We start from the raw sequence: 56,066 nt of genomic DNA on the forward strand, positions 1-56,066 counted from the left end.
CTGCACACCCAAACTGCCACAGCAGGTCTAAAGCCATATACCATGCAGGGAATGAGAAGGGTGGTCCTGCCTCCCTGTAACAAACCTGTCAGCTACAACTGCAGAGATGTTTTGTTCCCAGCAGAGACCATCAATCACCCAATTTAAAGCTCTAAACAGAAGTTCCTTGGTGAAGGATGGGTGTTATTAGCTCCAAAGCTCTTGTGTCTGAAGGGTAAAATAAATCACCAGCCTGTTCCTCTTGCCTTGGTGTGCCTGGCCCAGGGAGCTTCCCAGAATCAGGAGCTATCTGCATCCCAGCACTGTCTTCATCATTATCATCATCATCACCATCATCATTATTATTGTTGTTGTCTCCTCTATGCCTTCTGCAGATTCCTAGAAAGGGCAGGTCATTAAATTGCTGGAGGAAGAGCACACAGAGCAAGCACAGCTGGAGGAGGCGGGAGAGCACTTCCCTGCATGAATGTTTCCTCCTTTCCAGACATCAGCTTTGCTTCCAAGTGGCAGCTGGGTCACATAAGACAAAACTGAGGGGCAGGAGCCGCTTTGATTTGCCCCATCAAGTTGGTGCATCTTGACACTGCAACCCAGAGATCCAGGGACGGCTCGGCACAAAGGGATGCCTGTGCCTGCAGCCTGCCTTGCTCATTCCCAGCCAGTCCTGTTGAAGGATGCCTCACTCTTTATGTCAAGCTCCTTCTTAATTTGTTTTCTTTCCTAGGTGGCATTTCGGGAAACGCGCAAATGTCACCGGTGTGTTTAAATGAAAGATGAAATGCAGCAAAAGGCACATAAAAATGAAATGTGTGTGTGCCTCACCCCCCCTCTTTTCTACTCACATTTTTCTTTCTTTGCATCTAGAGTGAAGCAGCTACTGTAGGAGCAAAACCAGCAAGGAAGGAACTGAGCATACAGCAGGCGAAAAACAGGGAATGTCAAGTTGTTTGCCTAAGCCCAGAAAGCAGGTGCATTAGCATGCCAAAATGCTTGTTTTAATGCCAGCATGTTATAGGGTCTGTTTAATCAGAGCAGCAGAGCCAAACTGTCCTCTCCCCTCCAGGGCAGGGTATGCAGGGTCTGGCCATTCCTCCTCGCTGCAGCCCCACACACCTCCTGCCCTCCCCGGCGATCCCAAGGACCTGCATCCCCCAGTCCCATGTGTAACGAGGGGTGGCAGGGAAGCTGGATGTGTTTGTCATGGTTCTCCAGGAGCAGGAATGCTGTAGCCATCATTCCCAGTGCAGTCCCTCTGTTTTGCTGTCCAGGTCAGTAGGAGCAAACTTGCCCCACGCTGCTTAAAATCCTTCTGAATGCTGTAGAGTGATGTCAGCTCTAATGCTGATGCTTTTAATTATTCCACAAGTCCTTCTGGTGCCTTGAGTCACACAATTGGAGCATCTGTGAGGAGAAATAGTCAGACACTGGAACAGGTTGCCCAAAAAATTGGGGATGCCCCGTCCCTGGAAGTGTTCACCGAAAGGTTGGATGGGGCTTTGAGCAACCTGGCCTAGTGGAAGGTGTCCCTGCCCATGGCAGGGGGCTGGAACTACATGATCTTTCCAAACCATCCCAAGATTATATAAATAATACACATAGGGCTTTCCCAGGTAAGGTGTATAGGGGCACTGCTGTACCAGGAGATGCTGGCATGGGGAAAGGCAGCCCCACAGCCTTAACTGGCTGTTATTTGAAAATTAAACCCGTAAACAAAAAAGGTGCAGCAGATATTTAGTGTTTAGGTGACATGTAATGACGCAGAGCTGTGTGTGTGCCTCGGGAAGTCAGAGGGGGGTCTGTAGCTCTGATTTCCTCGACCATATGTTACCCCAGATTTGCCAGGGAAATGCAGCAGCCTGCAGAGATGGACATGCTTAGAGGACAAGGTTTATTCCCTGAGACCTCATCTCACCCCACAGGATTATGTCTGATAATCCCAGAGTGATAATGGGAGTCATTTTTGCTTCATCACCTTCTTTGCTTCAGCTTTGCTGCGAGGGGAGGCATTTATGTCACATCCTGACCTCAGCAAAGCAGGAACACTTCTATTCTCAGTCACAGCCATGGAAACAGTTTTCTAGGGATTTTTCTGTTTATTTTATTTTCATCTCTTCAGCCTGAGGTTGCTCTTACTGCAATGAGTCACTGAGTACATATAGAAGAGATAATACTTGGCTAAATGCACAGAAAAGCACAAATAAACATGAAAATTTGTCAGAAATCAATATATTTACATCAGTTTTTGTTTCTGGTAATTTCAGCCTATCCATCAAGCCAAAGCTGATTTTTTTCCACTTTGTACATCAACATGTACAGCCTACAAGCAACTATGTGTGAGCATATTCCTGTGTCCCCACAATTTACCACCTTCCTGAAATGGCCCCTCTGTGAGTCCAGAACAGATGTCGACATGATAATTCTAATAAATTCATCAACCACCCAGCTTTGCATGCAGACATCAACAACACTCTCTAAAATGAGAGAATTTTTTTCACATACAAGTGTGTGAAAAGCCAGAAGGCAAAGTGGAGATGGGAATCTGGTGCCTTGGAAAGTCTGCAAGCAGTTTGATGTGTCAGTCATATTTTACTGTCTTGTCCACAGTGTCATGAATCTCTCCCTGTATCTGCATGTAAAAATGCCACAGATAAATTATTAGCTATTAATTATATGCTGGATTCGAGCGAGAATTACCATAATGTGCCACAGAATCCATAAATACAAGATCCAAGAGGGGCAGAATGGCCTTTTGTTTCCCTCTGCAGAATTATATGCATGACCCACTTTTTTCTAATACTGCAGTGGCAGGAGAGACATAGCATTGTTTGTTCCACTCCAAATGGGGAGGGGGGAAGGGCTCTATTTTGCAATGTACAGTAAATAAACTCTTGCATAGCAGAATAAGACCAGAGAGAGGATACTTGAGTCTCTTGCTCCAGCCAGCAACATTTGCAGAGACATCTCACAGTTGATTATAACATTTTTCTGAACTGTTTGAGGCCAATCTCAGAACCAAATTTCTACTTTAAATACCCCTCTCCTATATCCTGGGTGTCCTGTTGGTGATGCAGGTTGGCTTAACCTGCTGGTTTGGGTGGAAGATGAAACCTGTGAGCCCCAGCCTCTGGTGCCTGTGTGGTTCAGAGGAGCTCAGGGCTCCCAGGGTAGCAGTGGAAGAGGGCTCAGTGTTTAGGCTTAGATGCCCAAGGGACACCAAAGCTGGGAGCTGCATGGTCCTCATCCCAAACAAACTCACCCTTCAAGCTGTGTGGTCACTGGGATGAGCAGCGTGAGACAGGTCTGCCAACTCTGGCTGGGAATGAAGAATTTGGTGGCTGAATTTCCACAGCTGAGAGCCCCCCACCCTAGGCAGAGGTACTTAATTACAGGATATGGGGGAGGATCCAATTTTCTTGGAGAAATTACAGTGCTGATCTCAGGGCAACCCGACAAAGGGAAAAGGGCAATACAGGGATTGTCTGCTATGTCTGTACAATCTCCCACAAGAGTCTAGGACATAAATAAATACAACATGAATCCTTAAGACACAGCCACAATAATGACATAATGCACAGTGAGTGCACAGCACAGAAACCTATTTCTGTCCTTATGGAGGAAATCTGGGAAGAGCAGAGGAAAGGAAAGCAGGGCCAGGAGGGCACACAGTGGTGCCTGGGTTGTGGCCATGGCAGGAGACACGAGGAGGAGGCAGAAGAGGTTCTTCCAATTATCAAGAACACTGAAAGCAAGGGATGCTATTTTATCTACTCATAACTGGAAATGAGACAGGCAGAGGCCCAGTCCACTGCATCCCTCAGATGCTGGGGACAACATTTCAGCTCAGATGGACAAACAGTACCTACATCAGACTCTGATCATGAGGAGCCAGCTGGGAACTGGAGGGAGAGTGATTTTCAGGACAGTGATCACAAAGTGGCAGAATGAGTTTTTCTCACAAACAGGGAGATTCAAGAGCAGGGGCAGAGGGATGCTGGATCCAAGCCATGTGACTTTGGCAGACCTGGGGAAGCTGTGGATGGCTCCTGGGGAAGCAGGAGAGCCAGCACAGGAGGGAAAAGCCCTAAAGGTGGTTTATCCTGCCAGGAGGAAAGCAGAAAGCATGATCACTGACCCCAACACCAGAGGTCCTGCTGCAAAGGCAGGGCAGAGGGAGGTGGGAACCATGAGAACTCGTTATATATTTACAGCCAAACCCGCCCCATTGCGAAACCACAAGGGAAGGCTTGAATGAGTTTCACCTAAGAAGGGTGGGAAGGCAACAGAAAACGTCAGAAGGAGAAGAAAGAGGCAGGAAAGTAACCAAGGGATGACTCAGAAAAGGACCACAAAAAAGGTTCCTTGTCATCAGCTGATTTACTGCAATTACTAGTTAATCAAACCAAGGCGTGGAACAGAAAAAAACCATCTGGAGACAGTTTAGGTGGGACAGAGGAGATGGAGACAGCACAGGCGGTGGACGGTCCCATGGGAGGTGAGTGGAGGAAGGAGTTGTGATGCTCTTCCCAGGCATTCCAGGCTGGGAAATGTCCCACAGAGCAGAAACCTTCAGGCACAATATCTCCCTTTAAAAAGTAGGATTTATATACCAGGAGCCTAACTCTGAGCCCTGGAATAGTCCCAGATCAAATTATTAAACAAACAGTTGATACGAAGCCAGAGGAGAACATGGGGATAAGAAGAAAGGTGAATTTGTCAGAAATAAATTGCCCAAATCAGAGTAATGTTCAGCTCAGGCTCCCTCTTGGGCAGCTGAAATGTGCCATGATTTAGGTAAAGCTTTCAAAACAGTCCCATCTGACATTTTAACAATTCTCTTAAATTAAGGAAATATGAGAAAGTGAATACAGGAACAATTGAATAAAATACACTTGGAGTCACTGCAGATAGTTTTCAGCCAGACAAGGAGGAGATTTTGAGCAGTGTACTCCTGGATCAGGCATAAACGTGATTCTATTCAGTAGTTTTGTTTACTGATTCAAGTGATGGCCCAGGGAACACACTTCTAAAATATGTGGGTTGTGCTGGATGGCAAGCACCTGGGAGGACTGGATGAGAATTCAAAACTACCTAGAAAAATTGGAGAAAAAGCCTGAATGAAACAAGATGAAATCCAATAAATAACAGCACAAATTGTGGCTCTTACAGGAGCGATATCAAACACACGGTACCCACCAGGGAGCTCTTACCTGGTGATGGCACAGCAGAATTGGAAGAGGGATGGCAATTCACAAAGGATGGGGATGAGAAATCTGCCACTGGGAAAACACCAACAGTAGCAAATCTCTTTCCAGGATGCAGTATGAAGACTGCTGTGTGTAAGCCAGAGGAGGTAATTATTCAACTCGCCTCCATGCTGATAAGGTCTCAGCTGGACCCACTCTCCTATTTAGGGTTACACTTCGACAAAGATGTTAATTAACTGAAAAAGATAAAGATATGAAAAAGTAGAAAGGTTGAAATATTTAACTTTGTTTTGCCAGGAAGGAGAAGCTGTGATAAAACCTCTTATATACAGCCAACTCTTACAAAAACAGATATTCCAGTGTTGCAAGAGGAAATCACATTAAATTGCCTTAGGGCAGTGGCTCCTTCCCTGTTAACCATTTAACTGCCTTTTTCTCTCCCTTTTCCAGCCCATCCTGGGGTGCAGAGACCTGAGCAGCACACAGTGCTCACTGGGTGCACCAAGGCTGAAGACAACATCAGAACATCAGAACCACTGCCCTGTTGTCCATCTCCCTCCTTGATGTCCTCTCCTTCCCAGGATTCCCAGGCTCTGGCAGGGGCATCTTGGCTGGACTGACTGAACCAGCAGCACAGATCTGAGCACTGGTGAGCACAGAAGCAGGGAAAAAGGCCACGGGTCCTGCAGTGAATGCAGCAGGACAGGGACCTGGAACTGGATGGTCCAACTTAAACACCAGATGTGTGTGTGTGGCCACCCTTGGAGTGGGTCTTCTAGCCCCCTGCCTTAGCCTTTTGGACTCTAATCTGGGTTCAAGCTGTTGGATATGCATCAGTTGAAAATAAACCCAGCAATAATTAAAACACTGTGCAATGCCTTTCCCTCTGAGGGGGGACAAAAAAAAAATCTGTTTGTATTTTTGGCCTGGTTTTCCTCATTTTCTGCCACAGAAAACAATTCTCCTTAATGATGACTGTTCCACATTCCCGCTCGTGTTCCTCGCTTTTGTTAATGTGAAGATTTAAATGCACCATTTAATACCAACATGGGCCAATGAGCTCATGGTTGCACTCGCACTCCCAGGCTGCCAGGAGGATGCACGATTCTATGACAGGCAATTAAAAATCCCATTATGGGACTGTGGAATAAGAAGTGGATGATATATTAAAACAAGGGGCATGTTTAATTTATAAATCCAAGTTATTGCATGCTGTGAAGTGCTAGGGAGAGAAATGAATAAAGAAAGGACTTTGTAGTGTTGCTCGCTATTAAGTATTATAAACAGCAATATAAGTCTGGCTGTCAGAGCCTCCTGGCAGCTCTGCATCCCAGGCAGCCCTCTGCCTCCCCTTCCCCGGGGCAACTCATTTCTTGTATTTCTAAATCCAATAAGAATTTTTGCTGCATTAGCCAAAAGAACCCGTAGCCTCAACATCAGGGACTCTGATGCGAGAGACCTGGCCTGGGGGATGGGATGTAAAGTGGAGCTGAACAGTTTCTCTATTAAAATTCAGCCCCGGTAATTAAAATTGGATAATAAAGACCAGCTCAGCACCTCAGTGCTATGGAGATGAATTTCTTGGGCACATGCCTGTCCCTCCTGTGCCCAGTGTGGTGGTCCAAGGCCTTGCTCTTCTAGTAGCTGGATTCCTGGCTGGAAGAGGGGGCTGCCATGGGGCCCTATTGCCCATTTAATTTTTGGAGGGAAAGGGAGAGGTATATCACGTAGAACATTCAAATAACTGTATGGATGGCAATTGCATACATGGCTCCATCCTTCCAAGAAGGATTGATGCAGTGGGGTGCAGCCTTGGTGTGAAAACTCTTCCAAGGAGGGCTGTCAGGTCAGATTGAGGTCCTGGAGGAGTACCTGAGCTCAACTCTCCCTCTGGATGGGAAGGCTGAGGTTTCTCCATGCTGCCTACACACATGTTGCAGCAGTAGTTTATCCTTTGAAGAGCAATGCCTTTGGCCACAGCAGCTCTGGGGACAGAGGGATGCCATGAGGGATGATAGCCTGGGATGACCCAGCAGTGTGCTGAAGGGGATCAGAGGAAATCCCAGAGAGAAGTCAGGGAGAGAGATAACAGGAGGGCAAGACATCTCCGACCCACAGGGAGGGCTGGGAGAGGAAACGGTCCATTAGCAGCGTCTGGGGGAATCAAAGAGCCATTGTGCACCGGGCTCTGCTTTCTCAGCGTGTTTCCACCTCCTTGGGGACAGAGCTCCAGCCTCTCACCTCCTTACGTCAATGCATTTCCCAGCAGATTTCCCCATCTGTTTATCATCTCTGGTGGTGAAGGGTCTCATGGGGAGTTCTGCCTGCTCTGCATCTGCTCTTGTGACAGGCTCCATTCTGTCTGCGAGAGATGAATGAGCAGCCCTGGGGCGGGGAAGTCCTGGGAATAAATACTCTGGTCTGGGGAAGGGACCTTTGTATGGTGAGGGTGAGACCCTGCACTGCTGCTGTGGTAAGCTGGAGAAGAATGGGAGCTCCTGTCAAAGGACCCAAGGGGGTCTTTGTCTTCATCCAGAGAAAAGAAATGGTATGTTCCTATATGTTTCGCTTCACATTAATCATAGAATCATAGAATGGTTTGAGTTGGAAGGGACATTAAAGATCATCTTGTTCCCCAACCCCTCTGCCATGGGCAGGGATGCCACCCACTAGACCAGGTTGCTCCAAACCCCATCCAACCTGGCCTTGAACACTTCCAGGAATGCGGCAGCTACATCTTCTTCAGGCAACTGTGCCAGTGCCTCACCACCCCACAGTAAAGAATTTCTCTCTAACATCTGATCTAAATCTCTCATCTCTGTTTAAAAACATTCCCCACTGTCCTATCACTATCTACCTCTGTAAAAAGTCACTCTCTCTTTTTCATAAACCCTCTTTAATTACTGGAAGGGGCTCTAAGGTCTCCCCAGAGCCTTCTCTTCTCCAGGCTGAACAACCCCAACTCTTTCAACCTGTCTCCATAGCAGAGGTGCTTCAGCCCTCTCAGCATCTTTGTGGCCTCCTCTGGACCCACTTCAATAGGTCCATGTTTTTCTTGTTCTGAGGACCCCAGACCTGGACACAGTACCCCAGGTGGGGTCTCACAAGGGCCTGTAAAAATCCTCTTACTTCCTGGATATTTAATGGGGAAGAACATTATTCCACCTTGTCTCTACCAAAGGCGGTGCCCATCTCCAGACACACTCGTTGGCCAAAGGACTCTCACACGGCAAACTAAGGTGACTAAAAGATCCTGGACCAAACATACTCTGCACTAAACTGCCTCTGAGGGTTGGCTGAGTCCGGGGGCACCTGGGCACAAAGGGAATCAACCAGCAAGCCAGGACAGAGAAGGCCAGACCACCCAAAGCCCAGCCTGTTGCCATGCACAAGCATCTTCCCCTGACTGCTCAGAACGGCTGTGCAAACAGAACATGTGTTGAGGGACATCTCACCCAGGCACCCAACTGGACTCCAAAAGCAAGAAAGGACACATTTTCTCTTCCGTTCTGTCAGTACCGTGGGCACTGGAGGACACACAAGCCCCTAACTCTCCTCCTCTTGGCACTGGGTGGTGCAGTTTTTCTTGTGAGACTGGTTCTGTTGTTCCTGGTTATATCACTGAGCTACATCACTGACTGACCTTCCAGTCATCACAACATCCCAAACAAGCATATTCTCCCCCCTAAGGTGTGGGTAAGCCCTAGAAGGGACTTTCCAAACCATTGTGAATCAGAAGTCCCTGTGACTAGGGCAAGTCCACAAGGCGCCTGCTGGATGGTCACTCTCTCTGACTTGATACTTCAAGGATATTTATGAACTTCATCCAGGGCAAATGTCAAGTCCAGCACCTGGGAAGGTCCAGAGCAAGGCCATCAAGATGATCAGGGAATGGGAGCACACAGCCTGGGGGAGGAGGCTGAGAGTGCAGGGCTGGAGGAGAAAGAGCTCTGGTGGAGATCTGACAGTGACCTCCAATACCTGCAAGGAGGGTTATGGAGATGATCATAGAATCACAGAATATCCTATGTTGGAAGGGACTCACAAGGATGATAGAGTTCAGCTCTTGGCCCTGCACAAGACAGCCCCAACAATCCTACCATGTGCCTGAGAACATTGTCCAAACACTTCTTGAACTCCACCAGGCTTGGTGCTGTGACCACTTCCCCAGGGAGCCTGTTCCAGTGCTCAACCACCCTCTGGGTGAGGAACCTTTTCCTAATACCCAAACTTAGCCTCCCCTGACATAGCTCCATGCCATTGCCTTGGGTCCTGGTCACCAGAGAGAAGGGATCAGTGCCTGCCCCTCCACTTTTGATTATGAAGAAGTTATAGACAGCTATGAGGTTTTCCCTCAGTCTCCTCTTCTTCAGGCTGAACAAACACAGAGGTACATAAATGGAACACAAAGACACTGCACGTAAGCTGAAACCAGGGAGGTTGAGACTGGATATGTGGAAAAGTGTTCCCACTATGAGGAGGGCAGTTCAGCACTGACAGAGGATGCCCAGAAAGGCTGCGCTGCCTCCAACCCCAGAGGTTTCCAAGACCCAGCTGCGTAAAGCGCTGAACAACCTGGTCTGACCCCAGAGTTGGCCCCTCATGATGAAGAGGTTAGGCTGGAGACCTCCTGCAGTCCCTTCCCACACAAGCTATCCTGTCATCCTACAGTGCCCAAGGCCATCCTGTGCCCAAGACACACAGTGTATCTGTGGCTCAGCAGTGCCAAACACTGCCTTTCCTCTCTAGGAATAGGACTGGTGACTGAATCTTCTCCCTTGCTGGGGGACCCACCAAACCCACAGATACCAGATGGCCAAAAGCTGCCTTCCCCCAGCACTAGCAGAGAGAGGGGGAGCAGGGAGCCTCCCGGCGCTCTCCCAGGCATCCCTAACCACAACATATTGTTCTGGGCATCGCACAATAACCCCAGACAGAGCAGGGCGTCGTGGGGGGGTGGGACCCACAGTCACGTCCCGGCTGCTGCGCGTCACCCCCAGGAACAAAGCCTTGCGGGAGGGCAGGGGGCTGTGTGCCCAGCGTGGGGCGCAGGAGGGATGAGGAGTGCAGCCCTCTTTCCTCAGTCACAGTCAGCATTTCATTATCCAAACCCAGCGATTGTAAAAGTCCCCCACTCATCTGGTAACAATAATGAGCCAGGGAACAGCTTGTCCTTGTCTGGCACCACGGCACTCATCAGGCAATGCAGCCAGAGTGCACCTCCCTGTGCTCCCAATCCTGACCCATCCTCTACAGCTACCTGAAAGGAGAGGGTCAGCCTCTTCTTCCAGGCAGCTAGCGACAGGACATGGCCTCAAGCTGTACTGGGAGAGGTTCAGGTTGGACATTGGGAGGAATTTCTTCATGGAAAGGGTTGTTAAACATTGGAACAGGCTGCTCAGGGAGGTGATGGAGTCACCGTCCCTGGAGGTGTTTAAGGAAAGGCTGGAAGTGTCTAGTTGCCAAGGTGATGATTGGTCTAAAGTTGGACTTGGTGATCTCAGAGATCTTTTCCAGCCTAAGTGATTCTGTGGTTCCAAGTCACACCTTTTCCACTCCTCCTTGGGCACAACATGAGCCCAGAGATGGAAACTGGAGGTCTGCAAGTTCCTAGGTAAAATTCCTCTCACTTCATGACCTCAAGATCTTAGCTCAGCACAACCCATATCAGAAATTGTGCCCATAAAAATGGGCTGCTCTTGGGTTTTGACTTTATTTAGTAAGTCTTATTCTGAGGGACAACAATATGGGGTTCTTGCTAAGGGCATCACTGAACAGCTAATGATGAGTAGTGGCTAATGGATGGATACCTGATTCCTGGGAGAAATTAATAGTCTGCAGTTTGAGATCAGTGAACTGACATAGTGGAAGACTGAGGGATGGAGGCAGTAGCCAGTTTTCCTAGGGGCCAAGGAAATGCAAAGAGAAAGGGAGAGATGAATGCTTTTCTGTGTACTTTGGATGGGGTAGTTGTTTGTTGTTATATTATCTGCTTTCCTGTTTCCCTGGCTTCCCGTCCTTTCACTGAAACACTGTTTTGATAAGTTCCTTTGTTCACAAGTGGGAAAGGATAGCTGGGAAGGGAAGCTGGGGAAGGATGGCTGAGGCATGGGGTGAGGGAAGGAGAGCAGAGGCAGAATGGTGGGGGAAGGCTTGCAGGGCAGGATAGTCCCTGGAGTACCCAAGCTGGTTTGACTAAATTTTCCCAGGTTTCTGGCTGGAAATTAGTGATGTGTTTTTGAAGATATTTTAGAAATTAAGGGTTCCTTAATCGTTCCCTTCCTGCTGCCAGGAAGGCTGTATTTATTACAGAATTTCCCCAGATGCAGCATACTGAGTTTTGAGGGCTGTGACCTGGCTCATTTTCAAGGACAACTTGCTCCACAGTCACTCTAGCAGCTTGCCCAGTTCCCTCAGTCTCAGGCCTTTAACTGTGGTTATCATTGTAGTCCCAAATGACCATCTCCATTTCTCCTCTGATCCCACGTGACCCTGGAATCAGCTGTGATGCAGCAGTCATACACACAGCAAGTATCCTTCATCCACAGGCTGCCTGAAACCATCCTCCACCCCCACCCTATCGGCTCCCTTGCATCAGCTTTGGTGCTGCGCAGCCCCCACGCACCCAAACTACGAATCTGGAACAAAAATAACTGAGTGAAAAAAGGGAACAGGTTTCTGCTAAGTCAGCGCTGAATTAATCCAGTGCAAAGGCTAAGACAGAGGGGAGGACGGGTTGGTAGCCCAGAGCTGCAGGAGAAAAGAGAGGAATGAGACCTGCGTGTTGGCAAGATCTTAGGCTGGTTCAAGCTGATGTGTTTAAGTCGTGGCTGAAAGTGATTTGAGCTCAGAGAGTGGGACATATCCTCTCTTCTCCCTCTTATCCAGCTGGAGCATAACCGTGGTGGCAAACAGTGGAAATCATCACAGGAGAGGGTCTGAAAAGCTGCCAAGGGAACAGAGAAATCGCCCAGTCTATAGGGAGGACCTGGAGGCTGGTGAGATGGAAGGGACATGTCCCTCCCATGAGCTGGCCCATGATCTCTGGACTGGTTTACACATCCAGCCGTGTTATTCTTTCCAGCAATAATCCCCACTAAAGATCCTCTCTTCCAAAGTCATTTAGCACCAGGGCTAATTTTCGGTTTCCTGGAGGAGGATTTGCACTCAGTTAAAATGTGTGAAGGCAGGAGAGTGCCAGACTGCAGGGAGTTCCCTGCAGATTCCTCTTGCCTCCTAAACTGGTGTGTAACATAAGGATGGAGCTCCCTCATGCTGGAAGTCTTGCTCCCTGGGTCTTCATCTCCATTGAAAGCTTATCATGGCATAACCAGCTCCTTACATAACCCACAGAGTTACTCTAACCAATGTAAAGTCTATAAATTAGTCTTTAAGCTAGGTATGCCTATGTGATGATTAAATAGCCTGGAGTGATTTAAATCAGCCAGGCTCGGGTGAGGCTTTTAAATAGTTGTGCTGGACCGCAGTAGCCTACCAAAGATAGCCTACCTTGCTACCTCCAAGTCACTTTGCCCTTCTCCCTGTGCTGCTGAGGACATCCAGTCACTGCCTGGGCCCCAGGCAGCTGCCTACAGCCTCAGGAGGGTGCTCCGTGCACACTTCGACCGCTCCAGCGGAAAGGCTGCCCGGCAGCACTCGGCCGATGCAGAGGGGAACACCCAGCACCGCCAGGACTGAGGTTGCACAAACCCTGGTGATTCAGAGACTCAGCATGTTCCCAGGCTCTGTCACCTACATCTGCTGTGAGTGATGTGTTACTAATTCCCCTGTTGGTTTTCTCTGTGTCATCTCTGACTTTGGCCTTATGTTCCCACTGCCACTCGCCTGCTGAGCCCTCCCCATCCAGGGGCTCCTCCATACCCCTCACCATCCTCATGGACACAGAGGAGGCTTGTTTGGCTTCCTTGCCCACCCCTGTGCTGTGACCTGATACCTGTGGGAGCCTCTGAAAGGCTATGGGATCTCATTCTTTGGTGGTACTAACCCATCTGGAGACAGTTCTTGCCCCTCTTCAAGGACACTGAGAGTTATGTGTGCTTGTATTGCCTGGTCAGGCACTATGTTTTCTTTAACTGTCCTGAATAACTCCGTATCAAATATATATCAAGTACGATGTACAGTGCATGGCCAGCAGAGCCCCTGAGAGCTACTTCTCACCCTGACAATCCTCCCTCCATGAACAACATTACCTGGGTAGCTCACAGGGGCTCTGCTGACCCTGCACTGTACATCATATTTGATGTATATTTGATAGGGAGTTATACCCTTTGTGCCCTCAGCCCGGAAGAAACAGAGCCATGGAGCCCACCCTTACATCGGGGGATGGGAGGAGACCTTAAGCTGTGACTAAGGTTTTCCAGGATCACTCAGCAATGAGATCCGCCCTGCTGGGTGCAGCTGGGATGCTGAGCATGGTCAGTTGGGAAGTGGTATTTTCCAGGGGCTCCAAACACAACCCCAAGGCTGCACAGCTGGCTTTGAGCTCTCACTCAAGCAAAGAGAACACCATGCTGTGCTGAGTGAAATGAAGCCTTTTTGGGGTAGGGGTGGTAAGAGTTATTTGCTGGATCATCTCCGTATCAGGAGGATTTGGGCTGGATTAGGCAGTGGCTGCTCGTGCTACTCTGACAGTCCTGCAGGTGACACAAGGCATAAAGCTGGCACACCACGTGTGCTGGGTAATCTGACACAGGAAGGATCTTGCGTCCACAGCTGACATGAATCACAGATTTGCAGGGGGGGTTGTTTTGGTATCTATATTTGATGTTGAACTTACAAGAAAGCACAACTCTTTCAGGGAAGCAATTGGCTTTGGGAAACTCATACTGATCTTTGCAGTGCTCTCTGAAGGCTCTGCCCCACCTCAACCCCACCATCCCCCTTGCCACTTCCCGGTGCCACTCACGTCGTGCTCAGAGGAGCAAGGCAAGATGTGATCCTTTGCTTACCATGAAGCTCTTGGCTCTGCTGCCAATGCTCTGATCATAGCTATACCACTTAATTTGATGGTTTGGTTTCTCCAGTTTCAGATACACCCATAAAAATCATCTTCATCATTTCTTATTTCCATCTTCATGACCATCAAGAAACCCTGGCTGAGAGCAAGGCTCAGCTTTGTTAGTCATTGTTCAAGCCTCAGACCCAGAGCACTTGCTCCAAGGAGAAGGAAGGGAATGAGGAAGGGAGTAGGAAGGTGAACGAGGGCACTGTATGATGTGCCCAGAGTCACAGTGCTTTTGCTGAGGTTGAGATGAGCATCCAGGCTTCATTATCTGGACCTCCCTCCCCAGCAGAGCCAAAGAACCTCCTGCAGAATAAGACTCCATATAGTCAAAGGAATAAACCCCCAAAACAAGAAGCATTAGCTTTATATTTTTCCTTTAATATTTTCCCTTGGAAATGTGCAGGTGTGACTGCTGGGCTTGATCCACTTGCCCTGGGCTGGGCGTGCAGGCAGCTGTGGCTTTCAGATGGAGATAAGCTGTTCTGTGTTACAGCACTTGCATTGCTGTACTGCTCGGGGAGCAGGAAGAAAACTTCTTTGAAGTAAGCCACTGACCTGGAAATGATTTGAGATGCCAGCTCTGTTGCCCCTTTCTTACCAGGGGTGAAGATACAGGGCCAGCTGTGCTTCAGCTGCAGCCTCACCTCCCCATCTGCTGGTTATTGCACAGCCCTCTCCCTGGGCAGAGGGCTAAGGTGGTGTTCGTGTACTTAGCCTGGCCATCAGCTGTTCAGCTTCTGCTTTCTTAAGGTCCTTTGGGAAAACAGGCTCTCCAGCTGTGTATCCACCTTTTCCAGAAGAGAGAGATCAGCTCAGGAGTGATGGCAATCAAATCTGCATCCAACAGAGCCACACTTCACTTCCCAGCTGCCACCCCTGGCTCCCTGGCTCCTGTCCCTATTGGTACCAAGGAGTACAGAGGCAGGAAATCCATCAGTGGCTTGAAACCACTGTGTTTATATATATCTGTGTGTATATACATATATACATATATTCCTGCTGGGAACATCTGCTCCTGGTAGACATCTCCCTTTCCAATTTCCTGGAGATCATAAGGAGGGCCAAAAGGGTGAGAACGCCCATCCAAACTCTTGTTTCCCTCACCCAGGGAAGTCTATGGGCTTTGTTGATTTTAACTTCCCACTTTATGTTAATGCAAGTTATAATCGTGGTTTCTATATGAGTAGGTGCTGTGAATTTTCTCAAGCAGCAGCAACTTTCCCATAAAAACTACAGGACATAGAAATGTTCTGTATCTAGGGGAGATGTGCAAGCGATGGTCCATGTGCAGAGAACGAGAAATTCTGGAAGTAAATGATGTCTGCCTGATTAGTCTGGCTTGCAAATAAGTGATGAGAAATCGCTTCCAAGAATGTTCCTGGTTTCTACAGCATGAAGAAAGTGATGGGGCCAAATCCCTAGAAGCATTCAAGGACAGGTTGGACGGGGCTTTGAGCAAAATAGTCTAGTGATAGGTGTCTCTGCCCATTTCAAGGGGTTTGGAACTAGAGAACCTTTAAGGTCCCTTCCAACCCAAACCATTCTATGATTCCATGGTCCTGTAGCATATTCTTTAATATTTCCCGAAAACCTTCTTTTGTTGAAACAATTCCTCTGACTTCATGAACATGCTTTGATCAGCCTCAGATGACTGAGCAGGACCACTGGTTTCTCCTTGCAAGAGGAGAAAGCTCGCTATTGGAGAGAAGATGATTTCTAGTGGCAAACCAGGTCAGTGGATGCCTCTGCATCGCTCATTCAGATGCCCACCACCATCTAAAGACCACTAAGCAAAGACATTAAGTCTCTGGTCAACACGAGCAGTGAGGTTCACCAACCGTGATTAAAAAAAAAACACCTCCTTCTTGTTTTTCAGAGTTAGCAGTTCTGTGACCTGGGTGTATTTGCATGACTCACAGGGTGGCTCAAGAGAGAAAAGGAACCACATGCAGGGAGGCAATGAGGAACTTCTTGAGCCACTGCTGCCACCAAAAACACTTAACATGAAACTCCGAACTCAGTCACCCGCTTCCCTATTTTCCTTTCGAAGACTGACAAAAGTGGAGAAGCAGCAAGTCAGTTGTTAATAAGCAATTTATGTCTCAGCCAGTATGAACCAGTCTAGGCAGCGTGACTGGGGTTTGTCATTACAAGAGCTGCGAGGGGGGGGAGTGATGTGGGGGATTTACAGATCAGCCCGCACATTTTTGGATAATCTGTGGACTGCCTTTATGTTCTGTATAAATAATAATAATTAAAAGCGGATGTAACTAATTGGAATCCATTCCACAGCAGTAACATGATCCATCTTATTGCCAATCCCCTGAGTCACTGTGTCCTCCAGATGATTATTTTTCTGGTTTTCCCTAATAAAATCTGAATGCTACCTTTCCCAGTGCTGGTGGATCCAGTGTGGGTTTGTGCTGCCAGGGCATTTGAAACCCTCTTCTAGCCTGGACACAATTAGCCTGGTTAGCTCTGCACCAAGATTTGCCCTGTATTTCATTGGAGAGCTACACACTTTTAAACTTAAAATCCCCTCCAACATCCACCAGCCTGGTGTTAATCCAGTTGTGTTATTGCCTATTATTTGCCCAATTTATTTTAAGTTAAAAACGGCAATGGGCATCCCATTTCTTCTGAACAACCTTACTGTGCCTTGGTTTGCACTGTAACCTCTATTTGGGATGACGGTTCCCTTCGTTGACCTCCTGGGAAGAGCATGTTGTTCCCGGGTTTGGGGGCCCCAAGGGAAGGCAAAGCCCAAAAAAGGGCTCTACAGCACTAGCACAGCAGCACAGCCAGCTGTGGGGAACATCTTCTCCCTGCACATGTGACATGGTCAGTCTTCTCCCCTCCTGGGAACAGCAGTCCTGCCACTGCCACCCCAGCTCTGGGAGGGAAGCTCTTCTCCAGACTCATTCCCAGGCTCCCAAGGGTCATTACTGCCTTTCAGCTCCCTTCCAGAATTAGAGATGGAGAAAGTATGGAGAGAAAGTATGGGGAGAAAAAGTCCACTTTGTCTGGGAGAGAAGCCTTCTAGCTGGATTGAAACCTCCCTCAAACCAGAATGGGGCTTCTTGTGGGCTTCCAAAGGGCTTGGATGAAAGCCACACTCCTGTAGAGGAAGAACACCACCTTTTATTTTCCTTTTTTCTTTTTTTTTCCTCCTTTTTTTTAGTTAGATTTTTATAGGTTCTGTGCTGCTTACTTTGGCGTGGCACTGAAATTCTCCCTTGGTTCAACTGCCTTCAGGATATGCCCAGAAGGTGACTGTTGGTCAGTAGGATTTCTGCATGCTCTGGAAATCAGTTGTTTAAGTGTTTTCCTCAGTAGACAACCAGCAAACCTTGAAGGCCCTGATTAGCTGTACCTGGGGATGCTCTGGTCTCCTTACTTATGTTGCAACTCTGGCCCCATCTCCTGTTCCTCCTGACTTTTTGGATAGCCCTAGACCTGTTTCCATCACTTGCCACAGCTACTGATGGACACTGACCAGCACCCTGCTCAGACGCTGAAGGATGGGCTGAGAGAGCACTGTCTGTGCTGGGGCCACCCTCAGCATCCAGCTAATCCTTCTCCATGGAGGGTTATATCTGCTCCCCGATGCATTCCTCCACCACAGGGAACGTGCTGCACGTTCATAGAGTCATAGAATAGGTTGGGTTGGGAGGGACAGTTAAAGGCACCGAGTTCCAACCCCCTGCCATGGGCAGGGACACCTTCCACTAGACCAGGCTGCTGAGAGCCCCATCCAACCTGGCCTTGAACACTTCCAGGGATGAGGCATCCATAGCTTCTCTGGGCAGCCTGTGCCAGCACCTCACCACCCCTGTTGTAAAAACATTCTTCTGTATATCTGTCTGATACCAGAGAACAAGAAAAACAAAACAAACAAAAATGCCACCCCAAGATTTCATGGTGCTGAGCACCCATCCTGCTGCAATTTCTCTGTGCTCTCAGCCATGGGACAATTGAGCTCCATCCAACCAAAACCACCAAGGGAACAGAAACCACTGCTGTCCCATGGATTGGGTGGACACAGGTGGGGGGCACAGGAGGGTTTGAGGGCACAGGGGTGAGGGGGTGCAGGAGGGTGTGGGGGCACAGGGGCATGCAGGGGCACAGGAGTGTGTGGGGACATAGGGGATTTGAGGGCACAGGAGGCTCTAGGGGCACAGGGTTTTAGGGACACGGGGGCTCTGGGGACACAGGATGGTTGTGGCCCACAGGGGATGCAGAGCCACAGGATGGTTCAGGGGCACAGGGTTGTGGGGACACAGGAGGCTGTGGAGGCACAGGGTAGTTTGTGCCCCCAGGGGCTGTGAGGCTACAGGGTGGTTTAGGGGCACAGGGGGCTGTGGGGGCACAGGATGACTTGGAGACACAGGGGGTTTGGGATCACAGGGGCTGTGGGGGCACAGGACGGCTTGGTGGTACAGGATGTTTTTGAGGGCACAGAATGTTCGGGGGGAGCACAGGATGGTTTGTGCCCACATGGGCTGTGGGGACACGGCGCCTGTTGGGGGCACAGGGCGTTTGAGGGCGCAGGGGCTGTGGGGGCAGAGGACGGTCCGGTCCGGCAGGGTCGGTGGGGGCACGGGACATTTTGAGGGGCAGAGGACGGCTCGGTCCGGCAGGGTCAGTGGGGGCACGGGACATTTTGAGGGGCAGAGGACGGTTCGGTCCGGCAGGGTCGGTGGGGGCACGGGATACTTTGGGGGCCACGGGATATTTCGGGGGCACGCGAGGGCGCCCTCGCTCGCCGCGCCGCGCGGGCGGTGACGCCACGGCCGCCGCCCCGCCCCGGCCCCGCCGCGCCGCCCCCACGTGGCGCCGCCCGGCCGGCAGAGCCCGGCGGCCCCGCAGGCAGGTGGGAGCGCGGCGGGCGGCAGGGCCCCGCCCCGCCCGGCCCCGGCCCCGGCTCGGCCCGGCCCGGCCCGGCCCCCGCCATGGGCGCCCGGCCGCCGCCGGCCCCGCGCCCCGCCGCCTGAGGCAGCGCGGCTGCACGGGCAGCGCCTCGCCCGCAGCCCTCCCCCCCCGGCCCCGCCACCATGGGGGCCGCCGAGGCGACCCGGAGCGCCGCCGGGTTCGCCCGTGTCCTCACGGTGAGTGTGTTTGTGTGTGTGTGTATGTGTGTGTGTGCGGGGCGAGGGGGGCTCGGTGCGAGGCTGCGCCGCCGCGCAGCATCCGCGTGTCCGCGGGGTGGGTGGGGACGTGCTGCAGTGCGGGGGCAGGTGGGCAGGGGATGGTGGATCTGGGTGTCCTGCGGCACCCCCTGCGCGCCGGGGGGATGTGCGGGGCTCCCCTGTGCCTTCTCCGCCGTGTGCTGCCCACCCCAGTCCCGCAGCCCCAGGTCCTGGCAGGGGACGCTGCCTGGGTGCGATATTCCTTCCCTGCGATATCCATCCTTCCCATCCCCATGTTAGCGCAGGCGGAGGCATCCTCCATCCAGGGCTGTGCCGCACAGCCAGGGCTGAGCGGATCCCTGCTCTGCCCTCTGTCCCGCTCCTGGAGCTCGGCACTGGGCAGGGATCCATCCATCCATTCATCCATCCATCCACCCATCCGTCCTAGCTGCTTTTCTTGCCACCCTTTGGCCAGGCAGCAAAACTCCCCGTTGCGAGTGGCAGGCAGCTGCCTCGATTTATCAGGGATATGTTTTTCCGGCCGCTTCACCTCCGTATCTACCTTCCCAGGTACGGCCCTTCCCAATCAGCGCTTTAGGGCTACATCCCGTCTATTTTGGGGAGAGATGGTAATTCGGTGTGTCAGGCAGACGCCGCAGCTGCTGCGGCTGAGTTGTGTAACCGAGTAGAGAGCACTTGCTCTTGAACTCAAGGTGGATCTGAGCAAGCTGGCGCTGGCTCGACAGGAATCCGAGTAAACAACAAATAATCTGAAGCTGGAAGGGCATTAGCTGGGAAACAGCGTCTGAAGGCAAAGGGTAACCTGGGGCAGCGGCGGAGCAGACGGGTCCGTGCTCGGTGCCGGCCGTGCGCTCCCGAGCGCCGGGTTCCCGCTGGGAGAGGCGAGTGCTGTCTGGAAGATGAGATGCTGATGGGGAGCTTCAGATATGCAGCTCCAGCTCGGATCCTGGAGGTCAGTTGGGAACGACGGGTATAGAGGGAGGAAAAAGGGTGATGTAAAGGTGTGGGGAAATAAAATTCTGGAGAAAAAAGTGAGACTCCGAGTAAACACAGCTGTATATTATTTGTGTGTTCTCACACTTCTGTGTGTGTATGAGCAAATGAGCTATTCCCATTTGCTTGTGAGCTGGCAGGGTGCTTTCAGGGTTTTCATCCAATATCTTCAACAATTTGGGCATCTCCCTTTGGCCCAACAAGGAGTTAATGTCTTCCCAGCCTGAGGGAAGTGTGTTCTAATCCATAGCTGGTGGTTCTTCTACTGGTGCAGCAAACCCGAATCCTTCTGGCTGCTTGTTTTTGGAGCGGTAGTGATTGTGTGGGGCTGGTGTTGGCCGTGGTTTCACTTGTTTGGTGGAATTTTTTGGGCACCCACCAGCTGCTGCAAGGTGGTTTTCACCATCGCCCCCACTGCCCTCACCTGCAACCAGCACGATGTCACCTTGTTTCAACTTGGGGCTTTTGGAAACCTGGGGGATTTCATCCTGTTGGAGGAAAACCATGGCTGGCAGGGATGTTGGCGAGCTTGGGTCTGCGCTGGCTGAAGGGGTGGCTGCTGGGTTTTCCTTCATGGGGACCAGATGTTGCAGTGCTGCTGTTCTGGCTCGCTCATCTGCCTGCGTTTCACTCTTGAGATGTAGTAAAGGAACTGCTGAGCGGTGACTCCCGGACCCTGGTTTCACAAACCCAAAACCAGCTGAAATAGCTGGTTGTGTTGCAAGATGCAGAAACTTGCTTTTCTCTTCGATACTCTCCTCACAGGAACTTTTTTTTTGGTCTGAGTAACTTGATCCTTTTTACTGAGAGTGGGGCAGGAGATGGACTTCTCCTGTCTGCCAAGTTACCGTAAAACTTGCAGACCAGTTTATTTGTCTTTCTGGGGTTTTTATATATTTTTTTTACTTTAATGTTGCAAGCGCTTTCCCGGTGCTGTCGGCAAAGGGTGCAGCTGATCTTCGGGAAGGGTGGGGGGCAGTGCAGCTCATACCCAACCTATGCCAAGGCATCACCATGGAGCCAGCTGCTGTTTCTACCAAATTTTGTTGGTTTTGCTTGGAAATCACTCCCAGAGTATCAGTTTAGCACTGTTGGTCCCTGCGCTCACTTACAGCTCTACTCCTTTTCTTCTCTACTGGGATCAAGTGCCTTAGCTGCCTTTTGTCTATTTTATTTTATTTTATTTTATTTTTACTTTAGTTTTAGGTTTATTGCTCTGTTCCCGGAGGACTGGCAGCAGGGCACCACTATACACAACATAAGATTACAACAGTCTCGGTGTCACAGCATTGCAGGACACAAATTTCAGGACAGAAAGTTGATTCACCAGCTTTTTGCTGGTGCTTTGACTCACCAGGCAGGTTTGGGTCCTGAGTGAGATGTGTATTCATAGAATGGCTTGTGCTGGATGGGGGCCTTAAAGATCACCTAGTTCCAACCCCTCTGCCATGGGCAGGAATGCCAACCTCTAGACCAGGTTACTCAGGTGTTCTCAGGAGCGTCCTCTGGGCAAGTGCCCAGGCAGCTTGTGGACCCCCAAAAGCTCTTTACTGTGCAGGTTGCCCACTGGGTCCCCCTGCAGCATGCAGTTATTGAAAGAGGGGGATGGAGACACGGCACAGAGGCGACCACTGAGGTGGAGTCCTCAAGCTGGGCGGTGGTGAGGTGGGTTGTGCCCTTGCCAGCTGTGGCATGCTGCTGCCTTGAGGGGTTGTTTGCAGCTGAACATGAAGGTCCCTTTGCCTGAGGGTTTCTGGATGTGGGGAGATGAGAATGGTAGTGCCCCTCAGCCCTCTCCTCATACCATAAAACCTTCATGTGTTGAAACAGGTGAAGATGGCCGGGAAGTGTTTTTGCCTGTGCACTGCAGGGTGTTGGTGCTGAGTTAGGGATGCTCTTTGGGATTATGGCTGCCCTGTCCAACTTGACCCTTTCGGAAAGGGACCCCTGTCCCTTTTAACCCTTCATTGTTAAGAGCTGCTCCTGCCTCGGGCACGGGGTGCATCACTGAAACTGCTGAAACCAAATCTGCTGCATAGTGTTGTCTTGCACCAATTCCTGTTTCCCCTGGTTTTTTTGTTACCTTATACGCTTCCTTTGGTACCGGAGTAAATGAACTGAAATGCAGTGGCTCAGCCGAGCTCGCTTTGTTACTTGGTTGCTTTTTTCACTGGCACTGGTGTTGTCAGCCAGAAAGGTCTTGTTCTGTGTGCTAGTGGGCAGCCCTGAGGGTGACGGAACAAACCAACAGACACCCCTTTTTGCTGAAGGTGTCCTGCTCCTGGCTTTTGCTTGCAGAGAACCAAGGGGTGCAAAACCCGAGCAGCTGAATTATTTCAGAGACCAGAAATGCCAATCTGAATAAATAGCAGATGCACGAAGCTGCTTAGCCTTCCCCCACTGGAACTCGCTGTTCTCCCTAAGCTTGGACGTGCATGTGCAGCTGAAGATCTTGAGATGTTCAAAAATACCAGCACTGCTTTGCTTGAGATAGGGTTTAAAAAAAGCCCAATCCAAACCTGGTGCAGTTACAGGCTTTAGTTACCCGGGTGAGTGATGGGAAGATGCTGGAGATGGGAAAAACAGGGAGAGCAGGAGGGAACCCATGGCACATGCTTGTAGCAGGGCTGTCAGTGGGTTTCCCGAGGTCTGGCTTGATGCTGAGGGAGAAATCAGTGTCTGAGACAGCAGTACACAGCTCACCCCTGGTGAAACAGGAGAGCCGCTGCCTGTCCTGCCTCTCCCAACAACCTGTCCCGTTCAACGCTGGCACAGGAGGAGGGTGAGTAACACAGGTGACCCCCCACGCCACCTCGAGAGGCTATATTGCTAATTCAGGGATGCGTCATGGAGATTACAGGGGAGGGTGGCAGATTCCCTTAGAGCCAGCTAAGCGCTTTGTTAAATCATGTCTTAGGGGAGGGGAAAAATAAAATGCATCCTGTAAGCCTTTGCTGCCTGGCAGGGCAGCCCCGCTTTTTAATTTGACGTGCTGTAATTAGTCTGGCCGCTGCAGGATCCTCGTCAGCTCCTGCGGGCTTGCCTGCTTCTGCCTGCTCTGTAATTGCTGCTTCAGGGGGAGAAAGCTAACGAAATAAAAAAAAAAATAAAATAAAAATATGAAGTGTTTTGTACAAATCCCAAGCTGTAAATTATTTAGCAGGTGAAACAGGAATGTGCCGTGTGTTTCCAGGAAGAGAGAGACTGCACCAAAAAATGACGCGGCGCGGCTTGCAGCTCTGCCGCGATGTGCCTTCTGCAGAGTCATGTTGTTGGGAGCCTTGTTTTATTTTTTCTTCCTTCTGAATATATTCTTGTTGGCTGATAGCCCAGAATAGGTAGCAGAGCGGGAGGCGAGGGATTGTATAACACAGCCAAGTGATTTATGTGCTTGGCTGTGCAGCTGAACAGCATTAGGGTCTCTGGTCTTTTTACCTTCAGTATAGGAAAGCACCTTTGAAAATTCAAGGTAATGTTGACTTGTTACCTCTGCCCTCTGAATTTATCCTGCAGCTGCTTGAAAACGCGTTTCCTATTGCTTTGCATGCTGTGTGGGGTTGTGTCAGCCTTTCTTTTGATATGCCTTTTGTTCTTGGTATCTTATCTCCACTGCCATAGCTAACGTTAAATCCATGGACCAGAGATCTTCCAGGGGAAGCGAAGATCCTTCTTGGTAGATCGGGCTTCTCTTAGGGGTGGAGCAGTGTTGATGTGAAGGAAGTAAGGGAATAAAACCTTAAGACTGGAAGTCAGTGAAGATAAACAGATTTATAGCCATCATATGGCCAAGTCCAGCTGGTTTCAGTTCAGTGTCTAAAAACTGGTGTCCGTTTACCTGTGTCTGATGCAATGAGGAGCTGAGTTACAGCACAGCTGTGAAAACAGCATCGGGTTTTCTCTCCTCTTGCTAATGCAGCTGGTTTAGAATGAGTTCAGATGTGGTTGGAGACTCAAAGCAGAACATCCCTTGTGGTCTCAACAAACCCAATGCTTACACTGGGGCATAAAAACTCATGGAAGGGCAAGAGGGGCTGAGAAATAGTTCAGAAACAGCTGCTAGCCTGGATTTTGTCCTGGTTTGCATTACTTAGAAAGGTAACTATTTGAACAAGTGCAGATTAACAAATAGAGGAGGAAAGTGGAAAGTTTTACAGGTCAGAGCTTCCACCTGTGTGTGTGTTTTTTGTCTTCTTGGCGAGCGCCTGCCTCATGCTGGAGCCTCTCAGCCTTGAAATGCAAAGCTAGTCTGAATTCTCCTGGGGTGCCCAGGTAGCACGTACTGCTGAAACTGAATTAGCAGTATTTACCACCCTGGCAGGGTTGCAGTGTAAATGATGCTTAGTCTCACTGAGAAGTGTGGTGTCAAGTTTAAGGAATTATAATTGTAACTGGCGATGTGTTGGGAGAGTGTGCTTCCACCTCTGCGGGTTCTATTCCACTCCGGCCTCACTGAGGTCCTTCCCCTGGGCGTAGTAACTTGTCCATGTTCCTGTGGCTCTGGGACATGGCTCTGGGATGTCCCTTGTGAACCTACAAGGGGTCGCTGGCAGAGAGGGCTCCAGTTGCACGCTGTTGTTGACTGATACCTCGTGTTCGTTTTCCAGCTGCTCATGCTCCTTGGCACCGCTGATGGTCAGTCGAAGCTGACCTCCGAGCAGAATGCCATCAGCCTCTTCCCTGGCAAGTACCGCCACCTCGACCGTGCCACCAACGAAGAGCTGACCTGTGACAAATGTCCCGCAGGAACCTACGTGTCTAAGCACTGCACGAAGAGTACCTTAAGAGAGTGCAGCCCTTGTCCAGATGGGACCTTCACCAAGCATGAGAACGGCATAGAGCGGTGCCACGCTTGTAGGAAACCCTGTGAACTGCCAATGATTGAGAAAACTCATTGTACTGCCTTGACTGACCGCGAGTGCACTTGCCTGTCTGGTACGTTTCAGACGAACGATACCTGCGTCCCTTACACGGTGTGCCCGGTCGGCTGGGGCGTCCGCAAGAAAGGAACCGACACGGAAGACGTGAGGTGCAAGCCGTGCCCTCGTGGTACCTTTTCTGATGTGCCTTCTAGTGTGATGAAGTGCAAACCATACACTGACTGCTTTGGGAAAAACATGGTGGTCATCAAGCCGGGGACGAAGGAGAGCGACAACGTCTGTGGTTCTCCGGCGTCTCTTCCGAACATGTCTTTGACTTCGTCGAGCACCGAAGCGGGTGAGCAGCCCTATGAAGTTCCACCAACCGCTGATCTTCCCAAAGGTAACGTCCACCACGTAAACACAGATGTGGGTTTGGTTGTGGGACTGTGTTCCTGCCTCAGTCAGGGCTAGTTTTAGGCTGTCAAAAAACCAACCTGGTCTAAAGCCAGGGTGGTGCTTTTGCTTCTTGACCAGAAGGCAGCTGCAGAGTACATTGGGTTGCCCTCACTTATATTAAGCCACGTTTAATAACATTTTCAGCGAGACTGCAGTCATGATCAGACTCTTGGCTGTCCTGCTGTTTGGGCTGAAAGGGCATCACGCTCCCCAGCCTCTTTCCTCATCTCTGTGATGCGCTGGCACAAGTCGTTGTGCAGTTGTGGTGAACCTGAGTTGGGATGCAGCAGGAAAGGCCCTGCTGCAGTCTCCCTGCAGCAGGGAGGCTCCTGTTCTGAGGGATTCATTGCTTTCATGCCTGTGCTTTCCTTGCTGTGTTTCACTCTGTTCTCAGCCAGATTATTGGTTGAATGGGAACCATTGCTGGAACAGCCTTGCAGGAGCCTGGGCTGTCCTGTAACTTGACTTTATTCAATCTCTTAAGATTTCCACAAGTTACCAACAGTGGGGAGAACCAGGTGGAATTACCCATTCTCTTGCTTAATTGGGAGTGGTTCATCATCACAGTCTTTATAATGATGTGGCTGGTTTTGGGGCTGCTGCTGTAGGACCCCACTCGAGGTGGCACTCTGCACTCTCTGGGAAGCAGCTTCCCTACAGTATCTCATATTGATCATTTTAAATAAAAAATACAACCTTTGGTAACCTTAACACGTGAGCTGGTAAATATAATTGCAGGGAAGTATTGACACTGGTAGGCTTCCAATGCTTCACCTTTGTTAGGTCTCGAAGTTTTCTCTGACATTGTTTTATCATTGGGAGAGGACAGTGGTTCCTGAACTTTGAAACCAACTGCATACAATTACGTAAAAGTTAAAGGGTTTTCCCTGTTTGTATCCTGGTCAGAGTGTTTTGGGTAACCAAGTCAGGGGCAAAACCAGGTTACAAATGGTTACACCCACTCTCTGTCTCATGTGGTATGAGACACGATCTTTAAAAGATGAGTTCCTGAAATAAGCTGTAGTTTTTGCCACAACAGCCCTTCTTCCTCTTCTCGCCAGGCTTTGGTGGTGCAACTGGCGGGGACCTGAGAGCTATTGGTTGATAAGGAAGCTCAGTAAAGATGGAAGGTAGCTCTTAGGGCGAGGTTTGGTTGCTTCAGAAAGCTGTTTTGTAGTTGATGCGTCTGCAAGTGCTTGTAAAAAGTTTATGTGATAAAAAGTTTATGTGTCCTTAACAAAACCCAGTGGAGAGATACTAAGCCTACATATTGTCATGTATTTTTGTACTATTAACCCAAATATGAAATTCCACAACTGAACTAAAACTAATTTTTGTGAACTTAAGAAAGAAAAATCAACTTGCTCAAAGTTGGGCGTTTTCTGAGAAATCCTGAATATGGGACAAACACAGATTGACAACATGCCTGTAATAACTCATTTTTTTTTAATAAGCTGCCACTAGCCTTAACCACCAAGGGTCAGTTTTACCTCGAGCCTCCCTCTGTAACCGTACCCACCTGTTCCCAGAGACAAACCTCAACTTCACCTCTACTCTTTCTCGCTGCCTGGCGTTGGGTTTCTGCCTGCTGGCCAAGCAGGGTCTTAGACCTGCCATATCACGTCTCCGGTGCTGTGACACTGAACTCTCCTCTCCTTTCGCAGGTCTGAACTCTTCAGTTCCCGATTTTGTCCCCTCTCCAGCGCTGCGCGCGTCCAGCAGCATGGTGGAGCCGGCACGCTACGACAACGAGACCTCGGCCAACGGGACCGGACGGCGCCGGCAGGGCCCTCGTGGGCTCTGGCACCACCAGCCAGGCACAGAGCTACCGGCACAAGCAGACCAGCCAAGCGCTGGAGAAGCAGCCGTCGCTGGAGATGATGGGGGGGGAGAAGTCCAGCATCCCGTACAGGCCCCCCAGGCGAGGTTCGCAGAACGTCCACCAGCACTTCGACATCAACGAACACTTGCCGTGGATGATCGTCCTCTTCCTGCTGCTGGTCCTGGTGGTGATCGTCGTCTGCAGCGTCAGGAAGAGCTCACGGACTCTGAAGAAAGGGCCCAGGCAAGATCCCAGTGCCATTGTGGAAAAAGCTATTATGAAAAAGTCCACCACCCCCACGCAGAACAGGGAGAAGTGGATCTATTACTGCAACGGGCACGGTGAGCAGTAGTGACTGGGCTTTGGAGGGGCTGCCCCCACATCCAGTGATGGCTTTTCTAACTTTCTGGGTCTTGTAGTGAGGACAGAGCTCATACAGTGGCTCCTCAGATGTTTCTTCATCCTTGGCTTCTCGTCCTTCCAGTTCCCGTGGTGTGTCCCTGCTCCTGGAGGAAGGGTTAATGGAGGGAATGCCACCTGCTCGCTCCACCTCCTCTCCTTCTTCCCATCCATCCTTGGTAGAAGGATCTTGAGTGAAGGCACCTGTTTTTTTCCCTTTCCACTTTTCTTCTGTGTTACACTGTCCTAATTTTCTCGGTGACTCAGGGTCTGGTTATCTTTCGTGTTGTCCTTTTGCCCTCACCCCATCAGTTTCTGGGAGGCTGAGTCATCCCCCGCCTCTTGGCAGTGCTTCAATTTCAGGTTCTTAGCCCTAAATCCCAGCTTCTGGCTTGTGTCCCCAGCCCTTTGCCCATGCTGGAGCAGGAAGGTTGTCCTTAAAGGCTGTGTCGTGGACGAGTACAGCTCCACGAGTGTTGTCAGGTCTGCCTGGCCACTGTTTTTGGTAGTGTTTTCTGTTCATTTAGTGGATGATTTGCCGTCAACTTCCTGATGAGACTTTAAAGATGACATGTTGTGATCATTAAATTGAAATCAGTGATAAATTAATGGTGGCATGACTGTGAGCACTGAGCAGAGTGCTTGGTTCTTCCTCTACAGAGCTACAGTGGCAGTTTTGACCCCTCCTTGTCCTGTGCAGACAGCACTGACAAGTCCTTAGTCTGAGCTGACTTTGCTCAACCTTAAACATCCGTTCACAGTTAACCTTTAGAAAAGCACATTTAACAAGGAGGGGGGAGGGCAAACAAATAATGGATTGAACAGAGATTAGAAGGTTTAAGAGAGATCAGTCCTTGATGAAAAGTCATCCTTGAGTGCTCAAGTACAAAGCAAAGAAGGTTTTGAATAGGGCGTCTTCTGTCGTGTACTCTCTTCACCTTCCTGCTGATTAATAGACCTACACTTTGTTTGCCTTCATTAATGCATTTATAGAACCAGTAAGGTCTTGTTGGAATTAGTTTTCTGCTTTCTCTTGTATTTGTGTTGCTTATCAGTTTCCTTTTAACTCTTTCGAGTTCTGGGGCTGCAGTTTCTTAAGCTTTTTTCTGTTTGTGATAACTTTTTCCCATTTGTAATAACTTTTTTCCATAACCCCTGCACTCCATTGTCCCTAAAATCTGTGGTACCTGAAGCATGGTCCTTGAGGCTGTGGTGAATGATCTGCTATGAAGTTGCAGAGCTTCATTAGACATCCTTATTTGTGGATGCTAGCAGAAATACCACATCTTTGGCCACGATTCATCAGCCAAAAGCACGTGGTTGTTACTAAACTGTAGTAACTCTTTCCCCCAAGACTGTAATTACCAGTTGGTTGAATTTCTGACACTGTCCTGTTTTCTGAAGCATCTTGGAGCGGGGTCTGAGTCTGTACAGGACAGGGAGTGATTGAGGCGGGGACCAGACCAAGTTGGATGCAGTGGATGCAGTTCTAGATTCTAACCCGCTGTTTCAGACCCTGTGCCAAAATGTCTGTACTGCAGGTGGTCCTTCTGGAAACCTACACATTAGAGCTGCCTTTGTGGGCACTGCTGTGTGTTTAGTCTCCAGGCATGATTCACATTAAAGAAACTATGCAGATAAGAGGTTTATGTGGTGAGCAATGAGGCTGTATTTAGGTATAACCCTAAATATTTAGGTCATAACCTCACTTCCCAGGTCTTGTCATCCTTGGGGGGACAGCATCATTCATGGGTCATCCTGTGCTTCCCAGGATGAGTTGTTCCAGTCTTCTCTGTCATCCATTAACAGCTGAATTCAGCTAGTGCATCAATTTTGCAAGATTTCCAGACTGGGAAATAATCTGAATGTAATAGCAAAACCACTCTTAGGTGATAAACCAGCCTAGTTTGAGTCTGGAGGTGAATTACCCCGTTACTCCCAGTCATTCTTGCAATAGTCACGCTGGTTCCCCCTTGGCACAAGTGGCTTCGTGACTTCCTCCTGCCCAATGTCCTCAGCTGAACTTTGTGCAATCAAGGCAAACAGATGAGTGCAAAACAGTTAATGCTTTGTCTTGCTTTTAGTGCAAACTAAATACTGTTACATTAGCTGGAAGGGCCTTGCTCATTAGTTCTTGCTTGGTGGTGCTGCTCTGTCATGTCAGATACGGAAATTGTTCTCATTATTCTCCTCTGCAGCAGTGAATAAATTCCTCTTTGCTTTTCCAGTTGGAACGTCTGGCTCTTAAGGCTGTTTACTTGACAGGAGAGGTGTAGTGCCATAAAGGAATTGACCTTTCATTTAATAACTGGCCGTACAGCTGAGATGAACTGCAGAGCTGCCGTGTCATGGCTTAGCTTTCTGCTGCTCCAGCAGTGTTTTTACCAAATAATGCTTCGTCCTGAAGCAGCATTTCGGACAGGGGTGAGTACAGCCAGGGCTAAACTTCAGGCTGTTGCAGAGAGGATATCTTTCCCCTCCTGTGCTGCTGTGTAGATCCCTCTATGCTAGGAGCCAGAGCAAAGCCTCCTTAGATGTGAGGACCACAGCTGCTCCCCAGGTGCCAGCCTGGTTTGTGGTTGCACTGAGGGTGTGGGGAGCAAGCAGTCAGGTTTTAAATTATGTTCTGTGGCTGGGGGTGAAGCCCCTGGGCTGGGTGCAGGCAGTGTACCCACATCCCTATGACCTCCCCACCTGTAAGTTGGCCGCACACCAGCGAGGGGTTGGGGTGTGTTTATTGCCTGTTTACGTAGCTGTTGCAAATAGTCTCCCCCAACTTTTTCCTAGTTTACTGTCTCCTCCCTCGTAATCCTTTCAGTAAACAGCTTTAACCTTTGAAAGGAAAGTCCGGGTCTGACGTAGGCTCTGGAGCCTCTCCTGGAGGAGCTGTGCTTGGGCACCTGCCCTCACACTGGCAGCCGCCCGAGCCTCCTGTGGCACCAGGAGGGCATCCAAGGCCTTGGCCGTTTGGAGGATTTTATTACTGGTTGCTTCAAGGCCATGGGTGCTGGGTGAAGCACAGTCAGGGTGGCAGCAGCACTGCTCTGTGCTGGAGCAAAGACGTCTCACTGTGCTTGGGCTCCTTGCCAAAAGAGGAGGATTTTAGGGTGGAAGCAGGGGCTCGAGCTCTTCCCAGTTCCTGAAGGCACTTGATTCCTGAATCTGAATTGTTTAAATAACTGAGATAGGTTTGCTATCCTGGTCAGCAGTTGTCTCTGGGTGTTTCACTTGTCCTCATCTCCTCGTGAGCTGGTATCTGTGCCCCATCCTCTCTCTGGCATAATACAGGCCTTAAATAACAGCCCAAACATAAAAATAGAAGTAGCTTGGGAGGCTGGTGTTAAAACTAGACCCATGTCCTTAACATGGATATGTTCCAGCCAAGGCAGCAAATGCCAAGGATTCTCACTGGATTAAATGGTTCAGAGGTCTGGGAAGAGCTTGCAATGAGTAGTGGCCTGAGATAGCAGCCAGCCTACCTCCACATCTGTCCTCGTGTCCACCCACACAACAGGGGCTCTTCCCAGAGCCCTGAGGTCTTGTCTACAGGGGATTGAGAAGGTAAAGCAGTGCCAGCAGTACAGCTGTGGCTGGCGAAGCTGGACCTCTTGCTGCTTCATCTGGCTCTTTGCAGCCCTGCAGGTGGGAATCTGAAGGAGAAAAACAGTTTGCCAGAGATTTCCCAAGAAATTATCCATGTGGTGCCTGAGTGATGTGGGTACTGGGCTGATAGGGCTCTGTGGTTTAACCTTGTGGAACTTCTTTCTTTTAGAAGATCAAGAGCAGCCTACACACTGGACTTGCTTGTAAATAATCCCTTTATTTTAGCAAATACCCATTTCCTTTCCTAAGATGTTTTCAGAGGCAAGGAATTGAGCTTGGCAGAAACCTTTCAATAAAAACTGAGAATTGAAGCCTGTCTGTCAAATGTCATGGAAATGCCAAATTTGCCATCACTCTATGCCAAACATGAAGATGGGCTTGAATTCTTCTTGCAGAATTTGCTGATAGTGTTGCCTTTGATTTTCACACATTTAATAGCAGCAGATGAAACACAAAGACTGTAAAATGTTAGGGTAAAACCTGTGTATAGAAGCAGCTTCCTGAATTGATATGCCAAGAGGCAAGAAAAGAGTTTGGTGATTTTTGTTTTTTTGGAGTCAAAAGACCAGAGAAACAGATCTTGGCAGTGCTGGCCTGGCATGAGATGCCACTTCCCTTTTATTTTTCTTCAAGTCTTGTAATTGCACATTATTGCAGTGGGTGGTGAGAGCAAGGCCAGGAAGCCTCTGGTTAAGTAACCAGAGAAATTAACTGTTCTGCAAAAGCTGCTTGCAGCTGGGATGGAGCTGAGGCTTGACTGCAGGTAGACGTTCTGTGCTGAAAATGGCTCAAGATCAAAGTGGGGAGTTGAGGAATAGTCCTTGGCTTGCATATTGCTTGCTGAGGGACCAGGGCTAGTCTTGAGCTTGATCTGCTTCCAAGGAAGACACTGAGGTTGTTAAAGAGAAACCACACTTTGGGGAGCCTGATGTTGTACTGCAGCTCCAAAGCATCCCCAGGTGAAAATAACCAATGGGAGTGTGGGCAGTATGTATGGGGACAGCTGGGTCACTGCAGGTTTGCCCTCACGTGGGATCAGGTACTCATGGTTAGTGTTGGAAGATGCCTGTTGGAGTAAAATTACTTGATTCTTTTCAAGAGACAGCACTTTAAGGTTATGCGTGGGCTTTTTAAGTCACTCTTTTCTATAGGTCCATCCTTGATGAAGGGAAGTAAGTGCATGGAAACAACTTAGCTGAGGATGTCATTCCTCAAGGCTATTTAACTGCTGCCCTAACTAAGGAAACCCAGCTGCAGGGTTGGCACTCGCAGGTCTCCGTGGTGACTGGGTGCTACTTTAGAACCCCTCCTTCGTGCTTGTGTGGGTAAATGAGCCACTTAGTGTAAAGGTTTTGTTTGGTAGAGGTCATTTACCCTGTCATCAGCTCCTGAACAGGTCCCATCTTGGTGGCAGGAGCTGCTGTGGAAAACATAGCCCTGGAGACTATCTCTTCTGGCTGCAGAGCATGGGGAGGAGTGATGGGGTTAAAAGCTTCACCAGCCTCAAACTGTGGTGGCCTCGAGGTTTTGTGCCCAGGCCACAGGTAGGGCAGAGATGGCCACAGCATCTCAGGAGGGCAGGTGTGCCCATTGCTGCTGACATAATTGGGTAATTGCAGTTACGCCTGGAGAGGAGCAGCCCTGGGCTTGTGTGCAAACCCTGATGTGACTCTGGCAGGCAGAGCATGAGATGAGGGATTAATGTCTGTCTACCTGCCAAAACGGAGAGGCAGAAGGTGGTGTGTTTTGTTTTTGTTTTCCAAAGCAGCCTCTCTCTCCCTGGCATCTGCAGCTTGATGATCTGCAGATGACTCCCGGTCCTCTGATGACAGCCTGTCCGCCTCCGCAGAGTCAGTCCCAGGCAGAAAGGGAGCTGGTTAAATTGGAAGAGGCAGGTTTGTGCCGGGCACCACAACGAATATGGATGCTGTGGTACTGGCTGAGCCTTAAAGCAGGACTGCTTCCTCACTGGAGCTTGTTCTGCTGCATTTTGTGCTGTGTTTGCTCCAACATGGGCACCATGTTCTGCTTTAGGTGGGGTGAAGCAACTCTGCACCTGCAGCACAAACCTCTGCCATAGGAGTGTTGGGCTGACATCTGATGAGTTCAGAGCACCATCTTCCGTGAACTGCCCAACTTAAAACATTGTTCAGGTTTGCCCAAAAATCCTCTTTGTCCTTTTCGGAAGCTCTGTGGTTTCCAAAGGGCATATGCAACAGCTGACCAGGACTTGATTGTGAAAGGGTACCTTGGAAAATGCAAACATGGGAGGCTGCTGTTCTGCTTAGACAGGAGGAAACCTAATAATGTACAGGTTTATCATCTCTTGTTCCTCGACCTTACTGCATTAGCACCAAAGACTGGTGCTTGATCACTTTTAATATGTGTTACTACACGAGCCATCTATCCACAGCATGAGCAAGTAAGTCTGTGTGGAGCTATCCCGGAAAGCTGGAACATTTGCTCCCAAATTTGCTTCAAAATAGAAGAGAAAAAAACAAATTACCCCATGGCCAAAATTCCTGGGTGGCCCCTGTATTAATTTAATGAGGGATTGGGATTTGTGCCTGCCCATTAAGGTGTAGGGCCGAGTGTCGGAAGCAGGGCAGCTCTGCAGGAGAGGAGGGTTGTCCTTGGAGAAAAACAGTCCAAGCCCAGTGTGTTTTTTTTTGCCAAAAACCCGACACCAGTTTCTGCGCCGGGAGGGCTGTGATTTCGCACTTCAGTAAGGCTCTCACACATCACTCCTCGAATAACAAGGCAGATTTTTTTTTTTTTAATTTGCTCTCTAAGACTGGGGGGGAAAAAAATGCAGGAGGTGAATTTAATCCTCAGGTTGGCATCGGTGGGTGTCTGGATATTTATAAGGCTCTGGCCACGGCAGTGTGCGTGCTCAGGGTTACCAGCTGTCCCAGAGGGTTATAATGAAGATTAACTCAGCAAAAGCTGTTTAAAATTTAATAATTACATAAAATACTTATGCTGGCCATTCCCATGCAAACTGAAGGAAGAGCAGGTCCACTCTGTGGGTGCCCAGCGTAGCATCCCATGGTAGTGGGCAGGAGCTTGTGTGGGTCCTGGGAGGGTTGGGCCAAGTTGCTGTTACAGAGGCGATTTGCACTTATTGTGTGTTGAGAAGGAAAGTCTTGTCTCTTGCTGACCTACAAGTTCCCAGGTCAGAAACATGTTCCTAACTGCATGTGGCTGATTGCAGACCTTTGCTTGCTTTGGTTTTCCATAGAGCATGTAGGAAGTGTTTGTCAGGAGTTGCTTCCTGCCTTGCAAGAGTTTTGGGTTTGCCTTTTTTTTTAAAAAAAACCCCAACAAAACAAACAACAAAACAAGTCCAAACAAGGATTTAGTGGTTTGTTGCCCAAACAGCACTTGCTGAGGATGTGAATCACTGGCTTCTGGGAGGGTCTGATAGCATCACTGTCCTCCCTGGTTGCAAAAACTAGCAGATCGTTAACAAGTCTTTGTGAGTGTGTCCTTTCTTCCTGTCTGATAAAGGCTCTTGTTGGATTCATGGAAATGTCCGGGGGGGAGGGGGGAAGGGACCTTAAAGATCATATAGTTCCAACACCCCTGCCATGGGCAGGGACACCTTCCACTAGACCAGGTTGCTCAGAGCCTCATCCAGCCTGACCTTGAACACTTCCAGAGATGGGGCAGCCACAACTTTACTAGGCAGCCTGTGCCAGTGAATTTCATACTAATATATAATCTAAACCTGCTTTCTGTCAATTTAAAGCCTCTCTCTTGTCCTATCACTCCCTGCCCTTGTCAAAAGTCCCTCTGCAGTTTTGTTGTAGCCCCTTTAGGTACTGGAAGGTGCTGTAAGGTCACTCTGGAGCTTTCTGTTCTGTAGGCTGAACAACCCCAACTCCCTATTCCTGTCTTCTTAGGGCAACTGCTCCAGCTCTCAGACCATTTTTGTGGCCACCTCTGGACCTGATCTAACAGCTCCACGTCCTTATGCTGGGCACCCTAGGGCTGGATGGTGGGATCTCACAGGTGTGGAACAGAGGGAGAAAATCACCTCCCTTGACCTGCTGGTCACTCTGCTTCTTATGAAACTCAGAACATGGTTGGCTTTCTGGTGGGCAAGCGCACATTGGCAGCTCATGGTCAATTTTTCATCCACCAGCACCCCCAAGTCCTTCTTGGCAGGCCTGCTCTCAATCCCTTCTTCCCCAAGCCTGTGCCGATACTGGCAATTGCCCTGACCCAGGTGCAGGACTTCTCCACATCTTCCAGACCTCGTGTAGGACCTGAAATATATTTGGAGGGCAGGGGGAGGAGTTTGAGTTTCCAGTAATCTCCTCTTTTTGGCAGAGGTTGGTGAAATTTTTATATTTTGGAAAGGTATTTATGTCGGGGATTTGGGATTTCTAAGCCCTGGTTTGGCTGAGCTGTGGTATCTTGTCAGCTGGAGTGTGGATGTGCCGCATCCTGGCTCGCTTGTACATGCAGGCTCTCACTGTGTGCTCAGAGGTAAAAATAGGCTGCTCTGGCTGTGTTTCGCATGAGTCAGGAGGATATTTGAGGGAGGGAGGTGGGCTGAGCTCAGGAGCAGAGCTGGCTTTGCAGTGATTCGGAGCTTTTATCTGAATGTAGAGGAGGGCTGGGCTGCATCACCGAGGTTTTTCTGTCTGACTTGTGTGTGCCCTTGGGCTGTGCACTCTGTCTGTGATGCCTCATCCAGATAGCCTGTCACAGTCAGGATTTGTCACTGCATGTGGTGCACAGACTAATGTCAACCATCTCTGGAATACCTGTGTCAGTATGTAGGTGGTGGAAGCTCCAGGTGCTCCAGCTCAGATCGGTACTGGCATGGTAGGGGTCAGTTCCCCCAGATGTTGGGGGTGAACTGGTGGGACCTGTCCCTGGTGATGAAGGGCTGGAGCATGGAGTCTCCTGAAATCCAGACTTTCTGAAACTTCATGAAAAAGTCTCTGGAATCCTTGGCAGATGAGCTGCTTACTCGATGAGACTGTGTATGTATGCCATGGGCCCTGGACAATCTGCTAAGCTTTCCTTTCTAGCTGTATAAGACCCCTTATAAGACTTAAATTGATGTTGAGTTAAACATTTTCTCTGTGCTGTGTCCCTTCATTCTTCATTATTAATGGGATGAGAGAACACATGGCTTGGGAGGGCTCTGAGTGTGAGATTTCCCCCTGAAGGTGGCATTTTCTTAAGGAGCACTCTTCTGAAAAACACCAGTTATGTTTTTGGCTTGAGTTCTGAAAATGAAAACAGTGTTGTCTTTTTGTTCATGAGAGGAAGGAACTGCAGCTGCTTTGTGGCCAGGCTGTGGTTAGACCTCACTGTATCTGCTGCCAGGTGCTGGGGTGTAGCCTTGGCTGGGTGGCTCTTCCTCTGCTCTTGAGTTTGCTTAAAGATGTGAAAAAATAATGGCAGAGAAGAGGAATGGCCCCTTGCAGGTACTGTACGTCAGCGTGCCAGCGCTGCCGGTCACGGCCCGTGCCACACTGGCTTCTTGCCCTGCTGGAGGCCAAATGATGCTGAAGAATTGGGTCTGTGTCCAACCTGCAAATAGCAGGATTACGGGAGACCAGTGAGGCTTGTCCAGAACAAGCCTTTAAAGCCAGGCCAAGTCTTATGTGCGTGTTTGATGACCACCTTGGTGACGTGGAAGGAGTCTGACTGCTCTGACTACATCAAAGTGTGCTGCAGTGAGGCGGGACACATCTGAAGGAGCTGGAAATGGGTGGGAAAAATCTTGAACCAGATTCAAAATAAGCAAATGGAAGTCACTTAAATAAACTGAAATGGTGTTTATGGGGAAGGGAAGGCAGAGGTGAGCAGTGTCCAGAGAAGGGCAATGGAGCTGGTGAAGGGGCTGGAGCACAAGTCGGATGCGGAGCAGCTGAGGGAGCTGGAGGTGTTTAGCCTGGAGAAGATGAGGCTCAGGGGGGACTTTATCGCCCTCTGAGACTACCTGAAAGGAGGTTGTAGAGAGGTAGGGGTCATTCTCTCTGCTCTGCCTCTTCAGGAAGGTCCTCTCTTCAGCTCAGCATCTTTGTAGGTGAGCTGGATGTGTGTTCAGCAGTGCTGTTTGGTTGTGCCACTCCAGCAGCAATTTTCCCTTTCCAGACTTGTCTCTATTTCTCCCAGTGTACCCTGGCTGTAGATGGGCCTGGTTGTGCCCATGTTACCATGTTTGTGCATCCACCCTTGGGCTTTACACTTGCCTATGCACAACATGATGGCCTTGTCCTGGCTTCAAATAGAGCTCATCATTGCTCTGGGGTTATCACTACCTTAAAATAGTAGATGCTACAGGGAGTAGCCCATCACAACATTTAGAGACTTGCAATGTTAAGGTAATGGCAATTGAAATGCCACCTGCCCAGGTACCTAAGACACACATGGATGTCCTGGATCCTTCAGATTGTTGCCTGCTCTGTAGTGGCCATGGAAAACACAGCTCAGCTGGATTCAGATGTGGGGGTTCCTTTTCATTTGCACTGTCTGAGGCAAGCAAAGCTGAGTCATCAGTGGTGATAATGTAGAGGGTGGTGGTGTCTCCTGCATTTGCAGCAGGGTGGTGACAGCTCTCCCAGGCTGTTCCTATGGCTTGTGATAAAAAAGGAAGACAATTCAGGCTGTTGCAAGCTCAGAGCAGCTTTAGCGTCAGCGTGGCTGTGACCAGCCTTGCGTGGAGAGTGTGAAGAGGGTGGGTTACAGCACCATCTCTGCTGAGCTTGGCCATTTTACTTGGGATTGCTGGGGTCTGGAGAGCTTTGAGCATCATCTCCAGCCTCAGTGTGAAGATAAGTTTGCTTGGAGAAGGACGTCGTGGTTCAGGGATTGGGGAGGACCCAGGACCTAAGATGGAGCTGGGATTTTTGCTCCACACACCTTGCTGGGTACCTTCCCACCATGATAGGATGCTCTGGCACTATTAGTGCTCTGCATTGTTAACTCATAGGACTTCTGCAAATATGGAAATAGTGGTATGGTAAGCTTATTATATGCATTACCATTTTATTTTAGTTGGAGCAGTAATACTTGGCAGCGTGCAGCCACAACTTGTCATGTAATGGTTTTAATCTTATTTTTCAAGAACAGAGGGAGCAGTGTTTTTCTTACTGACTGGAGCCAAATCTGCACTCATGTCTGTGTCTCTTCCATATCTCTCTGGGGTTTTGTTTGCACAATATTGTAGTGGATGTAGCGAACATATGGGGCTTAAATTCATTTAATAGTCGCAAGAAAATGAGTTTAAGGTTCTTACAGTATTAAGGTAGGCATTTCCAAATTCATTTTTAATGGAACATTTGTTCTTCAAAGATTATTACGCGCCATTAAGTCCTCTGCTGCCTGGTGTGTTCTCGTGCCCTGGGATGTTATTGCCAAGGGATATAAACATGTTTATGGGCCCAGTTTATTGAACGGTGAGATTAAATATACTAAACTTGAAACTGTCAGTAGGAACATGAGCGCTTTGCCATAAATCCTGTGTGAGAACATTAGGACATAAATGTTGTGCCGCCGCATAAAACCGGCACAAATCAAGTTGCGAGCAGCTGAAAACTTTTCTCACCAGTACAGCAGCTGTAAACACTGGGATTTATCAGCATTAAATGCATGGATGGGAGCAGGTAGTATACAGGTTTTTCTTTTTCTGGGTGGATTAGATGTTCCATGAAGGGATCATAAACCAGCAAATTATGTTATAATACTTCTGTGTGACTGACGTGCATGGGAGTGGGTGTGGGCAAAGCCCCCACCCAGCTATAACGTGTTGTCTTGCTGCAGGGCAGGTGCTGGCAGGGGGACCTGATGCTGCTCATTTTGTATGTGTGTGTCTCTAAAAAAATGGGCAGCATTATCTCTATCCATATATCTATATATATGCCACTCAACTCAGCAAGAATAAATTCCTGAATACAAGAGTAAAAAAAGCTCTGCAAGATTTATACAGTGAGATAACAACTTATGCACTATATATATATAGATATACCTAAGTGCATAAATCATTATCTCTCTATATATAGACATGTAATAGGTAGTGTCAAACCTGCTCATCCCTCTTTGCATTGCTTATTTTACCTTGGTGCACAAGCCTTGCAGAGCTTTTTCTGCCCTTGTATTCAGGGATTTTTAGTGATTTTTTATCCCCTGGATTGAATGATAAAATCAAGTGGCAGCTGCATAAACCTGGCATTTTCCTGCTCTTATGCCAAAAGCAGTTGGATTTGCTGGTTTAAAGGACCTAAATCCAAGCCTAAGTTGTCTTTTGGGCTTCTTACTGACCAAAGTATGTGATATGGGAAGGCACAAGGGCTTGGCTGCCAGTGTGGTTTGGGCTGTCTGTCCTTCCTGCACGGGAACCGACAGCCAACCTGGCTGCAAAGTCATCGGTGGATGAGAATTTGGGATTTGCCTGGAATCATGCAGGCAACCTGTGTCCCTTGAACTGAGGACCCCTGGGTCTTCATGTGGGAAGCATTAACAAGACCGGGCTTAATTCCTGCTGCACTCTTGTAATGTGATGGGCAACAGCATCTAATGATCTGAGACACATCAGTAAGCCCATCATAAATCTCAACAGCAGGTCTGCAGCCTTTTTCTCCATATTTAAAACCAAGCCCAAGGTTGGTTTGGAGTTTTTTGGGTTGGCTGCATCCCCCATGCTGGGCTGGTGAGCTGAACTTTTCTGGTAGGAGAAACTTTGACTCTTACAACCCATGTGAGATAGTACATGCACATGACTGGTAAACATCTTGGGAGGGAAGTGTGGTTGTGGTGGGAGGAGGGTGGGGAAGTACAAAATGTGGTTTGTACTTTGTGTTTCTTGGTGTTTCTGATTTAGAGGAGGTGAACACTGGCTGGGAATGCACCAAGCAATGTGGGCTCATGGCTGTGTTATCTAGTTTGCAAGTGGAAACTAAAGTCTATATATAGCAGGTCTTGATAAGCTTCCCTTAAGTGAGAAGAGGTTTGGTCAAAAATATCACAAAACTGTATCGTTTTTGTATATGTGGGGTTTTTAATATAAGCTTATATACACATATATGTAAAATAACTGTATCATATATTACAATATATAAAAGTATATGTAATATATATATAAATATATATCAGGCTGAATAGATGTTTTATACAGGTGTGTGTATATTGTATTGGGTTTGCTTGGTAAGGGTTTGGTAGCAGGGGGCTACAGGGGTAGGTTCTGTGAGAAGTTGCCAGAAGCTTCCCCCATGTCTGACAGAGCCAATGCCTGTTGGCTCCAAGACAGACCCACCACTGTCCAAGGCTGAGCCCATCAGGAATAATGATAGTGCCTCTGGGATAACAGATTTAAGAAGGGAGGAAAAAAAAAGTCATAACTTCAGGCAATAGAAAAAGGAGTGAGAATATGTGAGAGCAGCAACTCTCCAGAGACCAAGGTCAGTGAAGAAGGAGAGGGAGTGAGGAGCCCACGCCTAGAGCAGTTTTGCTGACAGGACTTTTGACCTGTGGAAGGGACCCGTGCTGGAGCAGGGAAAGACTGTGAGGATTCCTCCTGAGGAGGAAGGAGCTGCAGAGACACTGTGTGATGAACTGACTGCAGCTCCCACTCCCTGTCCCCCTGTGCTGCTGAGGGGAGGAAGGAGACAATTCAGGAGTGAAGTTGAGCCTGGGAAAAAGGGAGGGTTGGGTGGGAAGTGATTTAGTTTTTATTTCTCATTACCCTACTCTGGTTTCATTGGTAATAAGTTAAACTAATTTTCCCAAGCTGAGTCTGTTTTGCCAGTGACAGTCTCTGGTAAGGGATCTTTCCCTGCCCTTATCTCAACCCATGAGCCTTTTGTTATGTTTTCTCTCCCCTGTCCAGCTGAGGAGGGCAGGGATAGAGTGGCTTTGGTGAGCAACTGGTGGCCAGCTAGGATCAACCCACCACATATCTGTACATATATATTTATATATAAAAAGGAGATAGCAATATATCTATATAAAGCTGTATAGTTTATATATATATATGTATTTATTTATATTTTTTTATTTTGTATATACTTTTTGGCTATATCAGAGCTGTGACCTGGAGTTGAGAGGTTTGGTCTAAACGGCGTTAGAAATTGTTGGATTTTAAGCCAGATGGAAAAACCATGGCAATGATAATTCTTCTGGAAGTAGTTGTTTTTGCTGACACAACTGTTGTGCCTGCAGAGGGAAGGAGAAGTGCTCCTTGTAGTGATGAGGGCATGCTGGCTCACTTGGAAACCTGAGGTGCAATTGTCTCTCTGGAAAAAGTGAGTTTCTCTTTGCAGCTCACCTATGCTGACCCTGCATGTAGTTGTTGGAAAAAAGGTGTTGCTCAGCTTGATAAAACAGAGTTCATTAGTTGTTATGAAGGAGATACAGCTTTACTTGAAGGTGTAACTCCTGACCTCTAGGTCAGGAGACTCAAGGTTAAGTGTGCTGTTTGTGTTGCTCCCTAACCTTCATGGAGAAAACCCTCACCATCTCAAAGCAGCATGTGTCAAGGGCTTTTCTGGGGGAAACTCTGTCTTTTTGGGGGAAACTCTGTCTTTTTGCACTCCTTAGAGCAAAATTCCTACCAGATCTTCCATTCACCCAGTGCTTACACGGTGCAGTGTCTCCCACCCCATAACTGAGTCATCCTGCCAGTCCAGTCCGCTCTGGAAATGGCTCTAAATGCAATCAGAGCTGCTGTAGGTGCTCTGTTATGGAAATACTCATCTTTATAGAGGTGCTTTGGTGACTCACCTCTTAATCCAGCTCCTTTTCAGAGCAGTGGCTGCCATGCAGGCGTGGGGATGAGCACGTGGCCCTCTGCCCTGTTCCTGCAGCCGTGCACTGGCTGAGTACCAGGGGTCTTCCTGTGCCAAAGACTGCAGGAAACTTCACAGCTAAATTATGGGATTGATTTTAGAGTGTGCTGGGGCAACTAATGGGTCTGTCACCCTTTACGTGCATAGGCAGCTGTTGAGCGTGCTATGGGTGGTGCTTCTCTGCAGCCTGGACTCTAAAAGGTCTTAAAATAATAATAATAATAATAATAATAATAACAACAAAATCTCAAAGATCAACCCAAGAAAAGCAAAGCGTGGCTATTTGGGGATGAGAGAAGCTTTGCTAAAGCCTGCAGACGCCCGTGTCTCACCTGTAGCTTCTCTGCCTCCCCCGTAGGCATCGACATCCTGAAGCTGGTGGCCGCCCAGGTGGGGAGCCAGTGGAAGGACATCTACCAGTTCCTGTGCAACGCCAGCGAGCGGGAGGTGGCGGCGTTCTCCAATGGCTACTCGGCCGACCACGAGCGTGCCTACGCCGCCCTGCAGCACTGGACCATCCGTGGGCCCGAGGCCAGCCTGGCCCAGCTCATCAGCGCGCTCCGCCAGCACCGCCGCAACGACGTCGTGGAGAAGATCCGCGGCCTGATGGAGGACACCACGCCGGTAACGACGGGCTGGGCTCCGCGTGGGCTTGGAGAGCGTGTGGAGGCAGGGCACCCAGCTGTGGCCTGGAGCTCAGCTGAGAGCTAAGCTGGGCTCCCTCTCTCCACAGAGCTCCTCAGGGGGATTATTTTAAGTTGTACGTTGCTGTGGAGCAAAGTTCTGCCCAACAAATCTTAGTCAAAAGTTTTGATGAGCTCTTAAGTCCCGTGTGTTGTTGCTTTGCACATTATCTTTGAAGATCGCCAGGAGGACCTGGTACCTGAGCCCTTTTGTCAGGGACATGGAGAAAAAAGCATCCCCCTTTAAACTTGCTCTTAAATGTAATTAAAAGCCATGGATTTTGTGAGAAGGGCCAAGTAGGCTTGAGTACTAAAAGAGCTGCTTCCTCTGAGATGGTGACCAGTAGTATGGGGGAGTCCATGAGTGCACTCCTCCAGAGTTGCTCTTTGGCAGCCCTGGCCTTAAAACGACCTGTCCTGTATTTTGGGAGAATAAATAAATTGCAGCAGAACATCCTGCAGTAGGTTCTCAGCTGGGTGTAAGTTATTGGAAGGTGCCTCAGTGACCTTTGCAGTTTATTTTGGCCACTGCTGCTTTACTTGTTTCATTTTTTTGGCTCTGGTAAGTCAGTGGTCTGGAAGCTTTTCTAAAGGTGATGGATGGGGCTTTTTCTGAATGGGATGCCAATTGGGCAGCACATGGATGAAGTGGGGGAGGTTGAGGGAGGGCTCTTCTCCCTAAACTGGTTGCTGAAACTTTTCCTGTTGCCTCAGCAGTGACCCAGACCCAAATGGGAGCTGGTGGGTGCCTGCAGACCTCTCTGGGCACTTGGTGGGGGCCTGGCAAGGTGGACCTTGACAGATAGTAAAGCTTATGGGGCATAGCGTTTGTTAGGGCAGGGGTTTTCCAAATCCTGATTTGACCATCACAGACTTCACCCTATAAGGGAGACTGTTGTCCGTTCACTGTCTTGCATATCTTAAATCACTTCACTCAGAGTATGAAACATCTTGGTCCCTTCTAACCATCATGTGAAATCACAGGGTTTTATGCACTGGCAGGAGCCCTGGGCTTGTGTTTTTGAGAGACCCTGTGTCAGGAGTGTGCCGAGCATCGCCCTGCGTTCCCTGCTCAGATCTTGGATAGGTTCCCTTTGCCAGCTGCCTCAGCTCCGCTGCTCCCATTCAATTACTGTTTTTTTCCTTACAGCTCCTGGTAACTAAGCAGCATGTGGCCTTCTCATTGATGGTAAAAAATGAAATTAAAAGCCCAAGACAAAGCTATGGTTAGGGAGAGGAGGGAGGCAGAGAAAATTGTCATTTTGCGTATGTGAATAAAAGTTTCTGGTATGTGCAGTGTCCCAGAAGGACACATTGTCCTCTTGCTCTCCTGGAGTAGGTAGTAACCTCTGTCCTCCTAGTTACTGCTTTCACTTTGAATTCTATGGCAAAGCGCTGGACAAGGGCATCAGAATAAAACATGGGGCTTGTTCATCAGAATGATGCCTGATTAACAGGCTTGGGCTGTGCAGTGCCAAATGCTCCCGAGCCTTGCGCTCTTTTGGCCAAGACCAAGACCATCAGGTTGTGCTTATCAAATAGCACAAAAATGCAGGTGGTAGCTCCAGGAGCAGGGTTTACTGTGTCACTTGTTGGGACGGTGGACTCCTGCTGATGGAGTAACCACAGGCTGTGCCCATAACTCTGAAAATGCATCAAGTGGATTCTCCAGAGAATGAGCAAACCCAGTTCTCATGGATAACTGTACACGAGTCTTCTGGATTTCCCAACCACCTTTCCTGTGTCTCTTTGTTTTTTAAAAGAGTGTGGCGGTGTATTCTCCAGTGTCCATCAGCACCTGGACCGTGGTGGTTCCCCAGCAGTTTCACTTGTTTTTCTAGAAATGGGTAAAATTGGGTTGTTGATCTTTTGAGCAGGTGGCTCAAGTGGATCCACGTGAGAAATTTGGCTTGTTTGAGCAAAGGAGTTGTTTTTTAACAAATTCACCCAAGCTGGCACATCCTCTTTCCCCATGCATCTGATTGGGGTTTTTCAGATGAGCGTCCCTCATGATAAACCTTAGGAGTTGGCCATTGCCCTGCCCTGTAGATCCTGAAGCTGTGTGTGGGATGCCAAAGCCTGAAAGCACCCAGGGGTGCACATTCAGCACGGCAGCACATTGTGTTTCTGCGAGGTGTTACCTGCTGTAACCTGTCTGCCTCCTCTCCCTGAGTTGGCTCCTGCGCTGTCGATGTGGGTGGTGATAGAATGGCTCTGGGCGGGATGCAGGAAGTCTGTGGGAAGCAGCTTGTGCATGGGAGACTGAATCCCTGGGGAATTGTGCTGACGGTTGATCTGCATCGCAGCGGTCCAGGGAGCCAAGAGATCACTGCCAGGAGTAGGCAGGGACGTTGATCTTTGTTGGTTTTGTTTTTTTTTTTCTTAATCTGCTGGTTGGAAAGTCTTTAATTAGAGCTAATTGAGGTTTGACTCACGCTGATTTGTCTGTCGAAATGCAGACAAATCGAGGCAGTTTTTCTCCCCACCAAACTGGTTTGATCCAAAGGAGTGGGTTGCCCTGTTGGTGGCTGGCATGGGCCCCTCCAGCCCTGCAGAAGTAGTCTTGCAAAAAAACCCTGAAATAACAACAAAGAAGAATAAAAAGAGCTTTTTGTGATGTGGAGGGAACAAGAACTCTCAAAAGCAATGCAAATGCATGCATCTTCCCTATGGCTGAGTTGCCCAGAGAAGTTGTAAATTTCCTATCCCTGGAAATGTTCGAGGCCAGGTTGGACACGGCTTGGAGCAACCTTGTCTAGTGGAAGGTGTCGCTGCCCATGGGAACGACATGAGCTTTAAGGTACCTTGCAGCCAAACCATTCTGTGATTTTGAGTAACAGCATGATGTCCTTGGGGTGACCTGAACGAGCAGCAAGTCTCTTAATGCATGCTGGTGTGTCCTACATGAGCCCAGGAGGGATGGATGCATGGGTGACTATGCTGTCTGTGATGTCTTTGGACCTGCCCAGCATCCCTGGGTGCAAAAGAGTTTCCCCATCTCTCCCCTGATCCTGTATCATAAGAAAGCACCGACACCCCCAACTCACAGGTAAAAATTGTGTTGTTGAATAATGTAGTTCTCAGATGGCAAATCAGTACCCTAAATGCCTCCCTTCCCTGTCCCATCCCACCCACTATCGCATCCTTGTCCTAAATCCTTTATCTGGTGTCTGGCTTCGCCTTGTAAAACGTATGGAGGCAAAGCTGCTCACTTCTCTAGAGCCCTATTCCCTTGGCAGCCTTTTGTGCTCCAAAATCCAAATATTTACAATCCCTGATAGGAATAGGGGAATTAATGGCACTCTGTGGAGCGTTACGGTACGTGGCACGAACATTTTCCTTCGGGTAAGGAACAGCTCCGCTGCAGACTTGCCGGCTTTTTGAGCTGTGGGAGATTATGCTGGTTTTGCATGGCGCTGGATGAATTTAGGTTAAACCGAGATTAGCCCTCTGAATCATTTTGCTCAGGGTTTTTTGCCGCTGAGCCAGAAAATACGGCGAGAGTGGCAGCTGTGGGAAGGTTTTCTGGGGTGCTTTTAACTCACAGGGCTCCTGTTAAAGCCTGGCCTGGCCATTAATGTTTGTTGGGCTCAAGGTTTGTAAAATCTCTCCCCTTGCAGGCAGGTTTGCTGGACAGCAGCATGTGAGCCTGGGCACTGCTTAGCGAGCATGGGCACACAAATTAATGGTGCTGACAACAACAAAAGTAGGGGACAGAAGGGGAGGAGGAAAAGGGAGAGGTCTCTCACTGCTATCCCAGCAAATTGCAGTTCTCCATTTTGGGGGTTAAAACCAGAAAAGCTCAGTGAATTCACTGGGTAATGAGATTTTTTTGTTTGTTTGTGGTGCATAACAGCATTTTGCAGCTACCGGGGGAGTCTGTGCTCACCTGGACTGGCCTGGGGTGGAGCCGGCACAGCCGGCCCTATTGGCTACTCTGAGTGCCCTGCTGTGAGCAGTGCTTTAAGCTCTTATCGTTTTATTTATGGCTCTGCTGGCCTCGGCTGAAACGTTTCAGGGACTGGATGGAAGGGAAGCAAACAGCCTCAGTTCAGCAGCGCAGCCTCAGCAAAGCTGGGAAAAAAACCCCAACATGAATAAGGGAGATGTTGAAAGTGGAAAGGGGGAGGCTGTAGCCCCGAGCCCACCGAAGTTTAGATTCCTGGCTAATTTCATGTTGTGAATAATCCCATGAGTCAGCAGATGTGTTGAGGCAGGGTCTGGTGTGTGGTTAAGCTGTGGGGTTTTGGGGGGTGCCAGAGGAGAAGAGGATGTGAAAGCAGCCCCATGTCCAGGCTTGCAGCTGTAGCGATGCATTGTGGCTCCTTTTCTTGCTCTTTCACTGATCAGAACCCCGAGGGGGGTGGGGTGGGTTGCTGAGCCTGGAGCAGCGTTCCCTCAGCCACTGTCAGCTCCTACCTATCCCCTTCATTTCCTCTTTTGGCAACGCAGAACTGGGCTGGGCCTAGTAATTAGGAATTAAATTTGTTCTGTGTTCATTTCATGTGTCAGCAGTGGGAGTGAGGGTAAAGTGGTTGGATGGATTTCCCAGCTGGAGGAGGCTGTGGTTAGAGGGCTGGGAAATGCCCAGGCAGCCAGGAAAGGAACAGAATTTTCCTTCTGGACTTGCATCAGGTTTTATTTGAGGCACAAAGCTGTAGGGTAAAGTGGCCAGAGCCCTGGGGAAGGGGTAGGGCTGGTTGGGTTTTGCTGGAGTGAGCATCACTCCAAGTTTGCTCTAAACCATGACTTGATTTTCAGTTTGAGCTTGAACTATGCTGGAAATGTGCAATAAACAAAAATGTAATTATTTATAAAGTAATGCAAATATAAATAACATAAACACAAAAATAGAAACTTTATAGGTGCAGTGATATTTGGGGTTTCCCTGCTGTTGTGGCCACATCTACTGGGGTCTGTGTGTTTGCAGTGTAATGGGTTTGGGTGCTTAAGAAGAAACTAGAAGATGGTTTCTTGTACTAGCCAAACTCAGCATCAACTTACTCAACCTGTAATTGGGTTTGGAAACTCTTTATCAGAATTTTCGTCAACTCTTCATTATGGTTTGAATTGAAAAAGTGGGTAGGCAAATCCATAGAAAGGAGAAACCACCAGGAGCTCTCTTGGAGACAGCATCTCCTGCTTGGAGAAGCACTTTGCCCTCAAATGGCCAGGACAGAAGGGGAAGAGCTGCTTCCTCCGTGGGTGGCTGTGCTTTAGTCATCTAAACCTTCCCCAGATCCAGCATTGCCCATTCTGGGTTGTGTGGGGCATGATTTGAGGAGCTCTTCTCCAGGGCTGCCTTGTGTTGAGGGATGCAGCTCCACCACAGAGATGGGTCGAGCATTCTTCTGAAACCTGACTGTGATATAAAGGGCACAGAGGAAGTCTGGGCTTTCCCACCCCAACATCCTCATGCCCTTCCCCTCCTGGCGAAGGGCTTGCCTCCTGCTCTGCCACACCACACAGTATCACTGTCTCAGCCACCTCAGTGAGACCTCCTGGCCTGCCCAGTGGTGTTTCACCTGCCAAGATCTGTTCTTCCCTTAAGGTGGATCCCCAAACACCATGATCACCACGAAGCTGTTGATCCATCCTCCCTTGTGCCTGTAGGGACCATAGTGAGAGCATCCCCCCTCAACACCACCCTGTGCCTGCAGCATCGCCTATTCCAGGCTGCCACCCAACCCACCCTGCTTCTTGTGTGGGGGCTTTTCCTCCCACATGCCCTAGGGAGGCATAACAGACCTGGGAATAGGGCTGGTGTCAGCTGGGTGTCATCTTTTGGCAGGGAATCCGGGAAACGGCTGCCTCGGTGCTAAATTTATCCCCCCCACACACATCCAGGAGGGTGCGCAGCCACCCTCGGCAGCAGCCAACCTGCCACCGGCTTTTGTTCCTGCCGGGTTGCTGCGGGAGGAATTACTGGGAAGCATCGCCTGAGGGAAGGGTGTTTTTTAGTGCTTACTGCCGCTCCTTCCTAATATTAGCACAGCAGCTGCAGTTTCTGTTTGCCTGAGTTAAGCTTTTATTGCGGTACTGTAAAACGGAGGCAGAAAATGGGACCCAACCAGTTCAAACAGAGCTGTTGAGAGCAGCTGTGAAAAGAAAACAAAGCCAAGCCTGTGTCTTCTTCTGCCCCCATCCCCTTCTGTCCCCTTTTCTTCCATTTAGGAAGGACCTTGAGACACCCTGAGCTGCTTAGAGCATCCTCCCACACGCACTGGGATCCAAGAGGTGCTTGAACTGCAGTCTAAAGAGCTGCAAGTACAGTGGAGCTTTCAGGATTTTTTTTTTTTATTAATATTTTTTTGGCATTGAAAGTCTCTCACTGCAGTGCTCAAAAAAAAAAAAAAAATTACAAAAAGTTGGCAGAGTGCCCCAGTGCCACTGATGGGTCGCAGGAGGCTGCTGATGTGTCAAAGCCACCGCAGTGCCTTTAGTTTCCACTCTGGACTGTCCATCTAACAGTGTCCCACGTGTCTGTCTCTGCAGGTGCAGATGCAGCCTCAGTGGCAAGCGCAGGACCCCGGCAACGAGGACGTAAAGGTGAGAAATTTGGTATCTTTGGAAAGGCAAAAGGGCTGCAAGAGGTTGATTTTTTTTTTGGTGGGATTTTTTCCCAGGCAGAGCTCGGTTTCACTCAAGCACCGCCGTTCTTAAAAATAGGAATGGCCAAGGTGGTTTCAACAAAATGAGTCATGGGCTATGAATAGTGTGTTTTTTGACATATTCCACAGGCTTCACCTCTCAGCAACCTCCTGCATTCGCTGGTCTTTCAAAGCCCTCATTCCCACTTGCTTTCTTCCCGTGGTTTAAATATTAACACACATCTGAGCATCCTGTTTGCTTTGCCTCAAGCTCGCAACTGTTCAGCTATTTGGAAAGCCTTGGGCTCCCGGTACGGCTACAGTCAAATAACCTCGGGTGATTTTGTCTTTCCTAGCGTGTTTTAGCAGCTGTTTAATTAAACTCCAAATGAGTTGGTTTAGGGAAGGGCTTTTCCCTTCTGCTGGGAAGACAGAGCTAGGGCAGCTGTCTGCTCCCTGCCCTCCCTTGGCCAATTGCTGCTCAGTCATCAGGCCCCTTTTTGGGAATTAGTAGATGGGTTTGTTGTTGGATATTAAGTAGATGAGCTGCACAAGGAAAAACTAACCCTTAAAGCCTGTGTTATTTTTAAAGGGGCTATCAGAGCATATTACAATTTGGAAAGCGGCCAGCTGCTGTTCTGGTCCTTCCCTTGATATTCCCCCTTAATGGCAGTAGCTGATTTCTCCATGATGAACTGTTCTGGAAAGGGAGTTTCAGAGGAGAAGGCAGATTCTTTTAATTAAAAATTAAAGCTGACTTTTATTTTTAACGTGCCTATTGCGTAATGTGCTGAGCTAGAACAAATCCTCCCCTGTTTATTTTCAATGAGGGGAGAAAAAAACCCTTTTATTCTACCAGGAACAGGCTTCAATGTTAATTTAATGTGAACTAATGGGCGTCCCAGCAGACATGTGATTTGTGGGTGTTGAATTCCTCGACACGGATGAGGAATGTTCAGGCACATCCATGCCGGTGCGGAGGTGGCTCAGCAGCTCCCTTTCCCACAGCCTTTAATCCCAGTTTGGCATTTTATCCCTGAGTACTAGGCAAAAGCGTGTTAGCAGGAGTAGCCTGGTCTTTCCTCTGTAGAAGGAGAAAATGGATGTGAAATGCTGTTGGGAGAGGGAACTGCATGTGGACAGGGCTTGAAATTCTGTTCTCTGGCAGGTCAAACAGGGATGCAGGGTTTGTGAAGATGGTTAAATATTGGATGGCACTTAAAGCAAGCTGTTCACAAGGACCTGGTGATCTGCAGAGGTGCCCAAGCTGCCAGGCAGGGATGCTGCCCAGGGCACCTCATCCCTGCAGGGAATGGGAGAAAAGAAATGCTGTGCTTGAGATTTGCCCCTCGAGGGGATGTTGGGAGATGGAGGAGGGTAGATAATGTTGGCTGCTGCCATGCAGGTGGGAAGGAGATCCAAGAAGGAAGATGCAGAGTAGAGTCAAATTAGGAAGTGGAAATCATAGAATCATGGAACTGTGAAGGTTGGAAAGACCTCAGAGGTCATCAGATCTAATTGTTAACCCAGCACCACCATGTTCACCCACTGCATCATGTCCTCAAGGCCACATCCACAAGGTTTTTAATGCCTTTGGGAATGGTGATTCCACCACTTTGCTGAGCAGCCTATTGCAATTCCTGACCACCCTTTTGGTGAATTAAGTTTCCCTAATATCCAGTCTAAACCTCCCCTGGCACAGCTTGGGGCCATTTCTTCTCGTCCTGTAACTTGTCACCTGTCACTTGTCAAACAGTGCTGCTTCCCAGCAGTGCTTGTGCCTGTGTCTTTGGGACTGTGGAGCCAAACGCTTGCCCTTGGCTCACATCAGGGTAGGAAAAAGCAAAGGCACTTGAGTGACACTGTGGTCAGTGCCATCTCCTGCCTGTCCTTCCTTGCTCTGAACTTACAGTCTGGTGGGACAGACTTCTCCATCAGGCTTTAACGGGGTGCTCATGGGAACAAGGGCAAACAAAAGGGGCAAACAAATAATTAACTTGAAGTGGGACCGGTGTAGCTGGTCAGAGCCACAGGCTGCAGTGGGAATCACTGAGGGGTTACACAGCTCTTGCCCTGCAGCCTGGTTGGAGCTGTGGAGCCAGGCTGTACCTTGCTTTTAACCAAACAGTAGCTGTGGAGCAGGTTTTGGCAACAGCTTCCCTGCTTGGGCATCATTGCCAGTTGCCCCCAAGAGCTGTGCTTTGAGCTTTAGCAAACTGAGGATGAGAAGGAAAACTGAGCTAAAATGCTCTGCTGTGCTTGCAGGCACCATCCTGGTGCAGTGGTTGGTCCTACCAAAGGTACCAAGGGTGCGGGTTGTGTTAACCCTCCTGCCTGATGTCCCAAATGCCAGTGCTGATGTTCACCCTGGGTCATCTCCAGTGCCTGTTCTGGGACTCCAGGTCCCCTGGGATGAGACAGCCACCAAATACGGGGACCACTTGCTGAGGGTGGGCTGGGGCGTGTTGGAAGCCAGAGTTCAGCTGGTTTTGAGTGTGGGCCCATTGCATGGCATCCACCCTAAGTTAATTTTCCCTCCGTTTCCTCCCCCCAAAGCTGGAAGGTGACAAGCTGGAGCTGCCGGTGAGCCCCAGCCCGGTGAGCCCCGCGCCCACCCCCAGCCCCAAGCCCCCGGAGGCTGCCGTGCTCACCGTGGAGCCCTCTCCTTCTGAGAAGAAATGCTTCTTCGTGGATGAAGCAGAGCCCCTCCTGCGGTGCGACTCCACCTCCAGCGGCTCCTCCGCGCTCAGCCGGACAGGCTCTTTTATTACCAAAGGTACCAAAATCAGCCTGGCGGGGAATGGGAGGACTGAAGGGTTGCCACGACATGTCCCATGTGGTCAGCACGTGTTGTAAAGCTGCTCAATGTACGATATCATTAAACAAATAACTAGAAGAACTGGCCCTCCAGGATATGTTTATCACATCCGCATTCTAGACCAGAGTATCCTGTTGGCAAAGAGGATAAAGATTTCAGACTGAAAAACATCTTTAAAGTTGTAGCATCCTTGGACATCTCTCCTGCCTTTTGCTATTGAGTTGGCCTGTGTGTTACTTTAGGAGTTGAAACCAGAGAATGTAATTTGTAATTTCAAGACTGCTTTCTTTTTTAAATTTTTTTCACTCTTGGTCCTGTTTGTTGCAGCGTGTGACTTGGTATGTAAAGTACCATTAGCCACCCCCTCTTTTTTTCGGAGGGCTTAATTTACTGTATTTAACCTGCTGCATTTAATCAGTCTTTAACTTCTGACGAAGGTGAAACACTGAGCTCAGTCAATCTACCAAATTTATACTTGGTTGTGTAAATAAAGCTGACCCAACGAAAACAACTTGAAAGAGCAGAATTCAGCTTTTTTGGCTCCCCTCCTGCCCTCACTTTTCTGCATTGGCCATTCAGCATTTACAAGTGCTGTGTTTGCTCTTGCAGGATCCTGGCTGAGGTGCCTCAGCAGCCCTGGCTTCTCCATCTTCTCTCCTCCCAGTCACCCTCCGCCTTTTCCCTCAGTTCTCCTTGTGACGTGTCCCTCTCCAGAGGTGTCACCAGAGAATGGTCCGAGGAGAACCAACATTGGTTAGCAGAGGTTCCTTAAGGAGTTTTCTTGACCACCCTCTCCTTTCCTCCCACAGAAAAGAAGGACACTGTCCTGCGCCAGGTGCGCTTGGACCCTTGCGACCTGCAGCCCATCTTTGACGACATGCTGCACATCCTCAATCCCGAGGAGCTCCACGTGATAGAGGAGATCCCGCAGGCCGAAGACAAGCTGGACAGGCTATTTGAGATCGCCGGAGTCAAAAGCCAGGAAGCCAGCCAGACCCTCCTGGACTCTGTCTATAGCCACCTTCCCGATTTACTGTAGGCACTGGGTCACCACACACTCTCCGAATATCTGCTAGAGCTAGCTTGGCACTCGTTAAGATGAACGACAATACGCAGGCAGGTTTTGTTGTAGAATATATGGCCAGTATTTTCGTTGAGGTGTCCTTGGTTTTTGGAGGGGGGGCAGTTTGCCAGCATTGCACCCCTCCACCGTAACTATCGCTCTCAGTCCAAGTCTCTGCCCCCTTCCCAAACCTCTCTCCTCCTTATTCTCATTCCAATCAGATCAGCTGATGCACTTTAAAGAAAAAAAAAAAAAAAAAGAAACACAACGAAAAAACCACAGCTAATGAACTAAAAGACCACAGATCTGGTGTAATTTAACACATGGAATTGGGGATTGCTCTGTAACCCCCTTCCTCTGTCAAAGCTGTCGCTCAGAGTGACCGTCTCCCATCACCTCCCTTCGCCTCGGAGCAGTAAATGGCAAAAACACGCAAAAAATCCCCCCCCAATTGTTGCTGGTTACTGTCTCTTAACGCAGCTAAGCTTCCCACCCGAGCTGACTTTTTTATTAATGTACTATTGTTTGGCTCATATCCATTGCTGAGATTTTACTAGCACGGTTATTTATTGTATGGTTTTAACCTGGACAATGCATCGCGCTCCTAGTACGCTACAGCAGAAGCGCTTTAACCGCAAAAGAAAAGGGTCGAGTCCCACCTACCTCCGAGGTGATGGAAAGGTCCTTTGCCTCTGGTCGAATGTAAGGAGTTATCCTGCCTTGTGGGAATGGTGGGGCCCCCAAGGGAGCCGGTGCTGGACGTGGGGAGGCGAAGGTGGCCACCAGTGGTCCCGCTCTCCTCGTGCTGTAAGACTTAAACCAAGCTCTGCTTTTACACTCGTGTCTCTTGTTTTTTATACAGACGTGGCCGATAAGTTCTTCGAAGACCTTACGTGGTCTCTAATAGTCTCTTCAAATCACACTTCACTTTTTATTAAAAGAGGTTTTGGGGGGGGAGGGGGGAGGAAAAGCTGCATCGTAAGAAGTCTGTCTGATTATATTTGCAATTATTATGCTCCCGTAACGAACAGTCTGTACTACGCTCAATCTGAAGAAGTAATGATACGAGGGTGGCATGAGCTGCCCCGTGGGAAGGGGGTGGGAGTGGGGGAAGAGGGAAATGAATTGAAAAATTGCCTTCCAGTGTACTAATTTATTAATAAATACTAGGTGTTTGTTATTTGACATGATTCTGCGTTAACCTCCTTAACAGCTGCTTCTGCTTGGGGACCCCTGGGTTTGGAACAGGGGGCCCGTGATAGGGTGAAGAGAGACATTTTGGAGATTTGGGGGTGGTGAAGGATGGTTTCCTTTAGCTTTGACTCCAAAATATGATTGCTTTCTGTTGACAGCAGTGCCTCGAGTCCCCACGGTTGCTGCTGGAGCTCTCTGCACGTCCCCGCCCTGCGCCGGGGTGGGGATGTGTGTTAATCCCCATAGCTGTGCCAGATCAGATGGCTGATGGGGCTTCCAGGGTTGGTTTTTGCAAGCTCTCAAAGGCTTTGCAGGCATTTTGGGGAGGCTGAAGTATTAATTTTCCAGGATGCAGCTGCTGTGCTGAGTCACTCCTGAGCGAAGGTCTTGCAGTTACAGCATTTCTGTTGCTGTTACATTATCCATGTCCTTAAAAGTCTCTGCTTCCAGATAACTCATCCCTTGTTATTCTGTCTACAAATGGAATCCTTAATGGGACAAATGCCTCTGGTTTATAAGACTGTCATTTTGTTTACTTGGCTCCAGAGTCTTTTCTGTTAACTAGGGTGCTGTGTTTTCTTTCTGGCTGCCATTGGAAATTGCTGGTGCAGGACTATACATAGGTGCAGGATTAAAACTCTTCAACACATGGACAGATGAAATACAGTGTGAAATAGCAAGAGCCTTTACTGGGAGTTCTGGAGTGGAGTTTTCCCTAGCTGGCAGTGAAGCGTTGAACATTTGGTGCCTGCAATGTGTCTTCAAAGCATCACAAAGAAATAGTGAGTGTGGCTCATGTGCCTGGCATAGACTGGGTTGCTAAAAGCTGTATGCTGAGGTGGAGCCCAGTACAAGCTGTTTGCAAGTGGGTTTTTTACCTCCATATTGGGAGCTGTGGTGGTGGCTGTCAATCCACCTGAGCAAGAACTGATTCGGGGAGGGAACGTGTGCAATTGTGGGCTCAATCGATAGCTGGCTTTAAATTATCCTTTCCAGGCTCTGGGAGCAAGTCCAGCTGGGAAATTAAGAATTTGTCCTTTTTTGGTGGGCCAGGTTCTCCCAGGTAAAGCAGTAGAGCCACCAGGCCACTCCCCCAGGGAACCACCAGCCCTATCCTGCAGCTCTGCTTCCCATCCTGACAGCCGCTCACATTTTCTGATGGGATTCGGAGGAAAAGCGAAAAGAAAAACAGTCCTGGGAAGGACTGAAGAGCCAGCTGAAGAGACACCACAAAGCAGGCATGTTGAGGAGGTGCCTTGGCCAGAAGATGCCAGAGAAGCACAAGGAAGCTGGTGGGTTGCATTTAACTTATCTTGATGGCAGGTTGTGGAACAGGCCAGGATTGGGGCAATCCTTGGCTCCATCTATGCTGTGCACACTTCCAGCATTGCTCTCTCCT

General features: G+C 49.1%; 1 protein-coding gene across 1 annotated transcript; it reads left to right on the forward strand.

Moving 5' to 3' along the window:
- The first annotated feature begins 19,178 nt into the window (after positions 1–19,178).
- Positions 19,179–53,736, forward strand: TNFRSF21 (TNF receptor superfamily member 21). The gene is given in 8 exon segments (XM_050315273.1): positions 19,179–19,337; positions 24,977–25,631; positions 27,352–27,458; positions 27,460–27,850; positions 42,678–42,943; positions 49,498–49,551; positions 52,149–52,368; positions 53,220–53,736. Coding segments are annotated over 8 exon segments (1,977 nt in total). The 5' UTR covers positions 19,179–19,283; the 3' UTR covers positions 53,450–53,736.
- Positions 53,737–56,066: the final 2,330 nt, after the last annotated feature.

Source organism: Myiozetetes cayanensis, unplaced genomic scaffold (assembly GCF_022539395.1).
Source record: "Myiozetetes cayanensis isolate MyiCay16 unplaced genomic scaffold, myiCay2020 scf2-11, whole genome shotgun sequence".
NCBI classification, from domain to species: Eukaryota; Metazoa; Chordata; class Aves; order Passeriformes; family Tyrannidae; genus Myiozetetes; species Myiozetetes cayanensis.